The 72,089-nt window shown below is 39.7% G+C and overlaps 2 protein-coding genes across 2 annotated transcripts; one reads left to right on the forward strand and one right to left on the reverse strand.

Annotated features, from left to right (window-relative positions):
* Positions 1-36,807: 36,807 nt before the first annotated feature.
* SCGB1D4 (secretoglobin family 1D member 4) lies at positions 36,808-42,482 on the reverse strand. Its single transcript, XM_014844908.3, has 3 exons — positions 39,974-42,482; positions 38,148-38,335; positions 36,808-36,951 (listed from the first exon to the last, which is right to left on the reverse strand). Exons 1-3 carry the CDS (start codon positions 40,026-40,028, stop codon positions 36,913-36,915), a joined length of 282 nt encoding a protein of 93 aa, XP_014700394.1. The 5' UTR covers positions 40,029-42,482; the 3' UTR covers positions 36,808-36,912.
* A 7,659-nt stretch (positions 42,483-50,141) lies between these two features.
* Positions 50,142-52,944, forward strand: LOC106833630 (mammaglobin-B). Its single transcript, XM_014844931.3, has 3 exons — positions 50,142-50,370; positions 51,973-52,160; positions 52,740-52,944. The coding sequence occupies exons 1-3, from the start codon at positions 50,196-50,198 to the stop codon at positions 52,776-52,778; spliced, it is 402 nt and encodes a 133-aa protein (XP_014700417.2). The 5' UTR covers positions 50,142-50,195; the 3' UTR covers positions 52,779-52,944.
* Positions 52,945-72,089: the final 19,145 nt, after the last annotated feature.

Consider the following 72,089-nt stretch of genomic DNA (forward strand, 5'->3'; position numbering starts at 1 on the left):
TAATCAGGAGTGAAGACCCTCCACTTCTTGAGCCATTGCAGTCTTCAGGACTATCCATAGTCCCTAATCTTGGGAAAGAACTCTGGTCTTCATGACATTGTTACTACTTGTCCTGTCCTTTGTCCAAGCTAGAACATTCAAGTGAATGTTCGTATGTGGGAGCAAGTGATTGTGCAAATGTCAAAGATGGTGAGAGGGAGACAACAGGACTTTAAGAAATACAGTACAAATTGATTTTTTTTCAGTACAGGTAGGGATAGTAGATTCTTTATTCTTCCCTGCTAAATCTATGACAACTGATAATTACAAATTACTGATCACTAATTCACAACAATGTCCTTTACCCCTCATGATCAAGTGATGCATGATAGACCTCTAAGAATTCTAATGACTTCTTACTGACCACATACCAATCTCTCAGGATTGCTAGTCTGCAATGTATGTATAGCACCATCTGACACACTTTCTCTCCTGCCCTGCAGTAATACTGTCTGAATCCCCAAGATAGATCCTCTCTGAGAATCTATATAAATTCAGAGATATCTGCTAGGACTTTGGCCCTCTCTGGCACTTAGGGTCCATGGAGCATTTACATCACAGCTGAGATTTGTTGACTCCCATTCACCCACTCCACCCCACTCACATAGCCTCCCCAAAATGCCCCCTGGTTTAGGTAGCCATTTTCTGTGCTTCTATTATTCCTTAGGCACATCTCTAGCCAAGCCATTGAGAAAGTCTAAATCCAAGTCCTTTTAGTATTCAATTGTATTCAATACAATAGTGATCAAGGAACATATTTATGGGTCTGATTTCACCACAGATTGGGAGATCCTGGAGTGCATGAATTTTAAATCATTCAATAATGAGTCTAGCACAGTAATGAAATGAGTTTTTCTTAAACTGAACATAAATTTGAACCTCCAGGTGGCACCATTTCATGTAGAATCTGGATTCTCCCTGGACACCTGTTGTATACCATTGGCCTGATGGAGGAGTCTTATATGCCATTCTTGGATGCAAGGTTCAAAATAACTAAAAAGTAAGTTTCACTGTGGCTTCTATGAGTTCAAACCAGCTCACAAGCTTTTTTCTTCTAGCCAAAAGAGGACTCTGAATTATCATGGCAGATGGATAAAATGGCTATCTCCTCATATTTCATAGCCACAGAGCAAGAGATAAGAAATCACAGACAACTGAAACTTTGAGACAGAAGATGAGTGGAACCAAGAATACCAGTGTCCATAGTGGGAGGAGGAATAAGGGGGGTATGTGGTTATTTTGGTGGTTTGTAGGAAGAAAAGTTAGTAACATTTGAGGACCTTAGAGATGAAGTGAAGATGACTCAAAATTGCTTTTCAGAGGAACGGGACTCTCTGATGGTTCATGTTAAAGATAGAATCTAAATAAAGCACAGTGCTGAGTGTTTAACACACACACTATCATTTAATCTGTATGACTTTCAGGTAGGAAGAGGGTCTACATTTACTGAGACTTAAAAGGATGAATTGATTCTCCCAGGCTGACATAGTCAATAGAGCCCAGAGCTGGAAAATTATGTCCACACCTCAAATTCTTTACTTTACTGATTGGGTTCCCTGTCTCTCCCCACGGATCTTTGGTAAGCATCAGTCCACCAGTTGGTGCTGTCCTAGAGATTGACAAATTCTAAACTGTATCTAGAAAGCAGGACTAGTTTTTCCCTTAAACAATACTAGAACATTTTTCTCTGCTGTTGCTACAACTGTCCTCTCTGTATTATCTCCTTCACATTAATATATGCAAATCTAGGCAGCTTCAGGTTTCAAAGTACAAAACCAAATGTCAAAAAGAGATTTAGAGGGAGTTACACTTATTTGAAACGTGAACAAATGGATCTTCACCACCACAAGCCCGTGATATCACAGTTATCTGTCAGTCAAAGCACCTGACCACAAAGGAAATCAATAAATAGAACACCTGACCTGAGGTTGGATCAAGAACACAGACTGAGCATGAGTTTAATCTCTGTCCATCTTCCTTTTAAATCTCACAGTGTATAAACAATGGTTTTAAACAACTAGAAAAGAACAAAGCAGTGTACTCAACAGTGTGGTGGAAAAGAGAAAGTGACAACTTTTGATTAGAGTGTTGAAGAGTTGACATCAGCGTCATGGCAGAGTGAGCTCACCCGGACTCTCTCCCCTCCAAATTACAACCAAAAAGACCAATGGCATTCCAACAAAAAAATTCCAATAGCACAGAAATCGTCAGAGACCCACAGCAGCCAAACGACGGAGGGCAGAGAGGCTGGAGCCCTCCTCAGAGGAGCTGGAACAGGGCAAGAGAGAACTTCGCTCCCTCCCTTAGAGACTGGGATCGCTGCTGTGGGAGGCTCCATTAGGGAAGGAGTGGGGGAGGAGCCAGACATCTGGAGGATCCTCCAGGACTCCCACAGACCCATGCAGTGGTAACCCTCTAATGGGGGAAAGCTTTCTCGTGGGGGGACCCCATCAAGCCAAGCCCCCAGGAAACCAGAGAAGGAGAGCTGATCGGAATCCAGGTCTGAGGGTGAGAGAAAGTGCCCCTCCTCCCCCAACCCACGCTGTGTGCCACCTGAAGGTGGAGGGCTCAGAATGTGCTGTTCTCGACCCCCATCTAGTGGCGACAGGCTGTAACTGCAACCAAATAGTAGTAGTATGCATAAAAACCATTCCTCTACCATCCAACAATTTATGAAAGCTCCAGACCAGAAGGAAAACAATTAAAACACAGAATTATGTCCTGAGGACTTGGAAATAAGCAAACTAAGTGACAATGAATCTGGAATAGCTATCATCAAAAAACTCACTGAGGTAAAGGGAAATATAGAGAAACAAGTCAACGAGTTCTGGAGTTACTTCACAAAAGAGATAGAAACTATAAAGAAGAATCAATCAGAAATACTAGAGATGAAAATATCATGCATCAGATAAGACAAAATACGGATTCCCTGAATGCCCATGTAGACACCATAGAGGAGCAAATTAGCATAATCGAAGATAGACAGGCTGAATGGCTCCAGACAGAGGAAGAAAGAGAACTAAGAATTTAAAAAACTGAAGAAAATCTCCAAGAAATAGCTGACACAATGAGAAAATGCAACCTAAGAATAATTGGTATTCATGAGGGTGTGGAAAAGGAAAATGGAGCAGAAAGTGCACTCAATGAAATAATAGCAGAGAACTTCCCAAATCTAGGGATTGAGAGAGAAATGTTTGTGGAGGAAGCTTTCAGATCTCCTAGATTTGTCAATGTGAAAAGACCTACTACAAGGCATATAGTAGTAAAAATGGCTAAAATGAATGACAATGAAAGAATACTCAGGGCAGTAAGGCATAAGAAAATAGCCTACAAAGGAACGCCTATCCGACTTTCAATGGATTTCTCTACAGAAGCCTTACAAGCTAGGAGAGATTGGAACGACATATTCAAAACTTTAAAGGATAAAACTCTTCAGCCAAGAATACTCTATCCAGCAAAAATACCCTTCAGATATGAGGGAGAAATTAAATCTTTTACAGACAAACAAAAGCAAAGGGACTTCATAGCCACAAGAACCACGCCCCCCACGAGAAATCCTCAAGAAGACCCTCATCCCTGAAAAAAGAAAAAAAGGGAGAAAGGGTTCACAAACCACAGAGTAGGGAGACGAATAGATAGAATCAGAATAGGATAGCAAATATTCAACTATAACATTAGGATAAAGGGAAGGAAATCACCAAAGCCAAGACAATCTTATCACTCTAACCACAAACTCACAACATAAGTTGGAATAAGAGATGAAGATAATAATTTAGCGGGGTAGGAGGAAAGGGACTGAATCAGTTTAGGCTAAGGAAGTAAGAGGCCACCAGAAAATGGACTATGTTATGCACAAGATTCTGAATACAAACTTCAGGCTGTCCACTAAACTAAAAAACAGAAGAGAGACACAAAACATAAATAAGGAAAAAACTAGAGTGTTGAAGACTTCTTGATGGAGAAAAGAAAATACGAAACCTACAGAAAAAAAAAACCTTTAAAAAAGCTGAATGCCAAATGTGTGCTAGAGACAAACACTTTTGTCTGTGTGAGACAAAAGACACTTTTGCTCTGTGCAAGAGCAGCTCTGCCACAAAAGAAGGACACATGTAGCCTGCACAGCAGTCACTCAATGAACAGTTGGAACTGGAGAGGAGAAGGAAGCATATTGATGGGCCTCATAGGCATCTCTTACATAATGTCACCCCTCCAAGATCAAGAGATATAGCTGACCCACCTAATACATAGATATAAGCACAGAGAAAAAGGTAAAATGAGGAGAAAAAGGAATATGTTCCAAGTTAGGGATCAGGACAAAACCTGAAAAAGAACGAATTGAAACAGAAATAAACAATCTGCCTGACACAGAGTTCAAACAAAAAGTCATAAGGAAGCTGACTCATTTGGGAGAAGAATGGATGAACTCAGTGAGAACTTCAAAACAATATTTGAAACTATAATAGACAACCAATCAGAAATGACAAATACACCACTGGAAATGAAAATTGACTAGAAGGACTCAATAACAGAGTAGATTATACAGAAGAACAGATCAGCAATATGGACAAAAGACTTGAAGAAATCACTGAAGCTGAACAGTTAAAATTTTAAAAAAGTAAAAAGAATGATAACAGTCTAAGGGACCTCAGGGACAACATCAAGCACACTAACATTCATACAATAAATGTCCCAGAAGGAGAAGAGAGAGGCAACGGGGCAGAGAATCTATTTGAAGAAACAGTAGCTGAAAACTTTCATAACCTAAGGAAGGAAGACATCCAGGTACAGGAAGCACAGAGAGCACCAAATGAGATTAACCCAAAGGGGCCACACCACAACATATTATAATTAAAATTTCGAGAATTAAACATGAATCCTAAAAGCCACAAGATAAAGACAACAAGTTACATACAAATGAAACCCCATAAGGCTATCAGTTAACTTCTCAGCAGAAACATTACAGGCTAGAAAGAAGTGGCATGACATATTAAAGTGCTGAAAGGAAAAATCCTACAGCCAAGAATACTCTACCTGGCAAGTTTATCATTCAGAACGGAAGGAGAGATAAAGAGTTTCCCAGACAAGCAAAAATTAAAGGAGTTTATCACCAAGAAACCAATTTTACAAGAAAGGCTAAGAAGGATTTAGTTAAGTAGGAAAGAGAAGACCACAAACAAGAATAAGAAAATTATCCCACAAAAAGACAATAAAATGACTGGTAAAGGCATAAATACAGTAAACGTAGCAGATCAACCACACATGAAGATAATATGAAGGTCAAAACACAAAAGTAATAAAATTTCCTATTTCCATGATTAGTTTAACTGATACACACACACACACACACACAGAAAAGGAGGTTAGATATGATATCAAAAAACATAAAATGTGGGAGGAAGTGACTAAGAGAGTAGAACTTTTAGCAAGAGGTCAAACTAAAGAGACTATCAACTCAATATAGATTGCTATTTATGTACGTTATTTTATATGAACCTCACGGTAATCAAAAACCAGAAATCTATAATAAATACACAAAAAATAATAAAAAGGAACTCAAACATAATACTAAAGAAAGCCATCAAACCACAATGGAAGAAAGCAAGAGAAGAAGAAAGGAACAGAGAAGAACTATGAAAACACCAAGAAAAAATGTTTTAAAAAATGGCAGTAAGTACATACTTATCAATAACTACTTTAAATGTCAATGGACTAAATTCTCCAATAAAAAGGCACAGAGTGGTTGATTAGGTAAAAAAACAAGGCACATATATATGTTGTATACAAGAGACACACTTTAGACCTAAAGACACTCACAAGCTGAAAGTGAAGGGATGGAAAAAGATACTCCATGCAAATGGCAAAGAAAAGAAAGCTGGAGTAGTAATAGTTATATAAGACAAAATAGACTTTACTACAAAAACTGTAACAAGAGACACAGAAGGGCACTACAAAATGATAAAGGGCATAATCCAACAAGAAGTTCAAAGACTTGTAAATATCTATGCATCCAACATAAGAACACCTAAATATATAAAGCAATTATTAACAGACATAAACAGAGAAATAGACAGTAACATCATAATAGCAAGGCACTTTAACCTCCTCTTACACCAATGGATAGATCATCCAAACAGAAGACCAATAAGGAAACATTGGCCTTAAACAACACATTAGACCAGATGGACATAGTAGAAATATTCAGAACAGTCCATCCAAAATCCGCAGAATACACATTCTTTTCAAGTGCATATGGAACCTTCTCTAGGATTGATCACATATTAGGTCACAAAACAAGTCTCAATAAATTTAAGAAGGTTGAAATAATACCAACCATCTTTCCTGACCACAAAGATATGGAACTAGAAATCAACTACAGGAAGAAAATTAGACAAGCCACAAATATGTGAAGATTAAACAAAATACTACTGAACAACGATTGGGTCAATAAGGAAATTAAAGGAGAAATAAAAAACTACCTGGAGACAAATGAAAATGAAAATATGACCTGCCAAAATTTAGGGGATACAGCAAAAGCAGTTCTAAGAGGGAAATTTATAGCACTCAAGGCCTATGTCAATAAACAATCTAACAGTGCACCTAAAGGAACTGAAACTAGAAGGATAAAGCCCAAAATCAAAATAAGGAAGGAAATAATGAAAGTCAAAGCATAAATAAATGGAATAGAGATTTAAAAAAGATACAGGGGCAGGCCCCATGGCAGAGTACTTAAAGTTCCACCTGCTCCATTTGAGCAGCTTGGGGTTTGCAGGTTCAGATCCCAGGAGTGGACCTACTCCATGAATCAACCATGATGTAATGGCATTACACATACAAAGTAGAGGAAGATTGGAACAGATTTTAGCTTGGGGCTAATCTTTCTCAAGAAAAAATAAGAGGAGGATTGGCGATAGATGTTAGTTCAGGGAGAATCTTTCTAACAACAAAGAAAAAATAGAAAAACATCAATGAATCACAAGTTGGTTCTTTGAAGAGATAAACAAAATTGACAAAAGTTTAGCTAGACTCAGCAAGAAAAAAAGAGAGAAAGCTCAAATAAATAAAATCAGAAATCAAAAAGGAGAAATTACAACAGACACTGCAGAAATACAAAAACTTATGAGAGAATACTATGAAAAGCTATATGCCAACAAATTGGATAATCTAGAAGAAATGGACAAATTCTTAGAATTATAGAAACTTCCAATACTGAATCAAGAAGAAACAGAGAATTTGAGTAGATAAATCACCAGTAAGGAGATCAAAACAGTAATCAAAAACCTCCCAAAAAATAAGAGACCAGGACCAGACGGCTTCCCTGGTGAATTCTACCAAACATTCAAAGAAGACTTTATACCTATCCTTCTCAAACTCTTCCAAACAATTGAAGAGAAGTGGAAGCTTCCTAACTCATTCTATGAAGCCAATATTATGCTGATACCAAAAGCAGACAAGGACAACACAAAAAAGAATTTTACAGGCCAATATCACTGATGAGCAGGGATGCAAAAATCCTCAACAAAATACTAGCAAATTGAATACAACAATACTTTTAAAAGATCACACAACAAGATCAAGTTGGATTTAGTCCGGGGATGCTGGGATGCTTCAACATCTGCAAATCAATCAGTGTCATACACCACACTAACAAATGTAGAGTAAAAATCTCATGATCATCTCAATCTATGAAGACAAAGCATTTGACAAGATACAGCATCCATTTATGATTAAAAACTCTGAATAAAATGGGTATAGAAGGAAAGCACCTCAAAATAATAAAGGCCATATATGACAAACCCACAGCTGAATCATTCTCAATGGAGAAAAACTGAAAGCTATCCATCTAAGAACAGGAAACAGTCAAGGATGCCCACTTTCACCACTCTTAGGTAACATATTATTGGAAGTCCTAGCAAGAGCACTTAGGCAAGAAAAAGAAATAAAATGGATCCGTATTGGAAAGGGAGAAGTGAAACTGTCACTATTCTCAGACGACACGGTTTTACATATAGAAAACTTTAAAGAATCCACCAGAAAATTTTTAGAAATAATACAGGAACATGGTCAACTTGAAGGATACAAAATCAACATACAAAAATCAATTGTGTTTTTATACACTAACAATGAAGTAGCAGAAACAGAAATTAACAATACAACTCATATACATTTGCAATAAAAAGAATAAAATACCTAAGATTAAACTTAACAAAAGAGGTGAAACATCTGTACACTGAAAACTATAAAACATTGTTGAAAGAAATTGAAAAAGACACAAAGAAATGGAAAGATATTCCGTCATCTTTGATTTGAAGAACTAATATAGTTAAAAGGTCTGTACTTCCTAAAGCAATCTACAGATTAAATCAATCCCTATAATAGTTCCAGCAACAGTTTTCACAGAAATAGAACAAAGAATCCTAACATTTATTAGAAGAACAAAATATCAGAATAGTCAAAGGAACACTGAGAAAAAAGAACAAAGCTGGAGGCATAACACTACCTGATTTCAAAATATACTACAAAGCTATAGGAACCAAAACGGCACAGAATTGGCACAAAAACAGACACACGGATCACTGGAAGAGAACTGAAAGTCCAGAAATAAGCCCACATGTCTATGGACAGCTGATGGTCAACAAGTGAGCCAAGAACATACAATGGAGAAAGGAAAGTCTCTTTAATAAATGTTGTTGGGAAAACTGGATAGCCTCATGCCAAAGAATGAAACTAGACCATTATTTTACACCATACATAAAAATTAACTCAAAAAGGAATAAAGACTTGAATCTAAGACCTGAAACCATAAAAATTCTAGAAGAAAACATAGGCAGTATGCTCTTTGACATTGGTCTTAGCACCATATTTTCAAGCATCATATCTGACCAGGCAAGGGAAACAGTAAAAAAAAATAAAGGCATGAGACTACATCAAACTAAAAATTTTCTCACAGCAAAGGAAACTGTCAACAAAATGAAAAGACAATCTAACAATTGGGATAAGATATTTGCAAACTATATATCTGATAAGGGTTTAATATCCAAAATATACAAAGAACGCCTACATCTCAACAACAAGAAACTGACAACCCAATTAAAAAATAGGCAAAATACCTGAACAGATATTTCTCCAAAGAAGATATACATATGGACAACAGGCACATGAAAGGATATTCAACATCATGTTAACTATCAGAGAAATGCAAATCAAAACTACAATGAAAATATCACCTAACTCCCATCGGAATGGCTACCATTGACAAGACAAGAAACAAGTGTTGGAAAGGATGTGGAGAGAAGGGAAACATCATACACTGCTGGTGGGAGTGCAAACTGGTGCAGCCACTTTGGAAAACAGTATGGAGATTCCCAAAAAATTAAGAATAGGACTACCATATGTTCCAGGTATTTCACTGCTGGATATTTATCCAAGAACATGAAAACGCGAATGCATAAAGATACATACACCTACATTCATCGCAGCATGATTCACAATAGCCAAGACTTGGAAGCAACCTAGTTGCCCATCAAGGGATGAATGGATAAAGAAGATATGGTATATATGCACAATGGAATACTACTCAGCCATAAGAAATGATGAAATCCCTCCATTTGTGACAACATGGATGGACCTTCAGGGTGACGCTAAGCACAATAAGTAAAAGGGAGAAAGTCAAATACCACCTGATCTCACTCATAAGTTAAAGATAAAAACAGCAACAAACAATCATGTAGAGACAGAGAATGAATTGGTGGTCACCAGAGGGGAAGGGGGTAGGGAGGAGGGTGAAAAGTATAATTAGGCACAAGTGTTTGGTGATAGATTGTAATTAATCTTGGGGTGGTGAACATGGTGTAATCTACACAGGAATAAAAATATAATGATGTACAACTGAAATTTTTATAATGTCATAAACGAATATTACCACAATTTTTTTTAAAAAATGATGTATGAAGGAGGATTGGAGAAACAGAAAAGAGAATGTGAAGAATGCCCAATCATCAATAATCGCAGAAAGACACTCCATTGCTAGAATTGGTATTAAAAAAACAGTGTTGCTCAGACTCCATGACTGCAGGTGAAGGTGAGGCTGCTGTTGTTGGAACCAAGCTGCCTAAACAAGAATCCAGGAGCCCATACATGATAGTAACCACTGTGCACACTGCCATTGCTGTGCCGCTGGTCCACTAGACACATTGTTGCCACAACCACTGCAACAGGTGATGTCAAAGCTGAGAAAACATGACTTCTGCACTCTTCCCACCTTCAATCTCCCACCAGTGCCTTCCATTAGAGAACCCAACAAGAAGGCAACTGGCGAGAGTTTCTAGGATATATAACCCACAGGCTTTCAGTTCCAGCAATTGAGGGATGAGTAGGACAAAGAAACTCTGCAACTAAGAAAACATAGGCCCTAATTGGCACAGTAATTTCATCTGCAGTCTTGTTCTTTTTTTTAGACAGTTGAAGGCCATTTTTCTGACCTATAGAAGAGGTAATAGCTGGTCAGTTTGTTGCCCACAATGATAAACAAGACTGAATTAGCACAATAAATATATCAACCAACCAACGCACAATTTCATTGGTCAATAACTGAGTAAAACGAAAAGCTGGGATAAGAAAAATTCCTGTCAGGTCTCATTCCTTATGCCTGACTCCAAAGAATGGCAGATCTACAATGAGAGACACTTCAGGGAAGATGCTAAGGCTTCTTGTACACAAATATTAGATGGATATTAATCAGGGCCAACAACCACAAGGAATAAAGGCTTTTGTTGTCCTCTTCACTACAATAGACTGTTGCAGAAGGAAAGGCTTTCCAGTGAGCAAAGTACAGAATTAAGCGAAGTAAATATTCTTGAGAATCCTACAGCTAGTATTAGCTCAGCAGTCTCCTGGCCCTCCTCACAAGTCCTGAGTTTATTTCACATCCTCCTCCATGCATTTCTTCCAGCATTCATTTAAAAACTACATTCAACCTGTCGTAGATGTCAAAGCATAACCCCTTTCTTCTCTAGAATAAATATGGAAAGTATCTGCTTATTTTCAACATCATAAGTGGCACCTGTTTGCAGAGAACTCAAAACTCTTTCTATTTGAGAGGTATCTTTGGCGGGGTTATGGTTTGCTGTCCTCAAGAGTCTCATTCACATGTGGGATCAACTTACAATTTGATTCATGTGCCCCCGGGATGCTCCAGGATACCTGAGAGACTGTGGGGATGGTCAGAAGAGTTGTTAGTATGTAGCCTTCCTTGCTGAAAGGCGGGTCTCCCTCTGGAATTGCTTCATGTATGATCAGTTTCCAATGGATAACAGATATTTTGGAGTGCAGTCTCTCTTTGGTCTCCCAGCCATGACTCATGCTGAAAGGAACTTAGGAGGAAAAGAGAATCCTTGACATTTGAGTGCTTTCTATGTGGTGTAGGAACGCTCTGGAACACTGTCTGGGGATCTCATGAGCACATGACAGTCTCATAAGTGCAGCACTCCTCATTTCATTTGAATGTAGCCTGCATGTTCATCTGACATGGGAGGGTTTGAGGCCACAAAGGACCTATTCACTGTAGTTTATTTATGCCCTACATTATCATTGGCTTCATGAATGACCTTTCAGATCATTGGAGGGTGGAAAAGTGGGGTCCATGAACATAATTTGATATTTAAGCCTTTGGATTCCTGTTGGATAATTTGGTCAATACATTGAAATCCTTGGCCTGAGTCTTTGTATGTAGAATTCTCAAAAAAAATGTAAAGTAAATCCAGTAACACATCCACAAGTGCGTTTGGGTGAAAGTACACAGTTCTTCTTCTACTATACATATTATGACAATGTTTCCATAAGTCAAAGTTGATTTCAAATACAAAGATAAAAATTATATTAGTAAAGCAAAACATACTGCAATTAACAGAGTTTCTGCCTTCTTGGGAGAGAAGGCCTCAGGCCGTTAAAGAGAGTGTGCATGATATAGCTGGTCATGGGAGAACCCCATTGATGGGAGGTGGTGTATGAAGTCAACATATACATGGTTGAAGGATCCTGACACTCTAGGTTGTATCTCAACTGATAACTGGACTGGATGCCCAGCATTATGAACAGTAACAATAGGGCAATGTAACAATGAGAAACTCCTATGGAAAACTAAGGAGCAAACAAAGCATTTCTGGTATTTTTCTACCTTCTTCTTCCTAGATTATGACACAGAAAAGAGATTTAGACATCACAGAACCACCACTTTGTGGCAAGAAGGTGAAGGAAAGAATCTCTGATTCCCAATGGCCTTGCCATGTCATGGGCCTCGCTCTGCAGCTAAAAGCTTGTAGCAAACACTCTGAGCATGCATTAGGCATGGAGGGTTGCTGATAGGTGGTCTTTGGAAGTAGCAAGGACTGGTTCCATCAGTTCACATGGTCCCCTGAGGAACCTCAGGGCATAAATCTCATAGGCTCACGATGCACACTGGCAAGGGAAGAAGAAATGAAATGGCTTCGAGGAGTTTGTAAGATGAGGTACATCAGTGACTTGAGTACCAGCAGAGATGCTTGCATCTTTGGACAACGACCAGAGAGATATATTTCAGTTTGGATGCTTCTTAAGTGTATGAAAAAAGTGGTATTGATAAATCCATCTCTTAGTGACCAGAATGAGGACTATTTGATTTTATATATGGTTGGATACTGTCATTTATTGCTAAAATGAGGAAATTTTATTCACGGTATTCATTTTTATGGATGTCAACTCTGAAAACAGTTGGCACTTGAATCAGAAGTTACATAGAGAATGAGCTTTGTGATAGCAATGTCACTCGATCCTTTGCATTCCTCTAAGATACAGGCTAAAAACGACATGGTAATTTGTCACTCAAAATTATTATTATTTTAAAAGCTATTTTGTTGAGGTCATATTGGCTCATAACATTGCATAAATTTCAGGTGTATATTATTATATATCTGTTTCTATATAAACTGCATCGTGTTTTTATCTGTCACCATACATATATGCCCCGTTACTCCTTTCGTCTTTGCCCATGCAATTCCCCTCTGGTAATTCCTAATCTGTTCTCCTATCCATGTGTTTGTTTATCTTGCACATAGGAGTGAAATAATGCAGTTTTTGTCTTTCTCTGTCTGGTTTATTTCACTTAACATAATACCCTCAAGGTTCACCCCTGTGGTTTCAAGTGGCACAAATTTGTCCTTTTGTTGGCTGACTCATATTCCATTGAATAAATACACCAGATCTTCTTTATCCATTCGTCCTTTGATGGTAACATGAGTTGCTTCCAAGTCGTGACTACTTTGAATAATTCTGCAATGAACATAGGGGTGCATAGATCTCTTGAGTTGTTGATTTCATGTTCTTTGGTTAAATACCCAGTAGTGGGACAGCTGGATCATACACTATTTCTATTTTTAAGTTTTTGAGGAAACCCCTTACTGTTTTCCATAACAGCTCCACCAGTTTGCATCTCCACCAGCAGTGTATGAGGGGTCCCTTTTCCACACATCTACTCCAAAACTTGTTATTTTTTGTCTTGTTAGTTACAGCCATTCTGACAGGTGTAAAGTGATACGTCATTGTAGTTTTGATTTGCATTTCCCTAATAATTAGTGATGTTGAATATCTTTTCTTGCACCTGTTGGCTGTCTGTATATCTTCTAAGGAAAAGTATGTTTTATCCTCTGACCATTTTTTGTTCGGGTTGTTCATTTTTTTTTCTGTCGAATTATAAGTGTTCACTATATATTGGAAATCAACCCCTTGTTGAGTATATGATTTGCAAATATGTTCTCCCAGTTGGTGGGTTGTCTTTGTGTTTTGTTCATAGTTTCCTTACCCTTGTAGAAGTCTTTTAGTCTGATGTAGTCCCATTTGTTTGTTTTTTTCTTTTGTTTCCCTGCCTGAGTAGACATCGTATTCAAAAAGATACTGCTAAGACCGATGTCAAAGAGTGTACTGCCTTTATTTTCTTCTAGGAGTTTTATGGTTTCAGGTCTTACATTCAAGTTGTTGATCCATTATGAATTAGTTTTGTGTTTGGTGTAAGATACCAGCCTGCTTTCATTCTTTTGCACATGACTATCCAGTTGTCCCAAGACCACTTATTGAAGAGAATTTCCTTTTTCCATTGCACGTCCTTGAGTTCTGTGTCAAAGATTAGCTGTCCAAAGACACACAGAGATAAGTGGTTTTATTTCTGGGGACTCAATTCCATTTCCTTGATGTCTGTCTCTGTTTTTCTGCCAGTAACAGGCTCTTTTGATTATTATACCTTCATAGTATCCTTTGAAGTCAGGGAGTGAGATACTTCCAGTTTTGCCCATTTTTCTCACAACTGCTTTAGCTATTCAGGGTCTTTTGTTTTTCTATAGAAATTTTAGGATTCTTTGTTGTATTTCTGTGAAAAATGTCATTGGGATACTGACTGTGATTCCACTGTATCTGTAGAATGCTTTATGTAATAAGGACATTTTAACTATATTTATTCTTCCAATCCATGATCATGGAACTTTTCCCATTTCTTTATGTCTTCTTCAATTTCTTTCAATAATGTCTTGGAGTTTTCAGTGGACAGGACTTTCACTTCCTTGGTTAAGTTTATTCGTTTTGTTACAATTGTAAATAGGATTGTATTGTTAATATCTCTTTCCTCTAGTTTCTTATTAGTATAGAGAAATGCAATTGATTTTTGTATGTTGATTTTGTACATGCAACTTTGCTGTAGATATTTTTTCTAATAGTTTTCTAGTGGATTCTTTATGGTTTTCTAGATATAGAATCTTGCCATCCCCAGACAGTGTGATTTTTATTTCTTCTTTTCCAATTTGGATCTTTTTTTTTCTTTTTCTTGCCTACGTGTTCTGGCTAAAATTTCCAGTCCTATGTTAACTGAGAGTGGTGATGAGAGTGGGCATCCTTGCCTTGTTCCTTTTCTCAGAGGAATGGCTTTCAGTTTTTCACTGTTAAGTATGATGTTGGCTTTGAGTTTGGCATATATGACCTTTATTATGTTGAAGTACTTTCTTTCTATACTCATTTTATTTAGACTTTTTACCATAAATGGATGTTGGATCTTGTCAAGTGCTTTCTTAAGATGGTCATGTGATTTTTCTTCTTCATTTTTTAATTTGGTTTATCACATTGATTTGCAGATGTTTATCCCTAACTGAATCCTCAGAATAAATCCCAATTGACCATGATGTGCGATCCTTTTAATGTATTGTTATAGTCAATCTACTACTACTTTGTTGAACATTTTTGCATCTATATTCATCAGTGACACTGACCTGTAATTTTCTTTTTTGTTACTTCCTTGTCTGGTTTTGGTATCAGGGTAATGTTAGCCCTGTAGAATGAATTAGGAAGCATCCTATCCTCTTTAATATTTCAGAATAGTTTGAGAAGGAAAGATATTAAACCTTCTTTGAACATCTGGTAGAATTCACCAGGGAAGCCATTTCGTCCTGGACTTTTGTTTTGGGGAGGTTTTTGATTGCTGTTTCAATCTCTTTACTTGTGATTGGTCTATTCAGATTCCCTATTTTTTCTTAATTCAGTTTGGGTGGTTGTACGATTCTAAGAATTTTTCCATGTCTTATAGGTAATAAGATTTGTTGGCATACTGCTTTTGATAATATTCTCTTACAATCCTTTGTATGTCTGTGGTATCCATTGTAATCTCTCCTCTTTCATTATGATTTTATTTACTTGAGTCATTTCTCTTGTTTTCTTAGTGAGTCTGACTAAGGGTTTGTCAATTTTGTTTATCTTCTCAAAGAACCAGCTCAGTTAAATTTTTCCTTTTCATTGTTTTTTAGTCTCTATTTCATTCATTTCTGCTCTGATTCTACTATTTCGCTGCTTCTACTGACTTTGGTCTTTACTTGTTCTTCTTTTTCTAGTTCTTTTAGGTATAGTTTAAGATTACTTATTTGAGATTTTCCTTATTTGTTGAGGTAAGCCTGTATTGCTATAAGGTTCCCTCCTAGTGCTGATTTTGCTGCATCCTATAAGAGTTGGAATGTCGTTTTAATTTGTCTCCAGTTATTTTTTTATTTCTCCTTTGATTTCTGCATTCATCCAATGGTTGTTCAGTAGCACGTTGTTTAGTCTCCACATATTTGTGATTTTCCAAGCTTTTCGTTGTAGTTGATTTCTAGTTTCATAGCATTGTGTTCAGAAAAGATGCTTGATATGATTTCTATCTTCTTAAGTTTATTGAGGCTTTCCTTGTTTCTTGACATACAGTCTATCTTTGAGAATGTTCCATGTGCACTTGAGATGAATGTGTATTCTCCTGATTTGGGGTGAAATGTGTTTTAGATAGATAGATTTAAATTCCATCTTGTCTAGTGTTTCACTCAGGGTCACTGTGTCCTTGTTGACTTTCTCTCCAGGTGAGCTATCCATTGACATAAGTGGGGTGTTAAGGTCCCCTACTATTTTTGTGTTGATCTCAACATCTCCCTTCAGTTCTGTTAATAGTTTCCTCATATACTTTGGTGCTCTTGTGTTGGATGCATATATATTAATAAGAGTTCTGTCTTCCTGGTGAAATGTCCCTTTTATCATTATATAGTGCACATGTTTCTCTCTCATCTTTTTGATCTTGAATTCTGCTTAGTCTAAGTGTGTCTATACCTTCTTTCTTTTTCTTGCCATTTCCTTGAAGTATCATCTTCCATCCATTCATCCTGGCCCTATTTTTGTCTTTAGGGCTGAGATGTGTTTCTTGGAGGCAGAATATTCTTGGGTCTTGTTTTTAAATCCATCTACTCTTTCTCTGTCTTTTGATTCATGAGTTCAATCCATTTACATTTAAAGTGATGATTAATATATAAGGGCTTAATACTGCCATTTTATCTCTCATTTTCTGGTTGTTCTAGATTTCCATTGTCTATTTTGCCTTGTATTTCTGTCTGCCATTCCCAGCTGTTGGTTTACTGTGATGGTTTTCTCTTTATTTATGATTTGTGACTCAGCTATAACTTTTTGTTTTGTGGTTACCATGAAGTTTATATAAAAGATCTCATAGATGCGACAGTCCTTTTTTGATATCCTTTTATCTCCATTAGCCTATGCAGGTTCCATCCCTTTCCCCTTCCCATTCTATGATTTTGATGTCCCACATTATTCTGTTTTGTGTTGTGATTTTGTGACCAAATTGAACTGCTTATAGTTATTTTTGAGGCTTTTTTCCTTTTATCCTTTGTGTTATAATTGTTTGCTAACCTTCCGATACAGACTAGCAATTTTCTAATTTTGCCTGTCTGTTTATCTCCTTGCTCAAAGCTTTGTGAACCTTTGCCTTTAAGTTTCAGATGGGAGGGCGCCTTCAACATTTCTTGCAGGGCAGAGCTAGTGGCAATGAACTCCCTCAGCTTTCGTTTGTTTGGGAAAGCTTTTATTTCTCCATCATATCTGAAGGATAATTTCACTGGATAAAGTATTTTGGACTGGTACTTTTTGTCTTTCAGTCTTTTGAATATATCATACCATTCTCTCCTAGCCTGTAAGATTTCTGCAATAAATCCACTGAAAGCCTGATGGGAGTTCCTTTGTAGGTTATTTTCTTCTGTCTTCCTGCCCTTAATATTTTTCCTCTGTCGTGGACTTTTTTTTTTCTTGGCTGAGGAAGATATGTCCTGAGCTAATGTGTTGCCAATCTTCCACTTTTCGCTTGAAGAAAACTAACTCTGAGATGATCCCTGTACTAACCTTCCTCAACTTTGTATGTGGGCTGCCACCAAACCATGGCCACTGATGAGTGCTGTATGTCTGCACCTGGGAACTGAACCTGGGCTGCTAAAGCAAAGCAAGCCAAAATTAAACATTAGGCCAGGGAGCCACCCCAAGTTCTTGACTTTTGACAGTTTTAATATTATATGCCTTGGAGAAGGTCTTTTGGCTTTGATGTGATTAGGAGTTCTATTAGCTTCATATACTTGCATCTCCAGTTCTTTCCCCAGCTTTGGGGAGTTCTCAGTTATTATTTCTTTGAATAAGATCTCTGCTCCTTTCTCTCTCTCTTCTTGCTCTGGGATATCTATAATCATTATATTACTTTTCCTAATTGGGTTGGATATCTCTTGAAGCATTTTTTATTTTTAAAAAGTCTTAGTTCTTTCACCTCCTCCTGAATTGTTTCTATATTTCTACATTTGAAGTCACTAATTCTCTCCTCTATAAAGTCATTCGAGGCCACAAAGTCTCTCCTCTATAAAGTCTGCTCTACTTTTTATGCTTTCTACATTGTTTTTTTTTAATCTCATTTATTGTGTTCTTCATCTCCAGAATTTCTGTTTGGTTTTTCAGAGCTTCAGTCTCTTTGGTGAAGTATTCCTTCTCTTCATTAATTTTATTCCTGAGCTCACTGAACTGTTTTTCTGAGTTTTCTTGTAACTCACTGAGTTTCTTTATGACTGCTATTTTGAATTCTCTGCCAGTTAGATTGTATACTTCTGTGCCTTCAGATTTAGTTTCTGGAGAGTTGTCATTTTTCTTGTTTTCTACCATGTTACTGTAGTTCTTCCTGGTGTCTGATGAACTGACCCTCTGTTGGTGCATTTGTGGTCCTAATCACTCTCTCTTATTTGAGGATGGCTTTGGTTACTTTGATTCTGGTTGCCTGGGTTTCATGTTCTTCCACTGCCTCTCTGTAGGCTCAGATATTGTTGTCCTCTATATCCCCTATGTTGCTGCTCCACAGTTGTCTGGAAGTGCTGGTTGCACTGCTGCCAGTGGTGCTGTGTTCATGAGTGTCACTGTTGCTAGTGGGGGCCCGTGGACCCAGGAACTTATAAGCAGATGCTGCTGTTGGTGGACTTGGTGTTGGGGGTGGTGCCAGTGGGAGCTGAGTGTTCCCACCCTGTCTGCTCACAGTTGTTTCTGTTGGGCCACTGTCTCTGCTGCCTCTCCATGGACAGCAGTGAAACTGGGATGCTGCTGCATTGCTGACACAGTCCCTCAGCCATTTGCATGTATGCTGGCCCACCACTGCCACCTTGGGAGTGTTCATTCACACCTGTGGGGCTGCCACCAGCCACCACTTTGGCATTCATGTCCAAGTGGGGTCACATTCCTTGCTTGGGTGTTCACTTGTGACAAGGTGGGACTGCCACCACCCCATCAGGACTCAAGAGCACAGTGTTGGGCCCTCATCACCTCCACTCACAATCATGTAGGCCACTTTTTTTGGATCCTGGTCCTGAATTGCTGCTGCCAGGCATGCAGGAGGGAGCTGTTTGCCTAGTTTCACTGCTTCCCAGTGATCCAGTCCACCACCTTCAGATGTATGGCTGCCTGTATCTCTTATGTGTCCTGACTTGCTGTGTAGGGAGTCTTCTGTGGGCCTGTCAATCTCTATGTCATGGTAATTTAGAGGGTAGAGTCAAAGAGAACCTCTCACTCCACCATGATGTTGACTTCTGTCCTTAAATTTATTTTTTAGTACACTTTTATTTAATATGTTAGACTAAATTTTAATTGAGTGATGTTTGACATAGAGTAGTAACATGAATTTTTAGTGGTTGCATAGTCATACAGATATAACATTTTGTGATTACTTGTGTATTAATTTCTTCATACTATGAGGAAGGAAATTGCTGATATGAACTAGAAAGCTTGACTTCAAGATATTTTCATAATTTGGGCTTATTATTGAGCTGTCCAAGAGACATCTTGAATTAGTAAATTGTGTTTTATTCCAGGATGAAAGCCCTCATTCTTTAAGATAACTTTGTAGTGTATCACTTTTTCGTTGCATCAACAGTGATTTGCAAATAACACAGAAGTGCAGCAATTCTAGGTATGTTTCCAGAGATAGATCACAAATGTTCTGTGAGGACGACCAACAGGCTTCCATCCAATGGTCCTAAGAGGCTGATGTGACACTGGCTCCACACAAGGTTGACATAAAATTTATTTTTAATGATTTATCAGCCATGGATAAATTAGGTCTTCCTTTGGGTTTATAAAGGCAAAGAAATAGAAATAACTTGATATAGAAAACATTTCGTACTGTAAAATGAGATCTTAAGTTGTTTCTTTGAAGTCAAAAGATTTCTAAATTCAGAGTCAATGCTCTGTATGTATTAAGATTCTGATGGATGAATCAGATGTCTTCTGTGTTTTGGAAATAGGAACAAGAGGGAATCTGGAATGGGAAATTGGCTAGGTGTTCATCAAATTCAAGACTCGAGCACTAGAGAATCCCTGGGATTTAAACCTCAGCCAAAAGAATGCAAGGGAGCAGTACATCCTGCTCAGGACATGAGTCCAGAGAACCTGTGCACCTTGAGATAAATAACATCTACCCTGACTCACCACCCTCTCATACCCTTAGTTCCAGGAGTCAATATTCATGATATTTAAACCACAAGAACAGTCACATAGACGTGACCAGAAAACAATTAACTTAGTGAAAAGTAGTGATGTCCACTTAACTGAGAGAAATCTCAATGGAAACAGAGCCAAATTCTGAGGCACACTTTGTTAGCATTTAGGATAAGCAAAAATTCCTCATTTGCAGAGACAGTTAGACTTAGTTTGATAATTTACTTTGAGAATGATGTGATTAAGTTTGTTTGGCTTGTTCCTTTTTCTTACATAAGTGTAAGAGCTGATATTTACTGCCAGACACTGTGCTGATCATTTTCCTGTATTTATCCTTTCACAAATCCTACGAGTATGTACTATTGTATCACACTTACTTAACCCATGAGCAAACTGAGGCTGAGAGGTAAGCAAGTTGCTCATGTCTGCAAAATAGAAAATTCCACAGCTGAGCCTGAACCCCACTAGTCTGAGCCCGAATTTGGTCTACTTCTTCCTACTCAATAAATGAATGCATGCTAGTTTTGAAGGATCCAAATGGCAGTTCAGAATTCAAAACAAACATACAACTACGCTTCTAGGATTATGATAAAGGCTGTTTGAATTTTTGAAATACTTTGAGAACCCTTGACGTCATTATATGTTCTCATTATTGCCTTGAAAACCAGGTGTGTGCCTTCGTTTATTTAGAGCCCTTTTTATCCAAGTTTTATGATGTTGTCTTTAAAAGTGTGCATATTTCTAATAGGTATATTTCAATACGCTTTTGCTGTTGTAATCATTACAATTGAACGTTTATCATTATTTCCCTTATGTTATGTACAAGTCATAGTTTGTTTATCGAAAGTGACTGATATTTATATGTTGATCTTGTATTCAGCCAACTTGGTGAATTCATATGTGTTGCAATAGTTTTCTCAATAGATTATCTTTGATTTCCATAATCACTGGTCAACTATGTATAAGTAGTGACTGATTCATTGATTTTCCTTCTTCCAGTATGGATTGTTTTCCTTGTTTGAGGACAATATTTGAACAACATGTATCCCTCCTTTTCTTTAATAGATTTATTTTTTGGAGCAGTTTTAAATACACAGAAAAACTGAGCAGACAGTATAGAGTTTCCATAGAGTCCCTGCCCCCACATAGGCACAGCCTACACCACTATCACCAGATGGTTCATTTGTTCCAATGGTGAACCTACATTGACATATCGTTGTCACCCAAATCCCAAAGTTGAAATTAGTGTTAATTCTTGGTGTTGTACATTTTATGAGATTTGACAAATCCATGGGGTTTAATGACATCACTACTTTGGTATCATACAGAATAGTTTCACTGCCATGAAAATCCTCTGTGCTCTGCATACTCATTCCTCTCTCTTCCTTAACCTGTGGAAATCACTCATCTTCTACTGTCTCCATAGTTTTACCTTTTTTAGGATGTCATATATCTGGAATCTTATGGTGTCTAGCCTTTGTTGGATTGACTTTTTCACTTAGTAATATGAATTTAGATTCATCCATGTCTTTTCACGGTTGGTAGCTCATTTCTTCTTAGTGCTGAACGGCACTCCATCGTCCGATGTACCACAGTCTGTTTATCCATTCAACGACTGGTGGATATCTTCATTGCTTCCAAGTTTTGATAATTATGAATAAAGCTGCTATAAACATCCTTGTTCAGGTTTTCTTGTGGACATAGGTTGTCATCTCCTTTGGGTGAATACCGCAGTGCACAATTACTCTATCACATGTTGAGACATGTTTCGTTTTGTAAGAAAATTCAAAACTGCCCACCAAGGAGGCTGTGATATTTTGCATTGCCACTGCATGAGATTTTCTGGGGCTCCACATACATGCCAGTGTTTGGGGCTGTCAATATATAATCTTCTTATAATAAGAGAATTGAAGAGGGACAAATGAAAGAACTACAATGAGGCTTCCTAGACTAGAAGAATTCATTTGATCAGAAACTCAGGTGCAAGGGGCAGCTGAGACAGAACTTAACTTACATTAACCTCAATTCCATCTGATATGTCACACTGCTACACATCCCAATTGAAAGTGTCACTTGTTACTTTGCCATTCACAGACTACCAATGCTTTCTGGTAGACTTTCTGGCTTTAAAAACGTGCAACTCGGAGCAAGTCTTCCTTTCTATGAGTCAGTTGCCTCAACCGTATAATGGGAAGTCTAAGAGTTTATGCCTTTTCCATCTGTAACAAAGATTAAATATAATAAATTGTGTTTCCACAGTGTCTGTCCATATTTAGCAATCAAAAATGTTGCTATCCTTTTTACTACCATTATTGTTATTTGCTACTGATGGTTTTGCAACTCAAAGACCTATATGGAGGATGACAACTTTATAGACCATTATAGACCACTTAAAACTGCTTCTAATTTAAATTCTCTGAAAAATGGAGAGAGGATAATGTTAAGATATAAGATAGAAGTCCTAAGTTTGAAACTAAAGCACTGTATTGATCCATGCATAGTTGGCTTTTTCCTACTTCTTCTTTTTATTGAGGTGACATTGATTTATAACATATATAAATTTCAGATGTGCATCAATATATTTCAATTTCTGTGTATACTACATCATGTTCACCACCCAAAGACTAATTACTGCTTGTCACCATGCACATGTGCCCTATTGCCCCTTTTGCCCTCTTCTCTCCCAGTTCCCCTCTGGTAACCACCAATCTAATCTCTGTATCTATGTTTCTCTGTTGTTGTTGTTGTTGCTGTGGTTGTTTTTGTCTTCTACATATGAGTGAAATCATACAGTATTTGACATTCCCTGTCTGACTTATTTAACAGTGTAATACCCTCAGGGTCATCAATCTTGTCACCAAAGGTAAGATTTTACCTTTTTTCTGGCTGAGTAGCATCTTAATTTGCCTGTATATACACCACATCTTCTTAATTCGTTCGTCTACTGATGGGCACTTAGGCTGTTTCAAAGTCTTGGCTCTTGTGAATAATGCTGCAATGAACATAGGGATACAAATATCTTTTCCCATTCTTTGGATAAATATCCATATGTAAAATAGCTGTAGCATATGGTAATTCTATTCTCAATTTTTGGAAGAATGTGCATACTGTTTTCCTTAGTGGCTACACCAGTTTAAATTCCCATCAGCAGTGTATGAGGGTTCCGTTTTCTCCACTTAGCCTCTAACACTTGTTATTACTTGTCTTGTTAATTGTAGCCAATCTGACAGGCATGAGGTGATACCTCATTGTAGTTTTGATTTGCATTTCCCTAATAATTACTCATGTTGAACATCTTTTCATATGCGTGTTGGCCATCCAGTATATCTTCTTTGGAAAAATGTCTCTTCAGAACTTTTACACATTTTTGTTTTGGTGAGGAAGATTTTCCCTTAGCTAACATACATTGCCATTCTTCCTTTTTTTGCTTGAGGAAGATTGTCGCAGAGCTAACATCTATGCCAATCATCCTCTACTTTGTATGTGGGATGCCACCACAGCATGGCTTGATGAATGGTGTGTACGTCAGTGCTCAGAATCCGATCCAGGAACCCCAGGCTGCTGAAGCAAGGAGTATGAACTTAACTACTACACCACCAGTCTTTTGCCCACTTTTTAATTGAGTTCTTACTTTTTTTCTTGTTCATATGTATGAGTTCTTTATATATTTTGGATATTAACCCCTTATCAGATATATGACTTGCAAATATGTTCTCCCAATTGTTAGGTTGACTTTTTGTGGGGGTTTTTTTTGAGGGTTTCTTTTGTTGTGCAGAATATTTTTGGCTTGGTTTAGACCCATTTTTTAATTTTTTCTATTGTTTCCCTTGCTGAGTCAGTCACAGTCCTTGAAAATATGCTGCTAAGACTATGTCGAAGAGCATACTGCCTATGTTTTTTTCTAGAAGTTTTGTGGTTTCAGGTCTTACATTCAAGTATTTAATCTATTTTGAGTGAATTTTTGTGTATGCTGTAAGATGATGGTATACTTTCATTCTTTTGCATGTGGATGTCCAGGTTTCCCAACACCATCTATTGAACAGACTTTTCTTTCTCCATTGTATGTTCTTGGCTCCTTTGTTGAAGTTTAGCTGTCCATAGACATGTGGTTTGATTTGGGGGAGGGTCTCAATTTTGTTCCATTGATCTGTGTGTCTGTTTTTGTGCCAGTATCATAATATTTTGATTACTACAGCTCATAGTATATTTTGAATTCAGCGATTGTGTTACCTCCAGCTTTTTTATCAGGATTATTTTGTCTGTTTGGGGTCTTTTGTTGTTTCATAGAAATTTTAAGATTCTCTTCTCTACTTCCATGAAGAACGTGATTGGGAATCTGACTGAGATTGTATTGAATCTATAGATTGCTTAGGGAATATGGACATTTTAACTATGTTTATTGTTCCATCCATGAGCATGAGATATCTTTCAATTTCTTTATGTCTTCTTCAATTTCTCTCAATAATATCTTATACTTTCAGTGTCTAGGTCTTTCACCACCCTGGTTAAGCTTGTTCCTAGATACTTTATTCTTTTTGTTGCAATTGAAAATGGGATTCTATTCTTGACTTCTCTTTCTACTAGTTCGTTATTAATGTACAGAAATGCAACAGATTTTGGTATGTTGATTTTTCACCCTGAAATTTACTGTATTGTTGATTATTTCTACTGGTTTTTTGGTGAATTTTTTAGGGTTTTCCAGATATAGAATCATGCCATCCACAAATAGTTGGATTTCCAGTTCTTCCTTTCCAATTTGGATACCTTTTATTTCTTTTTCTTGCCTAATTGCTCTGGCTAAATCATCCGATAATATTTTGAATAAGAGTGGGCATCCTAGTCTTATTCCAGTTCTCAGAGGAATGGGTTTCAGTTTTTCTATATTGAGTATGATGTTGGCTGTGAGTTTGTCATATATGGCCTTTATTATGTTGAGGTACTTTCTTTCTATTCCCATTTTATTCAAAGTTTGTACCATAAGTGGATGTTGAATCCCCTAGATACATTCTCTGCATCTATTGAGATGATCATGTGAATTCTATTCTTCATTTTTTTAACATGGTGTATCACATTGATTGATTTCTGGATATCAAACCATCCCTGCATCCCCTGAATAAATCCCACAGGATCATGGTGTATGATCCCTTTAATGTGTTGTTGTATTTGATTAGCTAATATTTTGTTGAGGGTCTTTGCATCTGTGTTCATCAGCTATATTGGACTGTAATGTTCTTTTTCTGTATTGTATTTGTCTGGTTTTGTATCAGGGGTTGTTAGCATCATAGAATGAGTTAGGAAACTAGCCTTCTTTTCCATTTTTAGGAGGAGTTTCAGAAGGATAAGTATTAAGTCTCTTTTCAATGTCTGGTAGACCTTGCCAGAGAAGCCCTCTGGTCCTGGCCTTTTTGCTTTGGGAGGTTTTTGATTTCTATTTCAATATCTTTGCTTCTGATAGGTCCGTTCAGATTCTCTCCTTCTTCTTGATTCAGTTTTGGGAGGTTTTATGATTCCAAGAATTTATCCACTTCTTCTATGTTATCCAGTTTGTTGGTGTGTAGCTCTTCATATTACTCTCTTATAATCCTTTATATTTCTGTAGTGTTCATTCTAATTTCTCCTCTTGCATTTCTGCTTTTACTAATTTGAGACTTCCCTCTTTTTTCCTGGTGAGTCTAGCTAAAGGATTGTCATATTTGTTTGTCTTTTCAAAGAACCAGCACCTAGTTTCATTGATCTTTTTTTATATTGTTCATTTAGTCTCTATTCCATTTATTTCTGCTCTGATTTTTAATATTTCCAGCCTTCTGCTGATTTGGGGCTTTGTATGTTCTTCTTTTTCCATTTCCTTTAGGTACACTGTTAGATTGTTTATTTCAGGTTTTTCTTCTTTTTTGAGGTAGGCCTGTGTTGCATTAAACTTCCCTCCTAGTATCATTTTTGCAGTATCCCATAAATTTTGGCATGGTTTATTTTCATTTTCATTTGTCTTCAGGTATTTTTTGATTTCCCCCTTGATTTCTTCATTGACCCTTAGCTGTTCAGTAGCATTTTGTTTAATCTCCATGTATCTGTGTCTTTTCCAGTTTTTTGCTTGTAGTTGATGTCTGGCTTCTTACCGTTGTGGTCAGAAAAGATGCTTGACATTATGTACATCTTCTTAAATTTATTGAGACTTGTCTTGTGGCCTAATAGGTGATCTATCCTGTTTCATGGGGATTCAAAAAGAACATGTGTATTCTGCAGTTTTGGATGGAATGTTCTCTATATATCTACTAAGTCCTTCTGGTCTAATGTGTCACTTAAGGACAATGTTTCCTTACTGATCTTCTGTTTGCTCTATTCATTGACATAAGTAGAATGTTAAAGTCCCCTACTATTATTCTGTCACTGTCAATTTCTCCTGTTATGTCTGTTGACAATTGCTTTATATATTTAGGTGTTCCTATGTTGAGTGCATAGATATTTACAAGTATCATGTCTTCCTGTTGGATTGTTCCCTTTATCACTATGTAGTGCCCTTCTTTGTTTCTTGTTTCAGTTTTTGTTTTAAAGTCCAATTTGTGTGATATAACTATTGCCTCCCAGCTTTTTTTTCTTTTTTTTTTTTTTTTGCCTTTCCAGTTACATGAAGTATCTTTTTCCAACTTTTCACTTTCAGTTTATGAGCGTCTTTAGGTCTGAAGTGTTTCTCTTATATGCAGAATACATATGGGTCTTGTTTTATCCATTCAGCCACCTTATGTCATTTGATTGGAGCATTTAGTGATTGACATTTAAAATAGCTACTGATAAGTATGTATTTAGTGAAATTTTGTTGCTTTTTTCTGGATGTTTTAGAGTTCTTCTCTGTTCCTTTCTTCTTGTCTTTATCTCTTACCTTGTGATTTGATGGTTTTCTTTAGTATTATGTTCAGGTTCCTTTCTCTTAATTTTTTGTTTATTTATTATAGGTTTCTGGTTTGTGACTATCATGAGGTTTATAAATAATAACCTTTGTATGTAGCAACCTATATTAAGTTGATGACCTCTTAAGTTTGACCTTTTACTATAAGGCCTACACTTTTACATTCCTCCCCCTCCATATTATGATTTTGATAATTATGCTTTACTTCTTGTGTGTGTGTGTGTGTGTGTGTGTACCCCTTAAACTCTTATCTTGGAAATAGTTACTTTTAGTAGTTTTCTCTTCTGATGCTCATATTAGCTTCCTAGGTGGTTGTTCTTTTACCTTGCTATCTCTACTGTATATTTGGCTTTACCAGTGGGTTTTTTTTCTCTTTGATAATTTTCTTATTCATGTTTGAGGCTGTAGGGTCATGCTTCCCCAGCACTACCCTACATGCCACATAACAACTATGTGTTCATCTGGCCCCCTTCTTGGCAGAACACCAACCATCTGCTACTATAACTGTTTCTCTCAAAGAACACCATGTCTTATGGGCACACAGAGCCCTTCCAGATTAGTTGCTGATCCTTGGATGCTGGACATTCAGGGACAGTCCCTCTTGTTAAGCATGTAGCCTTTTGTTTCCCCACCTGTATAAGCATCCCCTCTCTATTCACAGTAGCGAATGCAGGTGCTCAGCTCTGTTCAGTCAGCCACTACTGAGCATTCCCTGTAAGTAAGATCCAACAAAACTATAAGTCTCGTCTGCAATCTCCAAGTAATATCTTTGGTCTCTCCACAACATATAACACACTACTCACAGCTGGGCATGTGGCCAAACAGTGGTCTTTTCCTTTCCACTTAAATAAGTCCCTTTGACACTTCTTGTAAACCAGGTTTATAGGTGATAAACTCCTTTAGTTTTTGTTTCTCTGGAAAACCCTTTATCTCTCCTTCCATTCTGAATAATAACCTTGCCAGGCAGAGTATTTTTCCCTCTGGGCTTTTTTGCTTTCAGTACTTTGAAAGTACCTGCCACTCCCTTCTAGCCTGTAAGGTTTCTGATGAGAAGTAAGCTGACAGGCTTATGGGATTTCCTTTGTATGTAACTTGTTGCCTTTCTCTTGTAGATTTTAGGATCCTCTCTTTTTCTTTAATTGCTGACATTTTAATTACAGTGTGTCTTGATTCAGCCTCTTTGGCTTCATCTTGTTTGGTGCTCTCTGTGGTTCCCATACATGGATGTCTGTTTCCCTCCTCAGGTTAGGGAAGTTTTCAGCTATTATTTCTTTAAATAGGTTCTCTGCCTCTCTGTCTCTCTCTTCTCCCTCTGGCACACCTATAATACAGATGTCAGTAAGCTTGATATTGTTGCAAAGGTCCTTTAGACTTTCCTTCTTCTTTTTGACTCTTTTTGTTGTTGTTGTTTAGCTTGGGTGATATCCTCCACTCTTTCATCCAGAGTACTGATCTGTTCTTCTATGTCATCAACTCTGCTGTTGATTCCCTTTAGTTAATTTTTCATTTACATTATTGTATTCTACAGTTCTGATTGATTGTTTATTTTTCAGTTCTTTGTTGAAGTTCAACACTGTGTTCAACGATTCTTCTCCGAAGATCAGTGAGCATCCTTAAGACAATTAGTTTGTACTCTTTATCAGGTAGTTTATCTTTGTTTCATTTAGTTCTGTTTCTGAGGATTTGAAACATATTCCTTTGTCTGTGATTTTGCCTAATTCTCTGTGCCTATATCTATGTACTAGGTAAATCAGCAATGTTTCACAATCTCGGAAATGTAGCCTTATTTCAGAGATGCCTTAGGACCCAGCAATTTGATTCCCTCTTGTTACCTGTTCCAAATTCACCAGGAGCGCCTCCTGTATGGACCATGGGTGCCCTTCTGTTGTGGTGGGGTACTCTTGTGGCAGGTGCATGAGTTGGTTAGTCTGGGCTGCTTGTTGTAAAGCTCATCTGTGTGGGGCTGCTACAGTCATTTTAGTCCCTTTATCTCATGGGGCAAGCCCTGGCACAGATGGCTGCAAGATCAAACAGCACACTACTACTGCTGCTTTCCTGTTAAGTGAGTCAGGCTCCAGTGTGTCTTGTTGCTATGCTCAGGATCTCACAATGGCTGCAGGCCTCCTTTGTAGCCACTTGCAGCACAGTACTGTTGTCAGCTTTCTCAGGAGCACAGATGTGTGGGGCTGGGCCCAGGCATGGCAGCCCACAATCATTTCAGGTGATGGAGGACAGGGAACATCCCCTGTGTGGCTGTTTGAGATGGCCAGCAGCACAAGTCTGCTGCAGCTGACATACCCCAGCCCTCACAAACCTACACACACCCCCAATGCAAGCCTGACCTTCAATCACAGACACTCTCACCTCTGCTGTAGAGGTCCCACACATCATGCCTACAGGGCCCCACAGTTCCCATGGGTTTGGTGGTGAGTGAGGCCGTCCCCGGGGCAAGCTCAGTTAAATTGGTACTCAATTAAATTGTTGCTCTAGTGAGCTGGCAAAACTGTGCTAACAGGCTAGAGGAAGGAATCCAATAACATCTGACAGGGCAAATGTCAGCATGACTGAACTAGGTCACAATGAGGGTTGTCGTGGGGTATGGGGCATAGGTGCTGCTGACTCTTGACTTTCTGAGATTAATAATTGAGTCTCTTTTACCAATGGACTATGCACATTTCTTTCTGGTGGTTTTATGTTGGTTTCCAGAACAGGTGAATCTGTGCATAGACCCTTTAAGAGCAGGTTTTTCTTTCTCTGACTTTGGATAGTTTTTCTGGGGCTATTCCCTGTTGGCTCAAAATCAGCAAGGTAGGAATTATGAGTTCTCATCTCAGTTGTACTAAATTTAAATGCTAGGATATCTAGTGTGGGAAACATCCCCTGCTCAGACATCCCTGCTCCTCCAGGAAAGCATTGTACCTTTAAGATTTCTCTGGCTGTGAAGCACCACTGTGAGGATGCATTCTTTTCCTCAGCAGAGGTGTATTTCTGCCTCTTCCACCCCTGTCAGTGCTGTCCTTTGTTGTGTGGGATATTTGTGTCCAGTTTCAAGATCTGTCTGAGGAACTCATTCCACAGGTAGTTGTATATTTCATAGAAGGAGGGGAATTGGGTCCTCTTATGCCACCATCTTCCCAGAATCCTCTCTAAATCTGTCTTTAAATAGTTTTATGGAGATATAGTTTACATATCACTTCTTCGCAAACATATTGTACCTTCTTTTGACTTAGTTGTCTGCTCAATATCCAGCACCAATGGGTCTCTTATTTGTTTTCAAAATTGAATAAAAGATGAATGGCAAACAATTATATAAAACATACTTGATGCAGGACACTGGTGAATACCACTTTTAATCTTCACAAATACAACCCTGTTGGTAGGGTGATTATTAAACTTGTTGGTCAAACTAAGGTAATCTGGAGGGTGAAAGAGGTCATTAAATGAACAGAATGCTGGAACAACAACATAAACCAAGTTTCTCCTGAGCAAACCAAGATGTGTGATCTCCCTCCCCATGAGGTAGGCATACCATTTCTCCCCAGCTGCACACAGTGAGACACGGCAGGTCAAGACAAGAAAGCTAGTGGGAGGCAGAGTCTGGATGAGGATCCAGGTGTTTTGGCCTGACAAACAGTTCCAGACACTGTTGATCTCCTGAATTTGAGCCTTATGAATCTTCACTTTAAAGCTCAGATGGATCTTTGTGACCTTGACTCACACAGCTGAGGGTGTGGACCCCAGATAGATTTCTGTGCAAGCCCCAGTTCCTGCTTGAGGTCTTTCTTCCCCTTTCCCAATGTCCTGGCCTCAGTACCACTGAATTGAAACTCCTCATTCATTCCCAATGCCACATCAAAGACAGCCCATTTCTTAGCCCCTTTCCTGGCCACTGAATCTCCAAAGATCTCTTCCTTCCCATGTCCCCATGGCTTTCCATGTGAAGATCTCTCCTGACATCCCAGGACCTTATCCCATGGCACCCTCCTCCCTGTTTATGTTCCTTGAGGGCAAAGCCTATGCACCTCTGGTCTTTGTGTGATGACATGGACACAGTAGGTCCTTAATTAATTTTTGTGTACCTGCATTTCAGCACAGATTTTTAATTTTTACAAAGATTTCACTGATTATATGACATGTTTTGTTATTCTATCTATTTAGAAAGAGAAGCTCATTTCAATTTGAATCATTAATAAAGGCAAGGATCAAACCCATCACTAAAACCAGACATCAGCGTGTCATCATGGTTCTAACACCACCTTCTTTTTATTTCTGGATGAGGACTTTGGACTCACAATGGAGAGGGGTCAGGTGAGGAGAGGAGGATTTTGGAGCCAATGCCTTCAGGGTAGGGCCGCTTCAGTCTCCCTAATCCCCAGGAGTGACCAATACCTTCATCCAATGTGACCCAGATCCACCTAATGACTTCAGTCGGTGAACTGGAATTGGAAGCAGAGCCTGGATCAGGTGTCAGCCCTGGGTAATTTTCCTTGGCTCATTCACCAAAACGTTGAACGTTATGCAACTTGACATTTCTACAATATGTGTGGTTAAATATTTAATCCCATACACATATGACAGTTTGTATGGTTCATTAAATAATGACACCATTATCTTCTCCCTTTGTTAGTAATTTTCCCTCCGCTGCATGCCCACATTTTCTTGCTAACTCTTGGCGTCCACAATTGTGAACCCCTGGTCATTAGTGGCATTAAAAGGGAAGTGTGTGGAACCTGACATAAAGTATTTCCACTGCAAGAGCAGTGAATCTCTGCTGGGCCTGATGAACTCCCTCATCCCACCAACATCTGTGGACATTATCAATGTCTAGAGACGTTTGCGGTGTCTCCACATGGTGGGTGGTGTCCTATGGACATCAAGTGGGTAGAGACCAGGGATGCTGCCGAACAACCTGTGATGCTCAGAACATTCACTCACAAAAGTATTCTTTAGCATCTAATGTCTGTAAAGCCATGGTTGGTACACCATGTCATAGAGAAATATCTAACAGCATTTGCCCTTCTGGTGAAAGGATAGTAGTGCACGACAGCCTCACACAGTGGACAGTGACTAGAGCTGCAGTACAGACAGATACTGGCAGGATGTGGGCACCTGTATCCTCTAGTGTGTAGATCTCATCTTCATGACCAAGTCTCTCCCCAGATGCTCCCCATATTTTCTGTTCTGTCATGCTCATCCAATTTGTCCTTCAAGATCCATCAGTCATCACTTCCTCACAAAATCTTCCTTCTTGGAGAATTCACAGATCTTAAGAGTTTTGTTCATCCCTGAATTTCTGTGGGCCTTTAATATCTATGGGGGAATCTCATTCTCAGTGATATACCTCATCTCTTTCATCAATTCTCTGTCTCATGTCATGTCACTTAACATGATAATTAATTAATTCCTTATAGAAATTCATTAATTCTTTCACCAAAATATATCAAGTTTCTCCTAAGTTTGGTGCTGTGTAGATTCCAAGTTGACCTCAGACCATTTGCAGCAAATAACATATTTTTTGTAAAGTTTTCCTCCTGCTCATTTCCCCCCTTTTTTTTTTTTTTTTAAAGATTTTATTTTTTCCTTTTTCTCCCCAAAGCCCCCCGGTACATAGTTGTGTATTCTTCGTTGTGGATTCTTCTAGTTGTGGCATGTGGGATGCTGCCTCAGCGTGGTCTGATGAGCAGTGCCATGTCCGCGCCCAGGATTCGAACTAACGAAACACTGGGCCGCCTGCTGCAGAGTGCGCGAACTTAACCACTAGGCCACGGGGCCAGCCCCTCATTTCCCCCCTTTTTTACTATCCTGTCCTTCCTTTTCATTTCTGTCTTATGACTATGTATATTTTCCAAAATTTTCATTTTAAAATAGTAATATAGGGGCTGGCCCCGTGGCCAAGTGGTTAAGTTCACGCGCTCCATTGCAGGAGGCTGAGTGTTTCGTTGGTTCGAATCCTGGGCGCAGACATGGCACTGCTCATCAAACCACGCTGAGGCAGCATCCCACATGCCACAACTAGAGGGACCCACAACGAAGAATATACGACTATGTACTGGGGGTTTTGGGGATAAAAAGGAAAAAAATTTTTAAAATCTTTAAAGAAATAGTAATATAGTAATAAAATAAAATAATGATATAGGAGCATTGTTGAAGTGGAAAATATTGAAAAATAGCTCCTATGAGAAGCACTAGACCCCTGTCTATTCCTATCCACACTACCTTGTAACATACTTGTTACAACTTCTTCACTATGTCGCCTGGTATTGACGTGTTTTAAATATTGTTTTTTACAGTTCTTTCCTGATTACTGTATACAAACCTATGTTATATCCTGTGTTTACTGGATACCATGCCTTATCTTTCTTCATCTACTCCTTCTTTCTGGTAGATCATATCCTCTGATTCCTTTGGAGAAAAAACTCATTGAAGATAGAACTTTTGAAGATTTGCTCATCTGAAATATTTTTATTTGTCTTCATGCTTAAATGATAGTTGACTGCACAAAGGATTATACTCATATACAATTATTGATTGGAGCCTCTGAATTTTTAGTATCACTCCTGTGTCTTCCAGTCCTTTCTGGTGTCAAGGGGACCTCCGTGGTTATGCTAGGAGTTCTCTGACTCTCGTGGAGTGTCTAGTCCTCCTCCCTATTCACCAGGTCACTCCCCTTGTAGGAGATGGAGGTGATAAAATGGGATCTATATTGGTTCTATCTTCAGAGACACCAATGTATTTCTCCTGGACTGGGGTCTGGGCATCACTTGCTTTTGAAATCTTCCCAGTTAATTCTAGCACAGAGCCAGAGTTGAACATCACTAATAATTAGTGATGTTGAACATCATTTCATGTGTCTGTTGCCTGTCTGTATATCTCCTTTGGAAAAATATCTGTTCGTACCCTCTGCTCATTTTTTGATCTGGTTGTTTGTTTTTTTGTTGTTGAGTTTTATGAGCTCTTTATATATTTTGGAAATCAACAACTTGTCAGATAAATGATTTGCAAAAGTTTTCACTCAGTTAGTGGGTCGTCTTTTCATTTTGTTCATGGTTTCCTTTCCTTTGCAGAAGCTTTTTAGTCTCATGTAATCCCAGGTGTTAACTTTTTCTTTTGTTCCTCTTGCCCGAGTAGACATGGTATTTGAAAAGATGTTGCTAAGACCAATGTCAAAGGGTATACTGCCTTTATTTTCTTCCAGGAGTTTTATGGTTTCTCGGTTCTTACATTCAAATCTTTAATCCATTTTGAGTTAATTTTTGTGTATGGTGCAATATACTGGTCTGCTTTCATTCCTTTGCACGTGGCTGTCCAGTTTTCCTAACACCATTTGTTGAAGAGACTTTCCTTGCTCTACTGTATTTTCTTAGCTCCTTTGTCAAAATAAAACCACACATCTATGGACAGTTAATCTTTGACAAAGGAGCCAAGAAAAAAGGTTTGTTTTAGAATGTGAGAGTCAAAAAGGGCTTCACAGAGGAGAAGATAAAAAATGACCACTACACATAGTATGTCAGCTGTCCCGTGCAGGAGCAGATAGAGGCAAAAGGGGACACCACAGCCCTGGTGCAAGGGTGTGACTCATCATGATGCATAGGTGAATGGCAAACAGACCTCGAAGACTGAGCATAGGATCCTTTATGAACAGGTAGATGAGGTCAGAGGGGTGCCCAGTAATGAGGCCTTGGAAGTCCTTTCGTGAAATACCAACAGTTGGACTTGACCCTCAGTGGTGAATCCAATCTGGGTGTCTTGGGGTGTTGCACAAGCTCCATGAATCTTCTCATCCACCAAACGTAGTACGTAGACCAAATACATAAGGTGTTTCACAGAATAAGGACTAATTTCACTGTATGCACTTCTTGATGTGATTAAAAATACACATTTATTGTAAAAGCGTTGCTGATCATTGATAACAGTAGATAACTGTTATCCTTCATTTCTCAATCAAGAGATTGTGTAAAAATACCTGCTATGAATAATTTGAGAAATTAATAATGTTCTCTTACTTCAAGCATTTGCAAACACCTGTCCACTAGTATTTCATGGTTATTGAAATGAGACAAGGATCACATTTCAATTTGAGGAGGATTTTTTTGGTCTCAATGAGGATGATGTATTACAGGAAGGTATCTCAGAGCCCAGGACACTATTTACGAGACTCTTGATAAGGCCAGGAAGGATGAGGACTGGACTGTGATGATGGATTGGGGATGGAAAAGAGGGGACGTTCAGAAGTGACATGCTGTACCGGTGGAGGAGGCAGAATTTAGTGGGCTCTTAGATGTCAGGAGAGAGATGAACTATAGTAAGCTCATAAAACCCTGCCAAATATTCACATCCTAATCCCTGGAACTCATAATGTTATTCTTCTTTGGCAAGAAAGGACTTTGCAGAAGTGATAAAGTTACAGATTGTGAGATGGGAAGACTAACTTGAAATTTCTGGTGTCCTCTAAATGTAATCCTGTATATTTTACATGAACGAGGCAGAAGAAGACTTTGCACACTCAGAAAAGGAGAAGGCAATGTGACCTCATGGGGCAGAGATTGGAGTGATGTGGACACAAGATGAGATACACTATCAGCCATCAAAACTGGAAGCACCTAGGAGGTTTTCACCTCGACTTTCCACAGGGAGCATGGCCCTCCTGACACAATGATTTTAGCAGAGTGGCACAGATTTTAGACTTCTGTCCTCCAAACTTTGAGAAAACACACTGATTTAAGCCACCAAGTGGGAGTAGATTACAACAACCACTGGAAACTAACCCAGATCCTATGATGTATCCAAATTTTCTGAGTCAGTTGCCTCATTGGGAGGTGGGTCCATTAGCCTGGATGGGGAGGGGAGGCACATTCAAGAGGACTATGTTGTGGGCAGGAAGTGTGTTCAATTTTATACGTTTCTTCAGAAATAATTCTGGAGTGCTTGAATGGAGTTGTCTATATGACATCTGGATGCTTGTTTCTGGAGCTCTTCGGAGAATTTGAGGGAGTAAGAGTTAGCCTTAGGTGTTGGTAAGTGGTGTAGTCATCGATGAGCCTTGTGAGTATGCAGAGTAAAAAACAGTTAACCAAAGGTTAAACTCTAGAGATTCACTAAAATTGAGAGGTGGATGAAAACAAATTATACTGGACAGTTCATAGGATTAAAACCACAGTGAAGGGGTGAAAACCAAGTAGATTGATTGTGGTTATGATGAGGACAAAATATTAGTGATGCTTCTGATTGGGAAAGACCTGTCTGGCCAAACAGGCTACAAGCATCACTCAGTAAAGACCAGTAGCAGGAATGTTTTAGTTACTTTTTACCCTCACCATCCTTTTTACCCATGGCAACGTAAATGGGAAATCTGTAAAGTAGTGCAGGATGATTTGTGACAAAGCTTTCCTCTTCTGATCCCAGTACCTCAGGCTGCCATGGTTAACTGGACGTTGAGTCTCTGAAATGTACTAGTGACAACACCCAATGGCCACTTCATGTTGATAACCACCCCAACTTGAGGTCAGAGACTATTAAATAATGACAAGACAAGTAGAGAAGTGCAGGGAAAGTAATTTATTGAAGAAAGATGTTGAAACCTTTACATTTTCCAGGAAAGAGCAGGTGACGGTTGAAAGACAGAGGTACTATGGCAGAAGTTTTCATAAATCCTGGGAAGTACACTTTAGCAGTACATTACTCTGAAACAGAAAAAGAAGAAAGAAATGAGATATCTATTCATGCTGCTCCTGGAGATGACATATTAACACACTCTGTTCTTCACACCAAGATGCCAATGAAATTTCAGCCAACAGAAGGCAAATGGAAGATACGAGGCATAGTCCCAGTATGCTGGTAAACTAAATAGACCTCGTACAGTTACCACTGGCCACGCAAGTCAGAAAAGATACATTTCCCTAGTCCAACAGATAAGCCCTGAGGTCACCCAAGCTTAGGACCCTTCTTTGGAAGGACGGGGTGAAGAGTTGGACAGAGCAACCCAGTATTTCTTTTCTCTGATGTCCTGGGACAGAGAACTCTAATATTTCACTCCAAAAGGGACACAGGGTTGAGAGAAGGAGACTGGGATGGGAGAGGACGTAGGAAGTACTACTTTCAGGAGATTCCCATTCTCGGGGTGTAGAAATTCAACCTGATGGCACATGGACTTCTCAGCATTGAGAATCCAGCTTCTATGAGCATTTGCAACTGAACCTCATGACATAAATCCAGCATAGATGGGTTGAGAGATGCCTTTAAATATCTGCCTTCTTGATAAAGACATAATTTAAGTGCTTCACCTTCACAAATTGCTACGGGAAAGATAACAAGTGGGGTCTCTGCCCATTGGCCATTATAAGGAGGATTAATGAGTGAGGAGCAGAAAAGTGGAGGGGGTTCAAGGAGTGGGCCCTGGCTCTGTAGAAAGTTTCAAGGGCCGAACTAGCACCCCCTCCAAACTGACAGAGGGCCTTGGAATATTTTTCTCCCTCATTCAACACTCAACGCTTCCCATGAGATTCCACAGGGACTGTGTCCATTGGCTGAGGGGAAATTGCCCTCAGGAAAGCTCCCAGGCATGAAGACAGCAGTGCTTTGGCCCTTCAACATCACTGCGTAGGGCTCTTGGTATCCTCCTTCTCAGGACAATACAGGGAACCTGGTGCCTAGAGAGGTGACCTGAGAAGGAGGAACGCGTCCAGACCCTGCTGCAGCCTTGGCATAGCTCAGCAGGTGTAATGTTATCATCTACCCTGTGGCCACTTGGTCACCCTATCAGATGTGAAATGAGAGGCAGGTGCCTCTACAATCTATGACCCCAAGGAGCAGCACCCTGACCTCCTTCCTGGCTGTTCACCTGAGTGGAAGTTTCTATGCACAAAGAAGAAAGAGTTACCAATGCATTTGCGATTCGAAATCTGTCCACAATGGAGATCTCATCTGTACATTGCTTCACTTGCATCATGGCCCAAACAGCTTCTGCAGGTGCTTTATATTTCGAAAGGGTTATCTTATAGAACTCGTCAGGAGTGAAATACATTGCTGTATGATCAACAGCAAGGGATGGGCAGACAGTTGCCTTGACTGGAGAAGAAGAAAAAGAAATACAGTTCATGTGAGGAAGAGGTTCTTTCCTATGGCTCCTTTCTTAGAACTAGATAGGAAACCCAGGGATTTCATATTCCCATCTCATTGTGCTGATGATAATGTGGGGCCCTCAAGGTCACACTGCATGCAGCAGTGCTAGGACTGGGCACCAGGTGTCATGATGCCTAATTCTTTTTTTCTTTTCAGGCACAGCCCTACTTTCCTAAACTACTCTGGTTTCCTGAAATTCACTATCCCTAGATTTTAAAAATACTAAGTTTTATCTGTTAATAGAGTGACAATTGGGAAAGAGGAGAGTTTTGATAATAAAATTTCAAATAAATACTAGATTCAGAATCTTACCAGAGGTCACAGATGGGAAAGTAAAACTGTAGAAGTTTAAATAAACTATTTGTATGTTGGAAGATGCACTGAAATCAAATTGAGACTAGGATTCTTGGATGCAGACGTAGCTCAAATGCTAAAAAACAGTGAATATAATCAATTTAAACACATTTGAAGCTTCTACACAAAGTTATGATTGGCTCTTTTATTCTGCAGTGACGTACAGAATTTCCTAGAAAGGATGAGAGCTGGAGAGAAGGCTCATTCCTGACCCCACTGGAATTGTGCTCAGACTGGAAGTAACCACTTTTCCTCATCTGGATTCTCCATTCCCCTAAGTCTTTGCAACCAGCCTGCCACCTGGGACATGCCCTACCTGGCTCTGATAGGAGCCCTGGTCAGACATCAAACTATGCAGAGTATTTGGAGAGGGTAAATCAGAGCGAAGAAAGGAAAAGAAGTGGATGTTTAGAAAGTCAAATGAAAAAGAAAGACTCCACAAGAATGAGTCAGTATCGGGGGTGTGAAGACATGCAAAGGTATTGTTGAAGGAATGGCTAGAATTGATCTAGAAAAATAGAAATTGTAGCCCTAATGACAGTACTAGTTCTCTTCCAATTCCTGGTGGCAATCCTAGAAAACTAGTAACTTTTGTAGAGATGTTGACTGCTGCTTATTCACAAAGCCCATTTTAAGATTTACTATCCAGAGATTCAGAGAACATTGGCTCTTCTTGAACTAAGAACTCTCAAAAAACTCTTCCATCTGTAACATTTTGTGAATCTGAATCCATGATTTAAAAAGCTGTGGACTCAACTGGTACCTGAAAATTTCTGGAAGGAGGACATCTGATAACTACATGATGTGTGCTCGATACCAAGAGCTGGAATCCTGACACACGTCATCCCACTCCATTGTCATAGCTACTCTTGGTGGTAACTGTGAAACCCAGTGACACGAGGGGACTTGGAGAGATTAAACATTTTGTTCAATGTCCAAGTGCTGGTAAGTGGCAGAGCCACAATTCACATCCAAATCTTATTAGGCCAGCTGCTTCTCAAACACAGATCACTGACAAGGAGTGGAAAACTCTTAAAATCTGCCTGCAATCATTTTTTTAAGTTCCAGAGTGTTGGAAATTAACAAAATGAGCCCTGGGCTTTTGGGGAGCTACTTCAGTAGTAGAGGAAACGTTTGGATTTTGATCTGATCATCTCAATTAATTTCACCTAGTTCAGACAAAGGTTACTTACCAAGGCTGGTGCTGGACTGATTAGAAATGATACTCACCATCATAGCAGCACAGGGCCAGAGTGACCAGCAGGACAGACACGGACAGCCTCATGGTGGTTTATTTGCTTTGAGCTTTCAGCTTTAGCAAACGTTGAGCAATTAGGAGCCGTACTTAGGGGCCTGGGGAGTCCAGGGCTATTTGTACCTTGGGAACCTCACTGGTCCTGCCCATATGCCACGTAGCAGGTCACAAGGTCTGGCTTCCAGCCTTCCCTTCCTGACTGATTGCTGTTGCCATCCATCTGTTTCACAGCTCCCACACTTCCTTCCTTTCCAAGTAGGACAGATTCCAGGAGAGCAACTCAAAGGGATTCTACTCTGTTCCACAGGAAGACATTCAGGCACCTCTGTAAATGTGTCCTGCTTCCTTAGAGTCTTTGATCCTTGTATGTTTGTTCTTTGTGACAGTGCAGAGGCACAGGTGTGTTCTGATATCAGGAGGGCAGATCAGGGGACTGGGAAGCTTGGGGGCTGCAATTGGGTTACAGAGACAGGTTGTAGCAAGACCCAGCTTTGACCCCTCCTCTGGGTGATGATGGCCAATCATGCCTGGTTCAGGTGCACACTGGTCAAATCTGAACAAGAATTATCCTCTCTCTCAGTTCCCCTTCCATCACCTTCATCTTCACACAGAGGTCCCATAAAACACTATTGAACACATTCCACCCTGGAAGAGTTTCTTGGTGGAAAGACTCCTTCATCTCTTCTCTCCCTGGCTCATTCCCAGGCCAGAGTCTTTTCTTCTGGTGGAGATGACAACAATGTAGAGGTTCATATTTTTGGCCCACGAAGAGCAAGGTTACCATGAGGACTAGCCACTCACCTGTCATGTTATATTGACATGATGATTAAACGAACTCAATGCTCTTTTTTTCCCAAGAAATCCTGGGGTGTTGGGAGCCAGAGGAGCATCACACATATTAAGAGTTTTTCTGCCCTTGAGATCCAAGCAGGGAAGATGATGGAATAAAGAGACAGGTGAACAGGGTGGGTGCACACTTTCCCTTCCTCCATGAACTCAAGTCTTCTATTCAAACCTGGTTTTGTTACCTGGGTCAATTTCATTTTTAAGGGAGGTAAAGACAATCCCCAGCTAAGCAGTATGTGCACCACCTGCCATTCCACTCTTGTGCTATCCTGTTCTGTGTGAATAGGAAGCACTTTCTTTTATCAGAAATTGCCTGCTTAAATGAAAGTATTTTTGCAAACACTCACACTCGTGGCCCGAGGTTTGCAGTCTCCATTGTACAATCAAATCACTTGGGAACTTTTAAAAAATACAGACTCCCTGAGTCCCTTCTCTGGAGATTTTGATTCAGTAGGTCTTAGATGATGCCCAGACACCTGTGCCAGTTAAACTCCACTGGTGATTCTGCAGGGCAGCTGGACTGGAAACCACTGAGAAAGACCTTTATTAACAAGGGGCATGTTTATGACCTGTGTTATCAGTGTGCACACTACAGGGTTTGGATAAGTCCCAGCAGAGGGCCACAGCAGTACCCACATGATTAACAAACGACGGTCCATTTAGGCAGCCTGCCTCTACCAGGAGGAGTAGGAGGCATGGTGGTAAGGACCATGGGAACCTGGGTTCAGATTGTTCACTGCCTCACACCTTAGGAGTATTACTCAGTTTATATAAAAGAACCAAGTTTTCTCATCTGAAAAAGGTGGCTAATAAAAGTGCTCCATGACAGGTTTTGTGGAATGAATAAATGTGTGTGTGTGTGTGTAAATTTACCAGCTGGCACATACTAACATCTCAAAAAATGTTGACTACTATTATCCTGTTCTCTTTGTCAAACATTGTGGGTTGTCACCACTTCCTAGTTTAGAGCACTGATGAAAACCACATAATCACCACTTTCCAGAACTATAAAGACACTTAGATACACCTCCTTTCTCTGAAATATAAGGAGGAGGAAACCAGGCTCATGGTGTGAGTCTACAGACCCATAGATGTGAATTAAGTTGTTAAACCTCTGTGGCAGCCTACTAAGCTGTCAGAATGTGTCCATGATCTGCTGAGTAGAGCTTGTGCTGGCAGAGATTCAGATTCACAGTATATTCCATCGGGGAGGGAGATATTTTTTATTCCAAATGCTCTTCTCAACTGCTCAGGCTTTTTTTATTCTTTATAGTTCATGCCTTTTCAGGTCTGCCCTCCTCCCTGTCTAACGGACTTGCTATTCCAAGTCTATCTTCTAATCCTTGAGGGATTGGTCTTGACCACAATGACTTGGTCAATGTCCTTTTTGTAGGCTCTGCTGGTACAACACATATCTTTTGACACAATTACAAAGTTGCAGACTTACAAACGTATAGTCAGTTAATTGATGAAAGCCCCCCTGTGTCTCAGCCCCATAATTTCAGGACAATATCTGGTTTCCTCATTATTGCTTAGTACAGTGTCTGGCACAGAGAAGAGGAGCAGCAAGCATTCCTTGCTAGAAACATACTGCTGTCGTCTTCCACATAGGTCCCTGTGTTGCAAAACCATCTGTAGCTAATAACAATAGAGGTAATAAAGAGATTAGCAAAATTTTTCCTTGCTAACTGTGGCCAAACACTCTGAAACACAATTTATTATATTTCCTTAAAAATTAAAAATACTGTTAAATGACAAGACATTTATATCATGTAAAATGAGAGAGTGAGAACTGAAGAGAGAGATGAGCTATATGACTGAGAATGAGATTCTACCATAGAAATTAGATGCCTATCGAAACTGGATGCCTATAGAAATTCAAGGGTGAACAAAGCCCTCATGAGCCTGCATTCCCCAGAGAGGAGGACTTTGTGAAGTGGTGATGATTGACTTGGTTCTTGAAGGACAAATTGGATGAGGATGACAGAACAGAGAAAATATGGGGAGCATCTGGGCAGAGGTATGGTCATGAAGCTGAGCTCCACACACAAGAGGACACTGATGCCCACAGTCTTGCCAGAGTCTGTCTGCACAGGGGCTTCACTCACTGTCCATTGACTGTGAGGTAACCTAACAATACTGACCTTCCATCACAAGAGCAGATGCTTTTGGATATTTCTCTATAGCATCATTTCCCAATCACGGCTTTACTGACATTAAAGGCTAAAGAATTCTTTTGTGAGTCAATTTCCTGAGCATCACATGTTGCTTAGCAGCATCCTTGGTCTCTACGCACAAATGCCAGTAGCAAACCACCCACCCTGTGGGAACACCACAAACATCTCTGGAAACTGACAATGTCCACAGGGGTGGGTGAAAGGAGGGAATAAATCAGCCCCAGAAGAGAATCACAGTGCTGGCAGTGGAAATGCTTTATATCAGATCCTCCACACCACTTGCAATACCACTAAGGACCAGAGGTTCACAATTGTGGCTGCCTATACTTGCCAAGAAAATATGGGTATGCAGTGGAGAGAAAATTACTAACAAATAGAGAAGATATTGATGTAGTGAAACATATGAGTTGTCACATGTGTATGGGATTAAATATTTTAAGACACATTCTATAGAAATGTTAAGTTGTGTCAAGTTCAGTGTTTTGGTGAATGAGCCAAGGAGAATTACCCAAGGCTGACACTTGATCCTTCCCCAGCTTCTAAATCCGGCTCACTGACCAAGTCAATAGATGGATCCAGTTTCGATTGGATCAAGCTAATGGCTAGTTACTTCCAGGGAAAAAGGAGACTGAGGAGGCCCAGCCCCTGAGGGTATGGGCTCCCACTTCCTCCTCTCCTCACCTGTGCCCTCTCTATTGTGACTTCAAAGTCCTCATCCAGGAACAGAAAGAACATGGTGTAGCACCAGGATGTCATGCTGATATCTGGTTTTAGTGTTGGGTTTGATCTCTTACTTTACTAAAGATTCCAATTTAAATGAGCTTCTCTCTCTAAATAGATGGAATAATAAAATGTAATATAACATCTGTCCTGAAGGCAATCAGACAACAATTAAGTAGCTACACATCGGCTACTGTCACTCAAAGTGATACCGACCCTGATATCAGTTTCTCTATATTAAACCCAGCATATATGAAGTTAAAACCAAAACACTCTTTTTCTGCTTACTCCCTGGCTTCCAGGCTCCAGAATCCACTAACCACTATGGAGACAGACACCACCAAGGACAAGCGCCTGGGTTCATTATCTCTTCCCCACACAGGCTGGTGGGAAAGTTGCTGACCAGCAAGGTCATGGGCTCCCTCCTCTCTGCAAGTAGTCTCAAGGCCAAAGACAGGGCACAGGAAGTGGGCTGTCTTTGCTGTGGCATTGGAAATGAATAAGGAGTTTCAGTTCAGTGGGACTGAGGTGAAGACAGTGGGAGAGGGGAGTTCACAGAGAGCAAAGGCCTCAAGCAGAAACTTTGGGCCCTGCACAGAAATCCACCTGGAATTCATCTAGGGCAGTTGTGAGAGTCAAGGTCACAAGGTCAAGGTCACATCTGAAACATAAAGTGAAGGTCCATAATGCTCAGATCAAAATATCAATAATTTTGGCAGATGTCTCTCAAATCAGAACTCCTACCTCCTTCTCCAGGCTCAGCCATCTGCTGTCTGCCCTTGATAAAGTTACTTGACCTCTTATCTCATTTTGTGCAGCTGAGGAGAAATGATATGCTCATCTCATAGAGAGAGTGATCACAGATCTTGGTTCGCTCAGGAGATTCCTAGCTTATGTGGTTGTCCCAGCATCTCACCCGTTTAGTGACCTCTTTCACCCTCCAAAGTACCCCAGTTTCACCGTTAAGTTTCAACATCACCCTGCTCATTGGATTGTAGATGTGAAGATGAAAAGAGGTTCTCACCAGTGCCCTGCATCAAGCAAGTGCTATGTAATTGCTTGCCATTAATGTTTTATTGAATTTTGAAAACAGGTAAACATGAGTTGGTGCTGAGTATTGAGAAGATGACTAGGCCAATAGAATGAAGACTATGTTTGAGAAGAAGTGATACGTAAATTATATCTCAATAAAACTCTTTTAAGAAGGAGTCAGGAAAATATCAAGTAAGCCTGAATCAAAAACAGTGGTTTATTTTCAACTTAGGACTTCAATCTCAGATCAGAACATGATTGTCCCTAGATCTCGTAGAGAATGTAAAGTAGAAGCAGAGACTTCACTGGTCTATAATGGTCCTAGTGGTCCTTCAAGGTTTATCATAACTCCTTTCTCATTTTTATAAAGCTAATCTCTGGCATTTGACATGTAGACAGCACCTGTTCTGTGCCCAGCCCTGTTCTGAGGACATACACATTGCAGCTCATTCAGGCCTCATGATGATCCTAGGACTGTTCCCACTGTAGAAAGAGACACGACTGTGAAATTTCCACACCAAGCTGGGAGCAAGGCAAACGAGGCACAAGGTCCACTAATGGCCTGGATACTGTGAACAATGAACATCTCACTGACAACCACAGGTCCCCTGCTGTTTTTCGATGGAATGCTCTCTATATGTCTGTTAAGTCCACCTGATCAAGTGTTTCATTTAAATCCACCATTTCCTTGTTGATTTTCTGTCTGGATGATCTATCCATTGATGTAAATGGAGTGTTGAGGTTCCCTACTATTATAGTTTTGCAATTAATTTTTCCCATTAGGTCTGTTAATAGTTGTGTTATTTATTTTGGTGCTCCAGTGTTAGGTGCATATATATTCATAAGTGTTATGTCCTCTTGGTAAAATGTCCCTTTTGCTGTTATATACTGCCCCTCTCTGTCTTTCATTGTCTTTTTTACCTTGTAGTCTGCTTTGTCTGGTATAAGTATGGCAACACCTGCTTTCTTTTGCCTTCCATTTGCTTCAATTAACCTCCCCCATCCCTTCACTCCAAGACTGTTTGTCTTTAGCGTTGAGATGTGTTTCCCGGAGGCAGCATATTCTTGGGTCTTTCTAATCCATCCAGCAACTCTGTGTCTTCTGATTGGAAAGCTCAATCCATTTACATTTAGAGTGATTATTGATATATGAGGACTTAATACTGCCTTTTTCTCTCGTTTTCTGGTTGTTCTATATTTCCACTGTTTCTCTTCCTTAGTATTTCTGACTGCCGTTTCATTTTGATAGTTTCCTGTGGAAGCTTACTCAGTTTTCTCTTTTTTCATGAATTGTGGCTCTGCTCTGATTTTTTGTTTAGTGGTTACCATGAGGTTTGCATAAATGCTCTCATAGATGAGATAGTCCATTTTCTGACAGCCTCTTATCTCCATTAGCCTAAGCAGGTTCCAACCCTCTTCTTTTCCCCTTCTGAGCTATTGTGGTCACAAACTATTGTGTTCTGTGTTGTGAGTTTGTGACTAAGTTGAAGTGTTTATAGTTACTTTTGATGCTTCCCTTCCCTTTATCTTTTAAGTTATAACTAAGCATTTGCTACTCTGCTCTGATGGTTACAGTTTTCTTATTTTGTCTATTTATCTCCTTGTTTAAATCTTTGTACCTACTACCATATGCAAAAATGAACACAAAATGGGTTAAAGACTTGAATTTAAGACCTGAAACCATAAAACTCCTAGAAGAAAATATTTGCAGTACATTGTTAGACATTCTGCTTAGCAGCATTTTTTGAATACTATGCCTATGTAGGCAAGAGAAAGAAAAGAAAAAAAGTAACAAAAGGGACTACAGCAGACTAAAAAAACTTCTCCACAGGAAAGGAAACCGTCAAGAAAATGAAAAGACAACCTACCAACCAGGAGCAAATATTTGCAAATCATTTACCCAACTAGGGGTTAAGTTCCAAAATATATAAAGAACTCATGCAATTTAACAACAAAACATCCTGATCAAAAAAATGGGCAGAAGATATTAACAGACATTTCCCCAAGGACTATTTATAGATGGCCAACAGACACATGAAAAGATGTTCAACATCACTAATTATTGAGGTAACGCAAATCAAAATTATAATTATATATCAACTTATACCTGTCAGGATGGCTACAATTATCAACACAAAAAATGACAAATGTTGGACAGGATGTGGAGAGAAGGGAAGCCTCATACACTGCTGGTGGGAATGTAAAATGGTGCAGCCACTATGGAAAACAGTGTGGAGATTTCACAAAAAATTAAAAATAGATATACTATACAATCCAGCTACCCCAAAGATCTTGAAATCAATAATCCAAAGAGATTTATGAACCCCTATGTTCACTGCAGCATTATTCACAATAGTGTAGACCTGTAAGCAATCCAAGTGCCCTGTTACAGACGATTGGATAAAGAAGATGTGGTATATATATATAGACAATGGAACACTACTCAGCCATGAAAAAAGACAAAATCATCCCATTTGCCACACCATGGAAGGACCTCGAGGGTATGATGTTAAGCAAAATAAGCCAGATAGAGAAAGACCAATACTGCATGATGTCACTCATATGTGGAAGATAAACACATGGAGAAAGAGAACCGATTAGTGGTTACCAGAGGGGAAGGGGGCTGAAGGGTGGGAGAATGGGGAAAGGGGGCACATGTACGGTGATTGATAAAAATTAGAATAGTGGTGGTGAGCTTGATGCAAGCTATACAGGAGGCAATAAATAATAATGTACACTCAAAATTAAACAATTTTTAAACCTTTATGATTTCAATAAAATATTGGGAAAAAAAGATGTCCCCAAGATCAGAGCCTTTCCTAACGTTTCTGTCCTGAGTAAATACCTCTCCACCAGACTTCTAGACTTTGGCAAGATCATAAGGAAGAAGGGGCTCACCTCCAAAGAACATGCCTGAGGTTAATGTCCCAACAGCCCTGTAGGTCAGGGGCAGAACCAGTTTTACAGAATGAATGAAAAGAAAAATGTGGCATCTCTTACTCCAAAAAGTGTGGGACTGATACGAGTAACTTACATTTAAAAAATTTAGATCATGTCAATTTCAAAATAACTCTTTTGAAGGCTTCTGTGCCAATGCCTGTGTCACTGAGAAAAAATGACTCTCACTGAATGTATCTATTTTATTAAGTATGGGAAGGCCTCAAATGACCAAAACATTAGTGTGAGTATATCTCAGGGCTTCTATGAGCCTGAGGACAGGCCAAATATAATTCCTTCTTACCACCTACAATAAATATCCCTGAAGACACTAGACCATTCCAGGTAGAATCTGAATCATTTAACTTTGCACCATGGTTTGTCATAGGAGGTGATCGATAAATATCACACCAACACTGACACTGAAGTCCATTTCACTCCTCTAGTTTCTGACCTTAATATGGGACCTGGTCAAAGCTCCTTTTGGGAAGAGAAAAAATCAGGCCGGCAGCACCACCATTCTGACTTTTTGGTTTCTCCTGTTTCTCCCTGTAAATGCTGGCTTGAAAAGAGTCTTTGTGGGTCATGTTACTGTTTTCGGATCACCAGAGAATGATCATTATCAGTTGGAGAGAGAAAACATGGAGGCAAAGAAAACACGACTTCTTCATTGTGGGAACCATGAGCATCATGTGGGTGGGATTTTTTTTGCTGAGTAAGACACCTCTGAAGGGTCTAGAGACCCAGCAGGTGACAGGGCAGGTCCATAACAAGTAGGGCTCTAGGCAGAGTCCCCACTAAGTCCTGATGACAAAAACATTATTCTATTTCATTATTAAGGTCCTTCACTTGCCTTTGGAATGAAAATCGCCAGCAAATGTCAACTGTGTGAAATTACACACTTGAGAACATAACCGTCTGTATTTCTAGCATCCTTCTAAATCAGTTTTGTTCTTGGCAAGTTATGCTCCAGTGAAGGATGGAAACAAAGAGTCACAAATAATCCTGACAGCAAATAATGCATTCACAGATAAACTATTGACTCATTTCTCTGGCTCTCTCCTTCATTTTTTTTTAACTTAAACCAACTTTGTTTCTCTCCTTCCCATGACCTTCATATCATCCCTGCTAAAACTGATGTGGCTTTTCCATCCCATGAGGCTGTCTTGTCCCTCTCTTGACACCAAGAAAAACAAGTTCTTTACCTTGCCAAGTACCATCTGCTCTAAGCCCTCTGTACTTGCTGTTCCCTCTGCCTAGAACACTTTTCCCCACATTTGCCCCTGGACATCATCGTCCACTCATCCAACCTTAAAAGTCCCTTCCCCATAGCTTTGCCTGGACCTCTGTGAAGGACGCTGCCCCTAGGGGCTGCGTTGTTGTTCTTTACGCAGTCACTGTCCAATATCACTCACTCAGTTGGAGGTTTGTTTGTTGCCTCGCAGGTAATAGGTGAGCTCCCCAGAGCAAGGTCCTCCTACAATGTGTTCCTACTACTGAATCTGTGGCACAGAGCACAGGGCCCCGTCATAGGAGAAGCTCATGGTTATTGTTGAACAATGGATGGGTGGATGGATGCATGGATGAAACCTCCCATTTGTTCATGATTACCATGATTTAAGTCCTGTGGTAGGCTCTTTATATAGTCTGTCTTCCTTATAAAAACAGGCATGGCATCATTTGTGGCCATTTTAGAAATGAGGAAAAGGAAGCTTGGAGTGACCACTGCCTTAACTTGCCCAAGGACTCTTCATGATTAGGTGTTGCATCCAAGAGTGAAAACCTACACCTGCATGAACCCAGATCTCATCACCCTCCACGATTCAGCACTGCCTCCCCTAAGCAATCAGTTATTCTGCTTCTTCACATCATCCATGTGAATCAGTGGAAGAAAAACCTTGAAAAGCTAACAAAAACTAAAACAAAATTAAATCATTGATTTACAGTCGATGAATGTAAGAAATTAACTAAGTGAGATATTATTTGTAAAAACAACCTTCAGAGAGGTGAGACAGTCCCAAATTCAAGCGTTTGGGTGAAAAAGTGTCTATTGACGAGGGAAGTCTGCCCCTGGAGGAGATATCTGGTATTGCACCGAGCCCGGGTGTTTGGTAAACTGGCAGGAACAGACTCACAGGGTATGAAGCTTTTTGTACATTGAAGAAGAAGGAGAAATGCAAGAGAAAGAAGTGGAAGAAGAAGAGGAGAAAGAGGAGAGAATGATGACCACAATAATAATAAAAAAATACCAGGGTGACAACACAGGGTCACAATGGTGTAATTTGCTTTTTTATTTAGAAACGACTTTTACATTAATTTTACCTAAAGTTTTGTATTGTTATTGCACTTCTCAAGTTGTTTGGGGTCTAGAAAGCTCCACCACCTTGGTTTCTACAAAAAGCACAGGCTGGCTGGGTTCTGGTTGACTCTCACTGTCGTTTCCAGGCCCAATGCCAAGTTTATCATCTGACACATTTCCTCATTTATGGGAGGGATTAAAGTGGTGACCAGGAGAATAAAAGGAGGAGTTCTGGGTGCTCCTTGCCAGAGTGAGTCCCTTCATCCCTGCCACATCAGAGACCAGCGAACAACAGCTGCTTCCATCATGAAGCTGGTGACGGTCCTCATGCTGGTGGCCCTCCCACTTTACTGCTATGCAGGTGAGTACTGACAAGGAGGGCAGGCCTTGGGCTAAAAGTTGTTGTCAGCTTCCCTGTGGAAGAATTCCTGGTCCCCAAACCCCAGTACAAAACATCCCCAAAATAATGTGTCTGCTTGTACTAGGCCAAAGGATTATCATTAATTCAAGAAAACTAAGGTAGTTTCCTCACGGGCTTTGCCTCTGCCATGGAGCTGCATGTAGCATGTCATGCTATTTGGGGCATGTCATCATCATCACAGGTACCGTGAAAACCAGGATGAGTCTTGGGTTTGAATATTAGAATTAGATATTTCAGTGGGAGAAGGGAAAGATATGATTTCATGGCCCCCCAACATTGGCTCTAGCTGGTTTCCTGAAAGAGGCACACATGAGGTTTCTTGAATGAGGCATTCATGGAGTTTCCTTCAATGTGGAAATGGGAAACCTCCCTGTAGGAAAGGCTCAGGCTATATGTGTAACCCAGTGTCCTACTCCAATTGGGGGTCCACTCTTCACACATTTGTAGAGTGGATTTGAACCTACCAGGATGCCCCTTAGCTCCCAGTCTCCTCATGATCAACTCTGACTGGGGAGAACTCACACCCTCTGGAGGTCTCCTCTCAGCAATGAAGACCCAGAAGGAGGAAAATGCCCTGAGACCCGGAATCTGATCTTCAATAATAGGTCAGCCACGTAATGTGCGTTGTTCAACTTGCCAAGCTCCTTTAACATCCCACCTCATCTGTTCCTGAATTACGCACAGATGTGTTAAAGGTCATATGCTCTGTGATTGATGAACAAACACATGGACAAAGAGAACAGATTAGTGGTTACCAGATGGGAAGGATGTTGGGGGTGGGCAAAGGGGGTAGGGGTGCACATATGTATGGTGATGGATAAAAATTAGACTATTAGTGCTTAGTATGAGACAGTCTATACAGAAACTGATAAATAATAATGTACACCAAAAATTATGCAAGACTATAAACCTTTATGAGTTAAATAAAATAATTGAGGGGAAAAAAGGTGATATGCTCAAGTTCAACTCAATAGAAAATTCCAGAGCCAAGGATGAAAATCTGGCTATTGTTAATCCAATTCCAGAGCCCCTTTCCCTACACAACTCAAGTGGCGAGAACAGATCACTTTATGAACAAGAATTTATTCATGCGTTATTTTTTGTTGCCGAAAGTAATGTCAATAGGGCTAATGGACAGTATCCTTAACCCAATACATCTACAACACTGGGAATTGATGTTCTGAATAATCATAGTAATGCATCACATGAGTCTGAACAAAGAAAGACCAGATAATGCTTAATCTGTTTCACTAAATCAGAGCGACTGATTTCTTGAGCATCCTCCTTAATCATGGTTACAAAATGTTGGGCTTCTCTGGGTTATGGAGGCAGGAAGGTGGTGGAGGGCAGATGTTTTAGGGCTTAAAGGAAATCCAAGATGCTGACTTTAGTCTCTTGGATTAAGAACTTAAGACCATTCCCCATAATCTTTCTGAATGTATGTCTTTGCTGGAATGTAAGAAGATGACAAACATCATAGTTATGCTGCAAAAGTGGTTTGTACTTCCATAATTGAGCCCATGTTTTCATGTTTTCATCCAGGGTCTGGCTGCCAACTTCTTGAGGATGTGGTTGAAAAGACGCTTGATCCTGAACTGTCCACGACTGAATATGTAGAAGCTCTTCAAGAGTTCATATCGGATGATGCCGCTAGGGAGGCCGCAGCACAATTTAAACAATGTTTTCTCATCCAGTCAAATGAAACTCTGAGCAATTTTGGAAAGATGATGGTAATTTCAGTTTTATTCTTATGCACTGCTAAACCACTGGACAGGGACAAGCAGGCTCCTAGTTTGTCACTAATTATGCCAAATCAATGAGAACATGCCTTATTTTATCTCAGCGAATTTCATTATTGGCGAGTCTGATAAGTTGGACATCAAGAAAGACATGAGGGCCCCAGTGATGATTCTCCTCTTGACTTTGTGGGATCTTTAGTGAATGATAAAGGGAAAAGACAAAAGACAGAAAAGACAAAAGAGGTAAAATATCGCTCAGGAAAACTCTTACACAACTCTCAGCTCCCCAGTACACATATATGCACACACACATAGGCACACACGCACACACACACAATTTTCTATCAAAGTGAAAAACCTCTGATTCTCAAGAAGCCACTAATTTCTGGGAGTGATCAGCAAAAAGATCCCCTTCTTCATAGTTAGTGACACTCCCAGCACTAACTTTCTTAGATTTCAGATGTGTGTGAACAAACCCAGGAAAACAATAAGAAGGAATGTTGCTTTACAGAATTTTACTTTGTAAGAGAGAATTGAAAATCTAAGTGACGTCTCCGTGTTTTTTTCCAGGAAACAATGTACAATAGCCTATATTGTGCTCTCTTTTGACTTTCCACAAGACCTTTGGCTGAGAGGACTATAGAGAATGATCAGAAACCAACTGTCAACTGCTATAAACCACAATTTTACTTCCTTTTTTGCTTGTGATCTACTACTGCAAGACAATTGTTGAAACCTCATTTGCATTTTCATTTCAATAAAGTATCTGCAAACACAGGTTCTTTTTTTCTTATCTGATTAAAAGGGAGGCTTTAGAGACCCTCGTAGATCACATATGAGTGTGCGCGCCCATGCACAGACACACACACTCACACATATTCATTAAGATCTCCCAGGTGAGGGATTGGAGAATCTGAAAAGCTTGTGTTCCTTCCCATAATGAGCCCAAGCTTGATTGTCTCTCTGGAAAAGTGACTTTGCCCCTTATCACCCCATCCCCCCCCCAGGACTCTCTCTGACATCCTCAGGCACTGAGATTCTGCTGGTTGGGGCGTGATCAGGTTCCTGACGCACTGCAGGCTTCATCTCCACACTGAGGCCTGCACTGCACAATGAGGGTCCTCTTTGGCTCTCTCTGTCCCTGACCAAGGTGTGCAGGGGTGGGAACAGAGCCAGCCAGGAAGGTGACTCATGCAAAGCAGGGGTGAATACTGTATTGATTTTAAAATTTATACATCACATTATTTTTATTTTTAAAAATATTTCATTAAGACCTAAAGATTAGACCTGAAACAATAAGTCTTCTAGAAGAGAATATAGGCAGTACACTCTTTGACATCAGTATCAAAAGGATCTTTTCAGACACCATAACTCCTCAGACGAGGGAAACAATAGAAAGAATAAACAAATGGGACTTCATCAGACTAAAGAGCTTCTTCAAGGCAAATGAAAACAGGATTGAAACAAAAAAAAACCCACTAGTTGGGAAAATTATTTACAAGTTATTTATCCGACAAAGGGTTAATCTCCATAATATATAAAGAACTCACACAGCTCAACAACAAAAAATCAAACAACCCGATCAAAAATTGGGCAGGGGACAGGAACAGACATTTCTCCAAAGAAGACATACGGATGGCCAATAGACACATGAAAAGATGCTCGCCATCACTAATCATCAGGGAAATGTAAATCAAAACCACACTAAGATATCACCTTATACCTGTTAGAATGGCAAAAATAACCAAAACAAAAAGTGACAAATGTTGGAGAGCTTGTGGAGAAAAAGGAACCTTCATACATTCTTGGTGGGAATGCAAACTCGTGCAGCCACTATGGAAAACAGTATGGAGATTTCTCAAAAAGTTAAAAGTAGAAATACCCTATGACCCAGCCATCCAACTACTGGGTATCTATCCAAAGAACCTGAAATAAGCAATTCCAAAAGTCCCATGTACCCCTATGTTCATCACAGAATTATTTACAATAGCCAAGACATGGAACCAACCTAAATGCCCATCAACTGATGATTGTATAAAGAAGATATGGTATATATATGCAATGGAATACTACTCAGCCATAAAAAAAGACAAAATCGTCCCATTCACAACAACATGGATGGACCTTGAAGGTATTATGTTAAGTGAAATAAGCCAGATAGAGAAAGACAATCTCTGTATGACCCGACTCATGTGTGGAAGTTAAACATGTAGACAAAGAGAACAGATTAGTGGCTACCAGGGGAAAGGGGAGGTGAGGGGAGGGCACAAAGGGTGAAGTGGTGCACCTACAACACAACTAACAATAATGTACAACTGAAATTTCACAAGGTTGTAAACTATCATAATCTTAATAAAAAGTAAAAAGAAACTATATGAAGACAAAAAATATATTTCATTAAAATGTTATGTACCCTAATTACTTATATTTTTGGTGACCCCTTAAGTTGTGTGATGTCCCCTAGTCCCGTCCCTTCAAGTGGCAATGTCGTCCATTTTCTCATTCCCACACTAATCTACATAGCAATGAAATTTGAGGGAAATGTGTGTGTTCTGTAGGAATAAAGCAAAGCAAGTGAGTTGTCATCGAATCAGAGCATTACATTATCAGTGCCCACAATCCTGTCACCAGGGATAAGTTAGTACCACCCCTTCTGCTCACATCTCAGCAGGTCCCTCTTCCTTCCTAGGCTGTCCTCTCATGCAGGAAGACCCCTGACTCTTTCTCAGGACAATTTACCTCACACCAGGACTGGCTCTTCCACCAGGCATAACCCGTATATGGAATTAGATACATGATACCTTTAAAGTTCCACAAAAATGTTACAATTTCTTTAAAAATATTAAGCAAAAGTCACTATGATAATAATGAATATATACCAAAGAACTAGTGTGAGGTATATTCATCTCTAATCAATGCAGTTGTAAGATATAATATTTAATATATTTTTTTGGAGAAGGGGTCAAAATACGTGACTCCCCAAACTTGAAGTAAGACATTTCCAACCCTCTTATCCAAATACCTCAGGATCCGTGACAACATTAGGCCCAGGAAAACTGGTCCTTTCCTGGGAGCCACACATTAAAAGATCCCAATATTACACATACACACACACACACACACACACACTACTATTTATTAAGAATTCATGGGCCATATTCATTCTTGGTGTTTCAGTGCATCCACAGTGGGGAGGAAGGAGATGTTGGCTCACTCTCTTCCCCAGAAATGGGGACCTCAGTATACTCTCTCTCTTGGACCCCAAGAATAGATGAAAGAGAAGAGTTTTGTATGCAAGAACTGAAGATGGACTATAGGATATGCAGAAGTTCATACCTGCTCAGAAATGGGCCCTGGTCCATGTGATGTGGGGTGTGTGTATTTTCCCAGGGAGGAGTGGACATTTTGATGGAGCAGCAGAAGACTCTGTGTCAGAGAATGAGAAGGACACAAATGGCTAAAGTCACTGAAATTCTCGCTCTCTTGTCTACTGATCACTGGTTTAGAAAGAAGAAAAGGCCTCAGGATTCTGAGTAATGGCAGCTCCAAGAAGGGACCTTTCCAAGAGGGCAGAATGAAATGTAAACCTCTACATCTGGCAAGCCCATGAATGCCCTGACCCCTACTCAATATCAGCACTTCGACCACTTTGGCATCTGTCAGCCTTGGGACATCAGTGAGCTCCCCCAGGGGAGTGAAGGCACCTGTTTACATGGTCATGTGTTTCCTGAGTGCACCACTTGTCTGGTGATAAAGGTGGAGAGTGTCTGTCAGAGGGGCTTGTGCCTGCATTACTATGTAGAGTTGAGGTGAATGATGGTGGATTGTTTTGACAGTGCCAGCAACTGCCAGACTGTCAGGAAGACTGGAGTGTTGAAAGAAATATCAGAGACAGGCCCAAAGGGAAGCAGCATCTCCAGGATCCCTGTTCCAAGTGGCTGGCAGCTGAAGGTCCAAACACAGGAGGTTTGCTCAGAGGAACTTCCCGTAGCCAAATATGTCAGATCTATGCAGTTGAAAATGGACCTTACCACTAGGTAAGGCAATGTAGTTGAAAGCTCCCAAAACAGTCCAGGGAATGAATGTTCCAGAAAAAGGGTTCAAAGTAGCTGGAGGGTGATGAGAAGGTAGGGAAAGGGTTAGAGGCATAAGCTTCCCATCCCCGCGCATGCCTGAAGACCACTGGGAAATTCACATGGACCAGTGGAGTGTTGGCTGTCTGAGGGGATGGGATGCAAACAACTCCAACGTGACTGAGGTGGGGAAAACAGAGGATGTCAGTTTGATTAGTGAGGTCATCACTGGTGACTTTTGACTTTCCCAGAGAAAAGCTCACTTTACTCAAGACTCAAAGGAGTAAAAATTGAACATACACAACAATGCTCAGTGTATAGGCTTATGGAGTAGATTACCTCTGTACATTGTTAGGCTAACACATGTCCCATTGGGAATTCTCCATTGGGATTAAACTGTCCTGTCATGGTCATGGATGGATCTGAGAATCTTAATCCAGACTGGATGAAGTGTTCTTGAGTCAGAGGTCTGGAGCACTGCCTCAGCTCAAGGGACACTGGTGGTAAATGCATCCTGTGCCCAGCACTGATTGTGTGAGGAGATCCATGGAGAGCAGGAACACTGACAAGGTTATCATGCCAGGAGCTGATCCGTAGCTTCAGGTGTTTGTTGGCGGTCTACACACCACTGAACAAGAATGTGTAGGCCCATTACTCTGAGAATACTCTGGGTAGAAATTTCATTAAAGACATAATGGCTGTTATTGTCCTGAATCTGGGGAGGTAAGCGGACATCCAGTTTCATGAAGCCCAAAGAGGCCTATTGGGATGAACTGAAGATAACCTACACTGAGACACATTATAATCAAACTGTAAAAATCAAAAACAAAGAGAATTTTGAAACCACCAGTTGAAAAGCAACTTGCATCATACAAGGATGTCCCCATAAGACTATCGGTAGATGTTTCAGCAGAAACCTTGCAGACCAGAAGAGAGTGGGATGATATATTCCAAATGCTGAAAGAAAATACAGCCAACCAAAGATACCACACCAATAAAAACTATCCCTAAAAGTGAAGGAAACGATTCAACAATTCTACTTTTAAGAAATTATAAAAAAATTAGTAACAATATGTAAAACAAATTTGACTGTTGTATACATATAATTTCAACAGTCATGTGATGAAAGAGTAGACACATGTTAATGGCCATGTGGTTGAGGGTGAGAAACTATATGAGATGAACTGCCAACTTAAAAACAAAAAGGATTAATACCAATATGTAGGAGGACAGCTCTTTGAAGCCCCTGATTCAAACCATTCAGTTCCTTAAAATTGTTCTTAGAATAAAGTTTAAAACCCTTATGAAACAGCAAAAAGATAAGACTTTCCTAGAGAAACAAAAGCTGAGAGACTTCATTCCCACTCAATCTATCTTACAAACAATGCTAAAAAGAATTATACGTATAGAAACAAAAAGATGCAAAACAGCAAAATAAAAGCATTTGAAATTATGAAAGTCATGGGTAAAGGTAAATACATACACAAATATAGAATATTGTAATACTTTAATGGGCGTGTGTAAGTCACTTTTAATGCTAGTATAAAGTTTAAAAGTCAAAAATATTAAAATTAAGTATAACTACAAAAAGGTAAGGGATATACAGTGTAACAAGAGGTATAAAGTGTGAGGAGGCAGAAGGAAAAGTGAAGAGCTTAGAATGCAATTGAAATTAAGTTATGAGGTTCAAATACACTGTTATACCTATAATATTCTTTTTATAAGTTTCACAGTAACCACAAAGAAAATACCTATAGAAGATTTTTTAAACAGAAAAAGGAATCAAAGCAAATTACTAAAAAAAAAAATCAATAAATCACAATGAAAAACCACAGGAGAGGGAAATATGAACAAAACAAAGACAATCAAAGAGAAAACAATGAACGTGATAGCAATGGTAACTTTTTAGGTATCAATAATTACTTACAATGCTAAATGGATTAAACTCTCCAGTCAAAATACATAATGTAGCTGAATGGATTTTTTTTAAAAAAGAATCAACCAAATGCTGCTTATGAGAACCTCATTTTGTATCTAAGGACACACATAGGCTGAAAGTGAAGGAATGGAAAAAGGTAATCCATGTCAGTAGGAACCAAAAGAGAGCAGGATTGGCAATACTTATTTCAGATAAAATAGACTTTAAGCCAACAACTATTATAAGAGACAAAGGTCACTATATTCTCTTAAAACAGTAAATTCAGAATCCAGAAGTGAACCCCAAGGACCAAGTTGTGGCTAAGGACTCTGCCAGCAGGGCAGGTTCAGGGCCATGAGCTGAGAGTGACATCAGCATCATGACAGAATGAGGTCTCCCTGCGAACTCTCCCCCCCTAAGATACAGTGAAAAGGACATTCATATTCTGACAGAGGACATTCACACAACACAAAAGATGTCTGAGAGAACCACACAACCATATGTCAGGAGGTGGACGTGCTGGAGCCCCCCCCCACCCATTCAGAGGAAGTGCAATTAGGTAAAAGAAAGTTTCTCTTCTTCCATGAAGGGTAGTGACCCAAGGATTGCATGTGGTTTCTGAGAGGAAATGGGAGAGGGGTTGGCAGCCCTCCATGGAACACCACAGATCTCAGAGGTCCCTCACAGCCTTGTTGAAAGCACCACACATAGGTAACTAGCTATCTCAGGGTGTCCTCATCAAGCTAACACCCCAGGAGAGCAGATACCAAGGGCAGAGTGAGAAGCCCCCAAGATCATCCAGGAGAAAGAGAGTGCCCCTCCCAACAATTTGGCACCCCAGTTCGGCAGCTGGGAGCTGTGCCATGGATCACAGTGGGCTCAGACCATGCAGCTCTTGACCTCCACCCAGTGGTGACAGGTGGAAGTGGAGATCACCACTACCATAATGCAGAAGCACAAATCCACACCATCTAGCAGTATGAAAAAATATATTAAATCTGCAGACCAGAAGGAAAGTGACAAGTACCAGAAATCAATCCTGAGGACACAGAAATCTATAACCTAAAGGACAGAGAATTCAAAATAGCTATAATTTAAAAACTCAATGAGTTAAAAGTAAACGCAGATAGACTGTTCATCGAAATGAGAAGTTACTTCACAAAAGAGATTGAAACTCTAAAGAAGAACCAATCAGAAGTATTGAAGATGAAAAGCAAACATAATGGATGAGATCAAGAAGAATGTGGATTCCCTGAAAAATCAAGCTGATATCAAGGGTGAACTAATCAGCAATATAGAGAACAGAGCTATAGAAATGCTTCAGTTGGAGGAGCAGAGAGAAGCCAGACTGAAAAGAAATAAAGAAATTCTCTGAGAAGTATCCAACTCAATTAGGAAATGCAACATAAGAATTATAGGTATTGCCAAGGGAGAAGAGGAGGTGAATGGAGCAGAAAGCTTGTTCAAAGAAATAATAGAGGAGAACTTCTGAAACCTATGGAATAAGATGGAAATCCAAGTGAAAGAAGCCAATAGATCCCCTAACTATATCAGTGTAAAAAGACCAACTGCAAGGCACATAGTAGGGAAGTTGGCAAAAGTCAGTGACGAAGAAAAAATAAGGGCAGCAAGGCAGAAGAAAATAACTTGCAAGGAACTCCTATCAGGCTTTCAGCAGATTTCTCACCAGGAAACTTATAGGCTAGGAGAGAGTGTAAGAATATATTCAAATCTTTGAAAGACAAAAACTTTCAGCCAAGAATACTCTACCCAGAAAAAATATCCTTCAGATATGATAGAGAGATAAAAACTTTCCCAGATAAACAGAAGCTATGGGAGTTCCTCACCACACTATTGTCCATAAAAGAAATCCTCAAAAAGGCCCTAATACCTGAAAGAAAAAGGGAAGAAAGGGGTTATGTAGCCCTGAGTAAGGAGATTAGGAGACAAAATGAGAAAATTGTAGCTATCCATCAGAACTGGTTAGCAAACACGCAAGTATAACATTAAAGATAGAGGGAAGAAAAACACCAAAAAGAAAGATAATATTGTAATTTTAACCACAAACTCACAACACAAGATGGAATAAGCTATGACAAAAACAACTTGGGTGGTGGAAGAGGGAAGGGACTGAAACAGCTTAGTCTAAGGAAATAAGAGGTCATCAGAAAATGGACAATATCGTCTACAAGATTTTGTTTACAAACCTTATGATAAAGACTAAACAAAATGTAGAACAGAGACACATATAATAAACAAGGTTACAACTAATAAAACCATCATAAAGAACTACCTACCTGAATTGGAAGTCCAAAATACATGGGACGAGAAATAAAGGAAATGCAGAAGAACCGGAAAATGAGTGATAAAATGGCAGGATTAAGCCCTCATATATCAATAATAACACTAAATGTAAATAGATTAAATTCTCCACTAAAAAGACACAGAGTGGCTGGATGGATAAAGAGCAAGATCCAATAATATGCCGCCTCCAGGAAACACATCTCAGCTCCAATGACAACCACAGGCTCTGAGTGAAGGGACACAACATGATACCCCAAGATAATGGCAAACAAAAGAAAGCAGGTGTTGTAATACTTATATTAGACAAAGTAGACTTCAAGAAAACACAGGTAAAGAGAGACAAAGGGAGCAGTATATAATGATTAAAGGGACACTCCACCAAGAGGACATAACATATATAAATGTCTATTCACCCAACACAGGAGGATGAAAGTACATAAAACAACTATTAACATATCTAAAAGGAGACAATGACAACAACACAATAATAGTAGGGGACCTCAAAAGTCCACTCACACCAATGGCTGGATCATCCAGACAGAAAGTCAACAAGGAAACAGTGGAATTAAATGAATAACTAGACCAGATGGACTTAATAGATGTATATATAGAAAATTCCATCCAGAAACAGCAGAATACACATTCTCCTCGAGTGCACATGGAATGGTCTCAAGGATAGACCATATGTTGCAAAACAAGGCAAGCTTCAATGAATTTAAGGTGATTGAAATAATAACAAGCATCTTTTCCAACCATAATGCTATGAAACTAGAAATTAACAACAAGAAAAAAGCTGGGAAAGGAAAAAAGACGTGGAGACTAAACAACATGCTACAGAACAACCAATGGATCATGTAAAAAATTAAAGGAGCAATCAAAAAACATCTGGAGACAAACGAAAATGAAAACATACTATACCAACTCATATGAGACGCAGCAAAAGCAGTTCTAAAAGGGAAATTCACCACAATACAGGGTCACCTTAACAAACAAGAAAAATGCTAAATAAGGAATCTCAAACTACGCCTTACAGAATTAGAAGAAGAAGAGGCAAAACTCAAAGTCAGCAGAAGGAGGGAAACAATAAAAATCAGAGCAGAAATAAATTCAACAGACACAAAAGAGACAGAAGAAAGGATCAATGAAACAAAGAGCTCTTTCTTTGAGAAGATAAACAAAACTGACAAACCCTCAGCGAGACTCACAAAGAAGAGAGAAAGAACAAATAAATAAAATTAGAAATGAAAGAGGAGAATTTACAATGGATACCACAGAAATACAAAAGATTGTAAGAGAATACTATGAAAAGCTATATGCCAACGAATTCAACAGTCTAGAAGAAATGGATAAATTCATAGACTTGTACAACCTCCCAAAGTGGAATCATGAAGAAATAGAGAATCTGAATAGACCAATCTCAAGGGAAAGAATGAAACAGTCATCAAAAACCTTCCAAAAAATGAAGTCCAGGAACAAACGGCTTCCCTGGAGAATACTACCAAACATTCAAAGAGGATTTAATAAGTATTCTTCTCAAACTATTCCAAAAAATCTGGAAAGAAGGAACATTCTACAAGGCCAACATCACCCTGATACCAAAGCCTGACAAGGGGACAACACAATAAAGGAAAACTACAGGCCAATATCACTGATGAACATAGATGCAAAAATCCTCAACAAAATATTGGCAACCCAAATACAGCAATACATCAAAAACATCATATAACATGATCAAGTGGGATTTATACTAGGGATATAGGGATGGTTTGACATCCACAAATCAATCAATGTGATACCACATCAACAAAATGAGGAACAAAAACCACATGATGATCTCAATACATGCAGAGAAAGCATTTGACAAGATCCAACATCCATTTATGATGAAAATTCTTAACAAAATGAAGATAGAAGGAAAGTACCTCGACATAATAAGGGCCACATATGACAAACCCACAGTCAACATCATACTCAATGGGCAAAAACTGAATCCCATGCCTCTGAGAATAGGAGCAAGACAAGGGTGCCCACTCTAACCACTCATAGTCAACATTGTACTGGAGGTTTTGACCAGAGCAATTAGGCAACAAAAAAAGAATAAAAGGAACTCAAATAGGGAGTGAAGAAGTGAAACTCTCGCTGTTTGCAGATGACATGATCTTATATACAGAAAACCGCAAAGAATCCATTGGAAAACTAAGAGAAATAATTAACAACTACAGTAAACTTGCAGTGTACAAAATCAACTTACAAAAATCAGTCGCTTTTCTATACTAGAATAATGAACTTACAGAAAGAGAACTTAAGAATACAATTCCATTTGCAATCACAACTAAAAGAATAAAGTACCTAGGAATAGATTTAACTAAGGAGGTGAAGGACTTATACAATGAAAACTATAAGACATTACTGAAAGAAATTGATAATGACAAAGAAATGGAAAAAGATTCCATGCACATGGATTGGAAGAATAAACATAGTTAAAATGTCCATACTGCCCAAAGCGATCTACAAATTCAATGCAATCCCAATCAGAATTTCAATGACATTCTTCATGGAAATAGAACAAAGAAACTAAAATTCATTTGGGGCAACCAAAGACCCTGAATTACTAAGGCAATCCTGAGAAAAAATAACAAAGCTGGAGACATCAAATCCCTGACTTCAAAATGTACTACAAAGCCATATTGATCAAAACAACATGGTACTGGTACAAAAACAGATCAATAGAACAGAACTGAAAGCCCAGAAATAAAACCGCACATCTATGGACAGCTAATCTTCAACAAAGATGCCAAGAACATACAATGGGGAACAGATAGTCCCTTCAATAAATGGTACTGGGAAAACTGGACAGCCACATGCAAAACAATGAAGGTAGACCATACACAAAAATGAACTAACTCAAAATGGATCGAAGACTTGAAGACAAGTCCTGAAACCATAAAACTCCTGGAAGATAATATAGATAGTACACTCTTTGACAGTGAACTAAAAAGGATCTTTTCAAACACCACATCTTCTCAGACAAGGGACACAAAAGAAAAACTAAACAAGTGAGCGTTCATCAGACTAAAGAGCTTCTGCAAGGCAAAAGAAACTAGAATCAAAACAAAGATACAAACCACCAATTTGGAGAAAATATTTTGGAATCATATATCTGATAAGGGGTTAATCTCCATAATATATAAGGAACTCACACAACTGAACAATAAAAAAACAAATGGCCCAACCAAAAAATGGGCAGAGGATATGAACAGACGTTTTTCCAAAGAAGATATACAGATGGCCAATAAACACATGAAAAGATGTTCAATATCACTAATCATCAGCGAAATGCAAATCAAAACTACCCTAAGTTACCAACTTATGCCAGTTAAAATAGCTATAATCACTAAGACTAAAAATAACAAATGTTAGAGGGGATGTAGAGAAAAGGGAACACTCATACACTCCTCGTGGGAATGCAAACTGGTGTAGCCACTATGGAAAACAATATGGAGATTCCTCGAAAAACTAAAAATAGAACTACCATACGACCCAGCTATCCCACAACTGGGCATCTACCCAAACAACTTGAAAACAACAATCCAAAGTAACATATGCACACCTATGTTCACTGCAGCACTATTCACAATAGCCAAGACATGGAAACAATCCAAGTGCCGACTGACTGATGATTGGGCAAAGAAGATGTGGGATATATATACAATGGAATACTACTCAGATGGAAAAAAAGACAAATTCATCCCATTTGCAACAACATGGAAGGATGTGGAGGGAATTAAGCTAATCGAAATAAACCAGACTGAGAAAGACAAACACCAGATGATTTCACTCATATGTGGAATATAAACAAACACATGGACAAAGAAAACAGTTCAGTGGTTACCAGGTGAAGGGGTTGGGGGAAGGACACAGAGGGTGAAGGGGAGCACTTATGTGGTGACAGTAAAGAAATAATGTACAACTGAAATCTCACATTGATGTAAACTATTATGAACTCAGTTAAAAAAAGATTTGGGGGCAAACAAGAAATGAAATTTTCAAGAATAAAACAAAATTAATTATCATGTTAAATGACAACACGTTTTTATCATGTAAGATGAGAGAGTGAGAACTGAAGAAAGAGATGAGGTATATCACTGAAAATGAGATTCTACCATAGAAATTAGAGGCCTATAGAAATTCTAGGAAGAACAAAGCCCATATGAGCTGGCATTCTCCAGAAAGAAAGACTTTGTGAGTAAGTGATGACTGTGTTGGATCTTGAAGGACAAGTAGATGAGGATGACAGAACATAGAAAATACAGGGAACATCTGGGCAGAGGCATAGCCATGAAGCTGAGCTCCGCACACCAGGGAGTACAGATGCCCACACTCCAGCCAGAGTCTGTCTGCATTGGGGCTCTACTCACTGTCCATTGACTGTAAGGCTATCTCGCACTACTGACCTTTCACCACAAGGGCAAATGCTTTTAGACACTTCTGTGTGAAATGGTTTCCCAACCAACCACATCTTTACTGACATTAAAGGCTGAAGAATTCTTTTGTGAGTGAATGTCCCCAGCATCACATGTTGTTTAGCAGCATCCCTGGTCTCTATCCACTTGATGCCAATAGCAAAGCACCCACCCTGTGGAGACAGCACAAGCATCTCTAGACATAGACAATGTCCACAGGGGTGGGTGAAAGGAGGGACTAAATCAGCTTCAAGAGAGATTCACCTCTCTAGGAGGGGAAATACTTTATATCCAGTCCTCCACACACCCCTTGTAATGCCCCTAAGGACCAGAGCTTCACAACTGTGAATGCCAACAGTTAGCAAGAAAATGTGGGCATGCAGTGGAGGGAAAATTACTGACAAATAGAGAAGATATTGGTGTAGTTATCTAATGAACTATACAACTGTCACACGTGTATGGGATGAAATATTTAACCACACATTTTGTCAAAATGTCAAGTTGTGTAAAGTTCAGGGTTTTGGTGAATGAACCAAGGAAAATTACCCAGGGCGGACACCTGATCCTTCCAGCTTACAAATACGGCTCACTGACCCAAGTCAATAGATGGATCCAGTTTATGTTGGGGTAGAGAAAGAGTGAAGTGGCCCAGTCCCTGATGGCATGGGTTCCAACTTCCTCCTCTCCTAACCTGTCCCCTCTCCATTGTGACTCCAAAGTCCTCATCCAAGAACAGAAAGAAGGTGGTGTTAGCACCAGGATGTCACACTGATGTCTGGTTTTAGTGTTGGGTTTGATCCCTGCCCTTACTAGATTCCAATTTAAATGAGCTTCTCTCTCTGAATAGAGAGAATAATAAAACATGCAATATAATCAGTGAATTCTTTGTAAAAATTCACAATCTGTCCTCAAAGGCAGTTACACAACATTTAATTAAGCAGCTATTTGTTGACTATTGTCACACAAAGAGCAGAGGCACACAGCCCGTGCCCTCAAGGAGCATGAACTGGGAAGAAAGGGTGATGGGATCAGGTCCTGGGATGTCAGGAGAAAGCCGCACTCAGACAGCCATGGGGTCCTGGGAAGGGAGGTCCCAAGAGATTCAGGAGCCGGAAAAGAGCATAGAAGTGGGCTGTCTTTGATGTGGCATTGGGAATGAATAAAGAGTTTCAATTCAGTGGGACTGAGGCAAGGACAGTGGGGGAGGGGAGTTCACAGTGGGCAAAGGCCTCAAGCAGACAACTGTGGGGCCTGCACAGAAATAAACCTGGATTTCACCCAAGGCAGTTGTGGGAGTCAAGGTCACAAGGATCTATCTGAGCCTTAAAGTGAAGGTCCATAAGGCTCAAACACAAGATATCAGTAGTGTTGGGAGCTGTCTCTCGAATTGAGAACAACTGGCTCCTTATCCAGGCTCTGCCACCTACTACCTGTGTGCCCTTGGTCAAGTTACTTGACCCCTCTTGTCTCAGTGTCTGCAGCTAGGGAGAAATGACATGCCCACCTCATGGCAGGGGGACAACACATCTCACTTTGCTCAGGAAAATCCTGGTTTATGTTGCTGTCCCATTATTCAGTCCACTTAGTGACCTCTTTCACCCTCCAAAGTACCACAATTAGGCCAATAAGTTTATCATCAACCTACTCATTGGGTTGTTGCTGTAAACATTAAAAGAGATTTTCACAAATGCCCTGCATTGAGTGCTTTGTAATTGTTTGCCTTTCACATTTTATTACATTTGGAAAATATGTAAACATGGATTGGTAGTAGGTATTGAGAAGATGACTAGGCCAACAGAATGCAGACTATGTTTGAGAAGAAGTGATATGTAAATTTTATCTCAATAAAACTCTTTTAAGAAGGAGTCAGAAAAATATCAAGTAAGCATGATTCAAATGCAGTGCTTTATTTTCAAATTTACAACTTTGACATCAGATCTGACCATGATGATCTCTAGATCATTTAGAGAATGCGAAGTAGAAACAGAGTCTTCAGAGGTCTATAATGGTCCCAACAGTCCTTCAAGGTTTATCATAACACCTTTCTCATTTTCATAAAATTAATTTCTGGCAGCTGACATGTAGATATCACTTACTTTGTGCCTAGTCCAGTTCTGAGGACTTACATGTTGTAGCTCATTCAGACCTCATGACAATCCTACGATTGTTCCCATTGTACAAAGATACACAGCTGTGAAATCTCCACACCAGGCTGAGCCCAAAGAAAAGGAGGCACCTGGTCTAGGAACGACCTAGAAATTGTAAATAATGAACATCTCACAGACAACCAAGATGTCCCCAAGACCAGAGGCTTTCCTAACATTTCTGTCCTGGGAAAGTAGCTCTCCACCCATGGTCTAGACTAGCAGGACCTTAAGGAAGAAGAGGTTCACCTCCAAAGAACATGCCTGAGGTTAACGTCCCAACAGCCCTGGAGGTGAGGGCAGAACCAGTTTTACAGAATAAGTGAAAAAGAATGTGACATCTCTTACCCCAAATACTGTGGGGCTGGTATAAGCAACTTACAATTTAAAAATCTTAGATCATCTCACTTTCAAGATAACTCTTTTGTAGGCTTTTGTGCCAATTCATGAGGCACTGAGAAAAAATGGATCTCAACAATAAATAATAACTGAAATAACTGAATGTTATTATTTTTATTAAGTATGCAAGGCCTCAAATGACCAAACCGTTACTGAGACTGTATCTCAGGTCTAGCATGAGGCTGAGGACAGGCCAAATATAATTCCCTCTTACTGCGTACTTCCTCTCTCCCCCAAAACGCTAGCTCATTCCAGACAGAATCTGAATCATTTACCTTTGCACCATGGTTTGTCATAGAAGGCGATCGATAAATCTCCCACAAACACTGAAGCTGAAGGCCATTTCACTCCTTAGTTTCCGAATTTAATTTGGGGGCCGGAGTCACAGTTCCTTTTGGGAAGAGAAAAAATCAGGCCAGCAACACAAGCTTCCAAATTTTGGTTACTGCTGTTTCTCCCTGTCAATACTGGCTTGCAAAAGAGTCTGTTTCTGGGCCACATTATTGTTTCTTGAGTTACCTGAAACGATCATCATCAACTGTATGGAGAAAGCATGGAGGTAAAGAAAACGCACTTTATTGTAGGCACCGTGTACATGGTGTGGGTGGGATTTTTTTGCCGAGTAAGAAACCTCTGAAGGGTCCAGTGTCCCAGCAGGTGACATGGCAGATCCATAATAACCGGGGTCCCAGGCAGAGTTTCCATTAAATCCTGGTGAAAGAAACATTATCCTATTTCATTGTTAAAGTCATTCACTTTCCTTTGGAATGAAAATCGCCAGCAAATGTCAAGTGAATGAAAGTACACATGTAAGAACAACACCTTTTGTGTGTCTAGCACCTCCCTAAATCCGCTTTGTTCTTGAAAAGTTATAGTCCAGTGAAGGATGAAAACAGAGAATTACAAATAATCCAGAAAGCAAATACATTCACGGGTAATTAACTATTGGCTCATTTCTCTGGCTCTCTCCTTCATTTCTTTTTTTTTTTTAACGTAGGCCAACTTTGTTTCTCTAGTTCCTATGACCTTCATATCATCCCTGCTTAAACTGATCTGGCTGTTCCATCCCATGAGGCTGTCCTGTCCCTCTTTTGACACCAAAAGGAACAGATTCCCTACCTTGCAAAGTACCAACTGCTCTCAGGCCTCTGTACCTTCTGTTGCCTCTGCCTAAAGCATTCTTCCCCACATCTTCCCCTGGACATCACTGTCCACTCATCTAAGCTTAAAAGTCCCTCCCTCTACAGCGTTGCCTGGACCTATGTGCAGGACGCTGCCCCTGGGGGTTGTGTTGTTGTTCTTTACACAGTCACTGTCAGATGTCACTCACTCCATTGTAGGCTTGTTTGTTGCCTCCCTGGTAAGAGGGGAGCTAGACAAAGCAAGGTCCTTCTCTAACATGTTCCTACAACTGAATCTGTGGCACGCAGCACAGGGCCCAATCAAAGGAGAAGCTCATGGTTACTGTTGAACAATGGATGGTGGATGGATGGATGGATGGATGCATGGATAGAAGAAACCTCCCATTTGCTCATGATTACCCTTATTTAAGCCCTGCGATAGTCTCTTTACATAGAGTGCCTGTCCTTCTAGTAAAACCAGCCATGGTATCATTTATGGCCATTTTAGAAATGAGGGAAAGGAAGCTCAGAATGACCAGCACTTTAACCTACCCAAGGACACTTCATGATTAGGTGTTGCATCCAAGATTCAAACCTACACCTGCATGAGCCCCAATCTCCTCATCATTCCACCATTCAGCACTGCTTCCCCTAAGCAATCAGTTATTTTATGTCTTCACATCATCATTTGAATCCATGGAAGAAAAACCTTTAAAAAACTAAGAAAAACTAAAAGAAAATTAAGTCATAGACTTATAAAAGATGAATTCATGAAATTGAGTTAACTAAGTCAGATAGTCTTTCTAAAAACAACCTTCTGATAGGTGAGGCATTAGTCAGACTTCAAGCACTTGAGTGAAAGTGGGCGAGGGAAGTCTGCCCTGTGGAGGAGTTATGTCATATTACACTGACCCTAGGTGTTTGGTAAACCAGCAGGAACAGACTCACAGGATATGAAGTTTTTTGTACCTTGAAGAAGAAGGAAAAGAAAAAGAAGAGGAGGAAGAAGACAAGGAGGAGAAGGAGGAAATAATGATGACCACAATAATAAAAACCACAAGGATGACAACAAAGGCTGACAATGATGTAATTTGCTTTATTATTTAGAAAGCACTTTAAAATTAATTTTACCTAAAGTCTTGTATCATTATTGCAGTTCCAAAATTGTTTTGGATCCGAAAAGCTCTGCCTGCTGGTTTCCACAAACAGAGAACAGGCTGGCTCAGTTCTGTTTTATTCTTGCCATTGTTTCCTGGTCCAATGCCAAGTTTATCATGTGACACATTTCCTCATTTATGGGAGGGGGTAAGGTGATGACCAAGAGAAAACAAGGAGGAGTTATGGGTGCTCCCCACCAGAGTGACTCCCTTCATCTCTGCTACATCAGAGACCAGCCAACAACAACTGCCTCCACCATGAAGCTGGTGACAGTTCTCATACTGGTGGCCCAACCCCTTTACTGCTACACAGGTGAGGACTGACAGGGAGGGCAGGCTTTGGGCTAAAGGTTGTTGTCATGAGGAATTCCCGATACCCAAATGCCATGGTAGGACAGCCCCAATATAATGTGTCTGTGTGCACTATCCCAAAGGATTATCATTAATTCTAGAAAATTAAGGTAGTTTCTTCATGGGCTTTGCCTCTGCTATGGAGCTGCATGTAGCATCTCATACCATTCAGGGCATATCACCATCATCACAGGTACCACGAAAACCAGGAAGGATCTTGGGATTGAATATTAGCACGAGATATTTCAGTGGGACAAGAGAAAGATATGCTTTCATGACCCCCTGCTGTTTCCTCTAGCTGGGTTTCCTGAAAGAGGCATTCATGGAGTTTCCCTAAATGAGGAAAGAAATGGGAACCCTCACAGGGGAAAAGGCTCAGCCTACATGTGTGACACAGTGCCCTGCAACAAGTGGGGTCCACTCTTCACACATTGGCAGAGTTTATTTGAGACTGCCCCTTAGCTCCCAGTCTCTTCATGATCAACTCTGACTGGGGAGAACTCACATCCTCTGGAGGTCTCTTTCCAGCAATGAAGATCCAGAGAGAGGAAAATGCGCTGGCATCCAGAATCTGATCTTCAATAACAGATTACCCCCATAGTGTGCTTTGTTCAATTTACTAAGCTCTTTTAACATCCCACCTCATTTGTTCCTGAAGCACATGCAGATGTGTTAAAGATGATATACTCAAAGTCAATTAAATAGAAAATTGCAGAGCCAAAGGTAAAAATCTGGCTCTCCTGAATCCAGTTCCAGAGCCCTTTTCCCTACACAGCTCAAGAGGCCACAACTGATCACTTCATAAACAAGAATTTAATTTGTGTGCTCTTTTTTCTTGCAGAAAACAATTAGTGTCAATAGAGCTAATAGATAGTATCCTAAACCCAATACATCTACAAGGCTGGGAAATCCTACTTAATGCTCTGAATAATAATAGTGAAGCATCACATGAGTCTGAACAAAGAAAGACCAGATAATGTTTAATATGTTGCACTAAATCAGACCATCTCATTTCTGAAGTCTCCTGTTTAATCATGGTTACAAAATGTTGGGCTTCTTTGGGTTGTGGAGGTCGGAAGATGGAGGAGGGTAGATGTTTTAGGGCTTAAAGGAAATCCCAGATCCTGACTTTACTCTCCCAGAATTGAGAACTCAAGGCTATTTACCATAATCTTTCTGAATGTATCTCTCTACTGGGATGTAAGAAGATGATAAACACCATGGTAACACTCCCAAAGGGGTTCGTATTTCCATAATTGAGCCCACTTTTGCATGCTTTCATCCCAGGTTCCGGCTGCCAACTTCTTGAGGATGTGGTTCAAAAGACAATCCTGAACTGTCCACAACTGAATATCTAGCAGCTCTTCAAGAGTTCACACTGGATGATGCCACTGCCAAGGCCACAGTGGAATTCAAGCAATATTTTCTCAACCAGTCAAATGAATCTCTGAGCAATTTCAGAGAGATGATGGTAATTTCTTTTTTTCTTATGTGTGTTTAAACCACTGGACAGGGCCAAGCAGACTCTGAGTTTGTCACTAATTATGCCAAATCAATGGTGAACGTGCCTTATTTTATCTCAGTAAATGTAATTGTTGGTGAGTCTGATGACTTTGACATTAAGAAACCCATCAAGGCCCCAGTGTTGAGTTACCTCTTCACTTTGTGGAATCTTTAGTGAATGATAAAGGAAAAAGACAAAAGAGGAAAAAGGTAACCCAGGAAAACTCTTACCTAACTCTCAGCTCCCCAAAACACACATATACACACACACACGCACACACGTGAACATACACACATTTTCTACCAAAGTAAAAAATATCTGATTCTCAAGAAGCCCCTCACCTGTAGGAGGGATCAGCAAAAAGGATCCCTTTCTTCCTATTTACTGCTACTCCCAGCAATAACTTTCTTCGATGTCAGATGTGTGGACAAACCCAGGAAAACATTGAGAAGAAGCTTTGTTTTACAGAATTTTATTTTGTAAGAG

This window comes from Equus asinus, chromosome 17 (genome assembly GCF_041296235.1).
Source record: "Equus asinus isolate D_3611 breed Donkey chromosome 17, EquAss-T2T_v2, whole genome shotgun sequence".
Classification (NCBI taxonomy): domain Eukaryota; kingdom Metazoa; phylum Chordata; class Mammalia; order Perissodactyla; family Equidae; genus Equus; species Equus asinus.

Coding starts and splice junctions, on each gene's coding strand:
- SCGB1D4 (XM_014844908.3), bottom strand. CDS start 40,028: ATGAGGCTGTCCGTGTCTGTCCTGCTGGTCACTCTGGCCCTGTGCTGC. Junction 38,336..39,973: donor GGCCCTGTGCTGCTATGATG/GTGAGTATCATT, acceptor CTTCTTCTCCAG/TCAAGGCAACTGTCTGCCCA. Junction 36,952..38,147: donor TTCGAATCGCAAATGCATTG/GTAACTCTTTCT, acceptor TTTCTGTTTCAG/AGTAATGTACTGCTAAAGTG.
- LOC106833630 (XM_014844931.3), top strand. CDS start 50,196: ATGGGAGGGATTAAAGTGGTGACCAGGAGAATAAAAGGAGGAGTTCTG. Junction 50,371..51,972: donor CCCACTTTACTGCTATGCAG/GTGAGTACTGAC, acceptor GTTTTCATCCAG/GGTCTGGCTGCCAACTTCTT. Junction 52,161..52,739: donor GCAATTTTGGAAAGATGATG/GTAATTTCAGTT, acceptor GTTTTTTTCCAG/GAAACAATGTACAATAGCCT.